Source organism: Microtus oregoni, unplaced genomic scaffold, assembly GCF_018167655.1.
Source record: "Microtus oregoni isolate MIOR12 unplaced genomic scaffold, Mior012 000012F_ref0000307, whole genome shotgun sequence".
In the NCBI taxonomy this organism is placed as follows: Eukaryota; Metazoa; Chordata; class Mammalia; order Rodentia; family Cricetidae; genus Microtus; species Microtus oregoni.
This window is the reverse complement of record NW_024543071.1, coordinates 16,685,900-16,757,248: the sequence shown is the minus strand read 5'-3', so window position 1 is coordinate 16,757,248 and position 71,349 is coordinate 16,685,900. Positions and strand designations below refer to the sequence as shown.

The 71,349-nt window shown below is 47.0% G+C and overlaps 1 protein-coding gene and 1 pseudogene across 1 annotated transcript; both read left to right on the top strand.

Moving 5' to 3' along the window:
* Positions 1 to 7,661: 7,661 nt before the first annotated feature.
* LOC121454384 (acyl-CoA desaturase 3) lies at positions 7,662 to 20,232 on the top strand. Its single transcript, XM_041661687.1, has 5 exons — positions 7,662 to 7,944; positions 11,738 to 11,868; positions 13,537 to 13,742; positions 15,649 to 15,881; positions 20,033 to 20,232. Exons 1-5 carry the CDS (start codon positions 7,662 to 7,664, stop codon positions 20,230 to 20,232), a joined length of 1,053 nt encoding a protein of 350 aa, XP_041517621.1.
* A 10,581-nt stretch (positions 20,233 to 30,813) lies between these two features.
* On the top strand, positions 30,814 to 69,021 carry LOC121454092 (annotated as a pseudogene).
* The last annotated feature ends 2,328 nt before the right edge of the window (positions 69,022 to 71,349 follow it).

Sequence of the window (71,349 nt, the reverse complement as noted above, 5' to 3'; positions counted from 1 at the left end):
CTCTGAGGGGTGATTACCTATCTAGGTAAGTTACAGGTCATTAAGATTGGGAAAGAACAGTTTGCCCTTGTTCCTTCTTAGACAGAAAGCCTTTGGCTAGATAAAAATCTGAAAATAAGATTTAGCTGGGAGCATGGTGATGTACTCCTTTAATCCCAGCCCTCAGAAGGCGGAGGCAGGCAGATCTCTGTAGATGAGAGAATAGCACGGTCTGTATAGTGAGTTCCAGCGCAGCCGGGCCAGGGCTATATAAAGGGACCCTGCCTCAGGGTGGAAAAATTAAGTATTTGTCAAGAATTTGTCTTGGTTTGGGGAGCACCCTTCCCCTCTCCCCAGATAACTATCAGTTTATAACCAAGGAAAGTCTTTATTCCAACCAACTGGAAGAACACTCAGGTATTCAGGCATTTGAGACTGAAGTACAGTGTGTCCAGAAACCATGTCCAGGCATCTTCCTCCTTCACAGAAGCACGCCGCTTAACAGAAGCTAAGACAGACAACTGGAGGGAGTTCCTTTAAAGCAGGAAGTCTAACAGAAACTAAGATAAGTTTCCTAGCTTTGGGCTCCTAGAAAAGAGTCGGGTAATTTTCCATGGGATTCATCATCAAGGAGATCAAATTGTAGCTAACCCTGAAACGCCGCAGCAACAACACAAGGACTTCTGTCCTGGCTTGCCCTGTGGCCGTCTGTAGCAGACAACCAGACAGTTCAGCATGTCACATCTCCACAGAGGACCATACATAGGACTCAGAACTAGATTTTTCATTTATTTGGTTGGTTTGGTGTTGGCCAGTAATCAGAATCATGCAACTTTAGTCTGTGATTTTACAAGCTATTTTGAAGAAGGGTCCAACCACAAAGACCTCCATGCCTGATAGCATTTAAGTAATTATCCAATACTAACCAGTCAGACTCATTTCTGATACCAGAATTTTAGAGAAAAGCCTCAACTCCAGGCTTTTATTTTTGTAAATACCCCAGCAAAAAGGATATACACTAAACATGCAACATTGTCCTTTGCTTTAGCTATGTACCCCCAAAGAATTAAAAAAAAAAAACTTCCCAGGAATCCCATGCAGAGGAAAGGGAAAAGTTGTCTCCTAGGAAGAGACTTCATACAGTGTTGACAACATGGGTCAGTGCTGTTGGGGGGAGTCACACCCAACTAAGACTGTTTTAAGCATGCATACCTCCTTCCTTCTATTTAAATATAAATATGAAGCATGATCCTAATTAGTCTTTGTAATAAAGATCTGGAGTCAGATATGGAGTAAAACTGAAAGATCAGAGTACAGGACCAATCAGCCACCTCTTACCTCTCTGACTGCTCAGACCCAGAAGGGCTGGGATCCTGATGACACTCAGCTTTGTCGCTTCCTGTTACAGACTGCCAGACCTCTTCTGTTAACTACTGGCTAGGCCACCCTCTGGTCTCCAGGAAAGCTTTATTTATCAGAACACAAACAAAATATCACATTTCCCTCTTTTTGTCTAAAATAAAAAGAGTTATAACTAACATAGAAAACCTGTAAACAATAAGTACATTAACTATATACAAGTATATGTAGGCAATAATTACATTAACAATGTCTAGTCTATTAACATTGGGTAAATTCAGAGAAAATACTCCATTAGCTATCCTATTTGGTGAGTTCAAAATGTTGCACCTAATCCACTTTCTATCCCAACTAGCATTACCAACCCCAAACTATCTTTTGATGTCTCTCAACCCTAAACAATTTAAACCTCTTTATGTTAGTTTCTTTCCTGAATTTTTTAACAAGGCAAAACTATAACTATAGCTACCTAGTCTTCAGTGGCATCAGAGACCTGAGAAGGAAATTATATTCCCTACATACAAAGAAGCAGGAAATACATGTAAACGACTTCCAAAAAATGTGATTAATAACAGAAACAACTGGTTGTCTAAACAGTCACCCAAGGTTGCTCTGCAACGTTGGAGTGTAGCACAAATAATAAAAACTCAGAGACAGAAATAGGGTTTAATGCTGAAGATCAGAGAAATAGAGCAGTAAGGTAACAGTAAGAGAGACCTTTTACCTCTATCAATGCTCAGATTGTACTGTGACTCCACCAAATCTCAGACTCCACATACCAGTGAGTTCCTGTCTCTTCCTCTTTATATTCCTCTTTCTGCCCAGTCATATCATTCCTGTCTCCACCCCCGTAGTGCTGGGATTAAAGGTGTGAGCCACCACCACCTGGATCTGTTTCTGGATCAATCTTGTGTTTCCCAGGGTAGCCTTGAACTCACAGAGATCCATCTGTCTCTGTCTCTGTCTCCTGAGACCTGGGATTAAAGGTGTGTGCCCCCACTCCCTGACCTCTAGTAGCTTAGTTTTGCACTCTGATCCTCAGGTAAGCTTTATTTATTAAAATACAAATAAAATACCACTATATTGGGGCACCCATCTTTGACCTACAGGCCTAGAATATCTGACAACATTTTTGTAAAGCAGGATATTTTAAAGGGCTGTCCTACCTTGACTTGGGAAAGTTAGGCAGCCACTTTTTTGGGTGTCCTGCTTGTCCAATTTGGATAGGATACTGTCAACATTTGAGGCAAGGGCAGTTTCTTGTCCAGTGACTAACCTTTAAAACAAAGAAAGTGAATTCCATGTGGAATTTCTTTGATGCCAATTATCTTCTCTTAAGTAGATTGGTGCTGCCAGGAGCAGACATACCTCATTTTCATTTAAAAAAAAAAAAGAACCTATGTTATTAAAACATCTTAAATACCATATTCTATAAATCTCTAAAGTGTTTGAAGATCACCTGTCTATCTAAAATATATGTTTGAAAGCAAACCTAACAAGAGAAGTTTGATTGTAATAGGTGACTATTAACCTGCAATTCTATATTATCCTAAATAGTTGTAATAATAACTCTCAATGACTGGAAATTTGTATTACATTGTTAAATTAGCTGTATAGTTACAATACTTTGCACAAGAGTAGAAATGTTTGCACATGCATGGTATGTTCTAACAAATATAACCTTAAATTTGTATCCATATACAAAATCCATATCTATATCAATTTAAAATATTTAAAACTAGCAGTTGCTTTTTTGGTTTAAAAGTAGATTCAATAAACTACCCCTTTATCCTATAATTTCTGTAACATGTATACAGTATAACAAAAATAATATTAATTTGTATCAATAAACAAAAATCCAAGCCAATGTAAAATATTTAAAACTAGTAGTTACTTTTTTGGTTTAAAAGTAGATTCAATAATTTACCCTGTTATCCTATCATATCTATATCCCCAATTTTTCTTTTTAGAATGAGATCCCTGAATCTAATCTCCTTTGTTCAGCTTTTTCCCTGACCATTACCAATAACAACCTGTTACCGACCCACCTAAATGACAGGAAATATTCATAACCCATTGGACAACCAAAAACCACCTGTTCCTACCTCTTGGGAAAAAGGGCATAATGTTCTTAAAATTGTTTCCTGTTGTCTTAGGCATCTTTAGGGGATCCTGAAAAAATTCTGCTTAATTGTCAAATCCTAGGAGAGTTAGCTATGTCATTGGTTGTCCAATGTAGGACTTATCTCAAATCCTGGCTAGTGTAGTCTGTGAGGCTGGACCATCTTAGCTAGCCACCTTGAAATTGGCCTAAGTAATTTGTAGTCCAAAACCAATTTTTAGATGGTGTTTTTAAGTTTAGTGGTGTTACCACAATCCTAATGGAATTGTCTATGTGGGGCCCCATCGCCCTTTTGGAGACTTCAAAGATCACTGTTAGGAATGGCATTGGTTTACTGCAGAAAACTTAAACATTTTAAATGTCATATGCAGAAGATCTCAAAAGATTAAAGGATCGATATTTGTTATGTACATCCATGTAAACAGAAGTTTCTGTCCTGCCCAGTCAATAGCCATTCAGTCCCAAATAAACACACAGAGGCTTATAATAATTACAAACTGACCTGCATGCAGACAGAACACTGTCTGTATACATAATTAATTAATTAAAAAAGAAAAAAGAGCCAGTTCCAGTACAGGCTCCAAAGCTATAGAGGAAACCCTATCTTGACAAACAAACAAACAAAAAGAAATAAAGAAAGAAAAGTAGTAAATCAAGACCCTTTCTAAATACATTGGTGGAAACATCAGAGAGGTGGGTAACAGCAAAGCAGAGAACTGCGATAGGTCCCAGATGCTGTCTGATGACATTCTTAGTCTTGGGGTTGGTGAAAGCTGCTGCTAAGTTAAAGGTTTCAGAAGGTTTTACCTGATAGTCAGAAGGGCGTTAGACCAGGCCCAGAAGTGGAAAAGGAATAGCCAGTAATGGGCTTGTAGGTAGTCCTTGTAGGATGTGGAGATGTAATCAAGCTGTACCCAGACTATCATTATTGTAGGTTCAAGCACCCAGGAGATGGGTTCCAATTAATTTGCAAATTATGTTTGCTCTCATTATAAGGAGGTCTTGTCACACACGTGTGTTGGGAGTCCATGTGGCTATTAAAGCCTTTCTAAATCTCAGGGGTACAACCCACCCTGGATACACTGAAGGGAACCCATTTGGGATTTCAGGTAATTAGAGAAATGCTCCCCAAAACAGGTACAGAAGGGTGTGACTGAGCCGTTGGAGGAAGCAGCGTCATTCCCATAGATGTCTGATTTACCAGTGTGGATACAATCGCCTGTATAACTGCTGGGTTATTTGGGACAGGTTGGTTTTTTTTAAAAAAAAAAAAAATGGCAGTATTTAAAGAAGCCAGGATTTTCCCCTTCGGCTATGTGCTCCTCTGTCTAGGCTCAGCCACTGTTGGCCACCTTCTCCCCTGGGCTGCCAAGCTCTGCTGTGGCCACTACCCTGGCAGCTGGGCAGGAATGCTGCTTGGGATGGGTCACCTGAGTCAGCCAGCCCGGCCCATTACTCTCCTTTCCCCCTGGTTTAACTGTGACTACCTTCTTCCCTGTGGGGTCCCCCCAACTCCCTGACTCCTATGGATACTCCAAATGAAGCACACATCTCTAAAGATTTTAATCTAATGCCAGAGAGAGGGAGAGAGAGAGAGAGAGAGAGAGAGAGAGAGAGAGAAAGAAAGAAAATGCAACATTTATCTTCTGTATCTAGATATCTGGGTCACCTCACTCAAAATTATTGTTTCCAGTTCCACCCATTTACCTGCAAATTTCATAATTCCCTTCTTCATAGCATCTAAATAATACTCCATTGTGTAAATATACTACATTTTCATTATCCACTCATCTGTTGACATCTAGACTCTTTGGATTTTCAGGCTATTTTGAATAGAGCGGCAGAGAACATGGATGAGTCTCTGTAGGAGGACATAGAGTCTTTGGGGCATATGGTCACGATGATATAGCTGGACTGTGTGTTGTATCTGTTTCTAGCTTCAGAACTTCCATACTGATTTCTGCACTGGCTGCACCAGTTTGCACTCCCATGAGCCCTCCTTTCCCCACTCCACGGCCATCATTTGCCATCATTTTTTTTTGTTTGGTTTTATCTTAGCCATTCTGGTTGAAATAATAAACACTGCTCAACAATAGTTTCTGATATTCATGGTTCCCAACTCTCCAAGAGACACAGAAATAGCACATGGGAGTAAAAAAACAGGTTCTATCTTTTTGCTTCTTCCAAGAACCACACCACACCATCAATGATAGTTACCACTTTAGTGTAAAAGGATGGAAAAAGATATTCCAAGCAAATGGAACTAAGAAACAAGGAGACAGGGCTATCAATAGCTGACGAAATAGATTTCTAGCCAGTAGAAATAGGAGGGAGTTTCATACTCATTAAAGAAATAATCCACCAACAGGATATTACAACCCTAAGCATATATACATACACCAATAACAGGAGCACCCAATGTTATGAAAGAAATACTATTAGATCTAAAGACCACTGGGTTACCACAACAGACAGAACCTAACTTTGTGACTCCTGTCTATTGAAGTTGTACAAAGCCACTACTTCTAACAAAAGCATATAAATAGTATCTTTTTAAAGATGCCAGAATATAACTCACACCACAGCATTCAACTCAAAAATGAACTCCAGCTAAGGCTAACCTAAGAGCATTCTAAATCATTTGTTGCTTGAATTTGACATTAGAGGGGGTTTTATTGACACTAATTCCTTAATATCTGTCACTCCCTGTGTTAGGTTTTCTATTGCTATGATTGAAAAAAAGAGAGAGAGACCAAAATTCTATCACTGAGGGAAGTCAAGGCAGGAACCTTAAGGTAGGAACTGAAGCAGAGACCATAGAGGAACACTGCGTCCTGGCTTGCTCCTCATGGCTTAATCAGCCTGCTTCTTATAAAACTTGGGACCCTTCCAGTAAGCTGAGCCTTCCCATATTAATCATTAATCAAGGAAATGCCTTACAGAGATTCCTACAAACAATCTGATGAAGGATTTTATCAATTGAGTTTCCTCTAGTTTGTATAAAGGTGACATCGTCGTCATCATCATCATCATAAACCTCAAACACTCTCCAGTGAGGTCAGATCAAACCAACAAGGACAGATCTGGAAACATGGGATGGCCAAAACCAAACCACTAGTTAGTCAGGATGTCTCCAAAGATAGTTGTTCAAAAACCATGGAGGAAGCTGTCGGAATCAAAATGAATTTATGCTGGTCATGGCGGCGCTTGCCTGCAGTCTAGGAAGTTGGGAGACTCCAGCTAGAGGCTGAGTCTGAGGCCAGCCTGCACTTCATTGCAGGACCCCATTTCAAAGTCAGCAACAAAAATAGGCTTGCATGCCACTCTACAGAAAGCGACTAAGACCAAGAGGCTGTGTGTACGGAGATGAATCTTGGGCATGGTTATCAGACACAAATTTAATGTGCCCTGACCTTGGCTCCCACTTCTATTCTGTTTATATCTGTTTCAGAAACTGGCATATTTCAGAAATTTTCACAGAAAGTCCAGCAAATCGCCCTAATCCAGCTGTCTAAAGAGGGAAAATTAAACTGCCCTGGCAAGAGAGGAGATAATCTAAAGAGTCAACCTGGGTCACCCTTTGGTCATCAGACTACATGTAAATGGTCCACATGGCTCTTTGTGTAAATAAAACCCAGGAATTTAAATCGTTAAATAATGTCTTATTCGAAGAGTCCACGCTCGGAAGGCAGAGCAAAAACTGCTTCCCTGGGTTTCTTCTAGACAGGGTTTTAATTGAGAATCAGAGCAAAGACGGTGAATACAAATTCAGTCTTAACCTTCTGTCCTGATGGATCTAGTCTCTGATATTCTCCCCCACCCCTCCATTATTGTCTTTTCAGGGTTGTACTGCCACCAGTTGGTAGAGATGTGAATGGCATTTTTGGATTTCCCAATTCTTGTCTCCCAAGCTTTAAAGGCTAATTGGGTCCTGCTGGTGCCTTTCTCAGTATCTTAGAGCTTTCTTTGGCTTGCCAGTGGCATAAGAGGGTCCTTCTCCTCTCCCACTGCCCCTTCACCTGGAGGTTTGACAACAACCAATCTGCACACTTTCTGCAAATCTTTTCTCCCACCAGCCCCTACTCAAGCCAGATACTGGGATGGGGGCTGGACCACTAATGCACCCTTCTGCCAGCGGCATGCCCGAGGGGAGTGCCTACTGGAGTCTGCCCTTCTAATTCTCCGTTCCCTGTCCTTGTAGATGAATTCTTCGTGTACAACCACCACGACCACCATGTCACCCCGCTCTGAAGCCATGCAGAAAGGAAGAGAGAAATTAAAGACGGTGCCCCTCTACCTGGAAGAAGACATTCGTCCTGAAATGAAGGAAGATATATACGACCCCAGCTACCAGGATGAGGAGGGGCCCCTGCCCAAGCTGGAGTATGTCTGGAGAAACATCATCCTCATGTCCCTGCTGCACTTGGGGGCTCTGTATGGGCTTGTGCTGGTTCCTTCCAGCAAGTTCTACACCTTGCTCTGGGGTAAGCACCTTTCTTTGTTCTGGGCCAGTGCCTCAAGTTTCTCCCCTACCTCTAATGAAGGGTGTCTTGCGATGGGCAGTGGCCCCGTTGGGTCCAGCTTTCCCTAGCTTTTCTCTGTGGTTCTTGATAGAACTAACTGAATGCAGCCTAGTGGGATTGGGGAGCGAAAGTCTCTGCTTTGTTTTCTTCTCTCTCTTTAACAAGACAGGTTCTCATTCATGCAGTCCAGGCTGGCTGGGAACTCGCTCCGTAGCAGACAATGACCTTGAGTCTCTGATTTTCTGGGTCCACTTCCCAAGTGCAGGCACTACAGTGTCCATTACCATAACTGTTTTGTTTGGTTGATTTTTAAGAATCTCACTCTGTTACCTAGGCTGTCCTTAAACTCTCTATGCAGTCCAGGGTGGCCTTGAACCCATAGTAATCCTCCTGTCTCAGCCTGCTGAAATTATATTCTGAGCTACTATATCTGGCAAAAGTAACATGGAGTAATTTGTTGTTCTTTATTAAACACAGGACATGGGGCATACTAGACAGGTACTCTACCACTGTGTCATATCCTTAGCCACTGGGAGTACTTTAACGTGAGTGTTGGGGACCAAGCCCCGAAACCATGTGCAGGACTCACTGAAGGGTACCACTGTGGCAATGAGGCAACCAGCCCCAGTAAGCTTTTCTGTGTGAATCAGTACTTGGCTACCTGTCCCGCCTTTCCTGCCACAGGAGAGCCAGGCCCTACCTAGGAGACATGAGGAAAAGGAACCTTACCAACTCAGGTGGTGAAGCTCAGTCAGGGAACGCGGGAGAGGCTGCACAGGAGGAGGAGCCATTGGGAAGAAAAGTAGACAAGAGGGATGGTTATCCACACACCCATTCAGACCTAACCCCTGGCAGGACCAGGCTGCTTGCCCTGGAGGAGGGTGAAGCAGGCTCCCCAAATGCCCAAGGGTACAGGCACATGGCTCTGCTACCCCAGACAGGTCTTCCAAGTACAGCACATGTCAGTCAACAAGATGTTGACAAGTATTTATGTTACAGAAATGGTTCGTGATCTAGTCTCTACCCAGCCTGCAGCTGTCCCTCTCTCCTGAAGCCATATCATCCGTGAGGCTAACACCTGCTAACACCAGCTGTCTTTACCCTCTACCCATCCTTCCTGGGCAGGGACAGGCATGCTAGAGAATAGAGACTTGAAGAAGGCTTCTGATCGGCACAAGCCCTGACTCCAGGAGTCCTGCAGACTCAGGGCCCCTTGCTTTCTCTGAGGGCTGATGAGCCAGCCCTTCTTTCCCGGACAGTACGGGGAAGTTTGGGGGAACAGAGTCAGGTTTTGGGACTCTGACAACTCTCTCTCTCTCCCTCCCTCCCCCCACCTCGGAATGTATTGTGTAGTAGAGCTGGTTTTACCCTGTCTGTCCCAGGCTTCTTCCATCTTGTAGGTGGTGAGATTCGAGCCCTTAAGCATTGTTTTGGGAAATTCATCCAATGTCCCGAGGAAATAGAGTTTAGGAAACCCCCTCTCTTGGGATCCCGGGTTTTCTAATTACCTACTGAGGCAATGATGCATTATTAGAACCAGGAGGCCTGGGGGTGAGGGGAGTCCTCAAAGCAGTTTGATTCCCTGCAAGCTTCCTCCCTCTCCAGCCTGAGTACTCTGCACAAGCCTTGTTCCGTTCAGGCCTGCATTTGACCAAACTGCCTGATCTTAGCTGGCATCAGTTGCTACTTCAGGGAAAGGATACCATCCAAAGCCAAGACTGTGGTTACTGTCTCGTGGGACCCTGCCCTCTGGAGTGTGCTATGATTTTGGAAAGGAAATTTGGCGCACCCACCTGCAAGGGAAATTATTTCACTCTTGTCCCCAGGCTCTGGTTGGTAGATTAGTGCACAGCATGGCAGCTGTGAGACACGGGTTAGCAAAACTCTTCAGGAACAAGAAGGATTGAAGTCTCAAGTGGGATCTTCTCCTTCCTTTAGGTTTTAGAGGCTTTTATTGTTTAATCCCAAAGGAAAATACATAATTAACAACTGACTGTATTTGTGCCATTTTCCTGGCTCGGGGACTTGGAAAAGTTTTTCTCTCATTTTAGAGCCATTCAGTAGAGCCCTCTGGAGTAAGGTATCTCTGATGACACTGGGAGCCAAAGTACAAAACCTTCCCAACCCTTCCCTAAGGGGAAAGCCATTCACTGGTGTGGACACTTAACAATCTCTCTCCTGGGGACAGAGAAAGGATCTCTGTGACCTCAGCCATTGGCAGAATAAGGACATGATTCGGGGTATGAGGAATCCCACCCATTTCCCTGTGAAGATGGCACTATCTGTGGAGCCAACAAACCTGGGCAATCTGAAGCACGAGGCAAATTTGGATACTTTCTTGGTCTTCCTGCTCTGTCCAAAGTCTTCCCTTTTCTCCTGAGATTTCTGGGCTTGTCCTCTCCTGCTTTCTCTGCTACACGTACAGCCGGATCCACTATATGGGAAGATCTCAATCACCACACAGCCAGAGGCTGGAGATAATCTGAGGCTTCATCCCAGTTCAGAAGAATATGGCCAGCACTTTCCTGAGGACAGATGCTGTCTCTGTTGTCCTGGGGGTCCTATAGAAGGAACAGAATGGGACACAGTAGGCAGAAGAGAGGAAGAAAGAGACCACTTAGAAAATGGTCACCTCTTGATGCAGAAGGACACATGGCAGTTCGTGCAATGTTTGGTGTCCCCAGTCTCGGCTAAGTTCTGTAGCCCCTGAGGTTCCCTGGTTTGCAGAGGTCCCTCGGGTATCTTATACTGCTTCTAACAAGAACTCAGTCCCAATGTCCTGGTGCTACAATCAGAGGAGCAGACAGGTACTCCCAGTGTCCTCTCCCCATTAGATGGTAGGTACCCCCTGATCTTGTAGGTTCTAAGTCAGGGTGCTGTGTTACGTTACTAGGAGATGTATAATATGCCTGGAACTGGAACAGAGCCTTGGTAGAAAACCTAGTCTCAAACTGTGGATCCACTTCTACCAGTGCTGTGGCCCTGGATAAACACTTATAGCTTTTAACTTTCTCTGCATACTCGCTCGAGAGACATCTCTGACCACAAGACATACCCAAGTACAGAACCCTTGCAGCTCTGTCCGCTCCTGAGGACACAGCTGCTTCAGCATGGTGTCTTCATGGCACCTCACACTTGGTATTGTAGACTCCAAACCATTAGGATGTGCACTGACGGTAATAATGGTAAGGATCGGTAAAGCTGAGCCTTCATGTCCACGGGGCTGTGCAGGCCTGACCTGCCCTGAGACCTGCTACAGTGCTGAGATGCTGCAGTTCAACAGGTGAACAGGTTCTGTGTCCTATGTGTCTCCCCTTCAACTAATGGTCCTTCCATTGAGCTCTGACTGCCATTTTCCAAAGATGCTTGATTGTGGGTATTTAGGTCAAGATGAGTAGTGAACCCCTTGAATCCCTTGAAAAAAAAAATCTTCAGCTCAAAGGGCACAGGACCTGGAAAAATGCTCCTATGGTCGGATGGTGAAAGCTAGATAGTGTTTCCAGCATCCTGCCTTTCTGCCCACTTTGTGCCCGGGTCTTCTCGACTCACATCCATTGCTAGGTGGAGAGGTTCCCCCCGAGGCCTAGGTGAAGAGGTTTGAGGTGATGATGATGGGATGCTATGGTGTCTCGGAGACCAACGCATGCGCTCCTTCAAACCCAGAGAAGCACACTCTGGTATCAGGCGAGTATCCTGATACGCTTCTCCTGGTTGCGCACTTCCCAGCAGGCTGACCCCTCTGTTGTCCCCACAGCATACATCTACTATGTGGTCAGTATTACTGGCATTGGAGCCGGAGCTCATCGCCTGTGGAGCCACCGAACTTACAAAGCACGCCTGCCCCTGAGGGTCTTCCTCATCATTGCCAACACCATGGCTTTCCAGGTGAGAAGCTGGTGCTGTTCACTCTTGTGCCTCTACTCGATGGCTGATCCAGGGCAGAGTGGAGATCACTGGCACCCACAGAGGACCACTACCTTCAGTGGTCCTCCCAAGTGCAGAGCTCTCCACAACATGGGACACCTCAGAGTCACTGGGAAGGGAAACAGGAAGGAAGTAGAATGGGTTCTCCAGGCATAACTTTTCTTTTAACCCCTTAGTTCCTTGGGTTGTCACATTGGATGACTGCTGTGGTCCTTCGGGGTAAAGGACCATAGAACACCATCATCAAGAAACTAACAATGGTTTCCTCAACAGTCAACAAAAGCTCATGCTTTTCTCTGTCTTGGGACGCTACTAGAACGGGATTGGGGTGAGATGTGTCTAAGACTCAAGAACAGTCTCGTTTCAGATAGCAAGAGCAAACATGTCTATAGTTCCATGCGCTGGACACTGTGCCAGCATTTGGCACAGGTTAAATCCTTTAGTCCACACAACCATGCCAGAAGGTAGGCCTTATTGTTCTACCCACTGAACAGATAAGGAAACTGAGTCACCACGCCATTAAATAAGCAAACCTGATTGTCCTGTCAAGGCCTAGCATGACGGATGTAGGTCAAGCACTGACGATGGCTCCTGCAAGAAGTTTCTAGTGGGTAGACGGTAGGAAGTTAGGGAAGCGGACTCACCTCGCCATAGGCTGTTGCTAATAGTGTGGGATTTGACTTGGGTGATTGAGGAAAAGGTTTCAGAAAAGAGATTAGTTATTTTGGCTCTCTGATATCTGAGGTTCTTATTACATGTGTGTGATCACCTCTGCTCTGAAAATGTATTTGGCGAAGGCTCCCAGTTTCTGTCTTTGGAGGACAAAGAGAAAGAAGAGAAACACTGACACATTCTTGAAGAGATGAAGTCCAGAAACGTCCCAAGGTCGTTCGGAAATGGGCTCAGGCTTGTCAGTTACATGTTGGCCCTCTTGGGTCGGGTGACATGCCACTCGTGAAGGAGCTGACGTGGAGTTTTTTGTTGTTGTTTTGGGGTTTGTTTTTTTTTTTTTTTTTTTTTTGGATTTTCGAGACAGGGTTTCTCTGTAGCTTTTTTTTTTTTTTTTTTTTTTTTTTTTGGTTCCTGTCCTGGAACTAGCTCTTCTAGACCAGGCTGGCCTCGAACTCACAGAGATCCGCCTGCCTCTGCCTCCTGAGTGCTGGGATTAAAGGCCTGCGCCACCACTGCCCTGCTGACATGGAGTTTTTGCACCTTCACTACAGAGCAGAACCTTGGAGCCTAAGGCCATCTGCGTCCTAACCTCTCTGCCCCTGGCTCAGACATTGCCAGAGGAACCCTGTCTCATGCTGCTTGTCTGAAGAGTCACCATGTTCTCTGCCAGCGAAACTGTCTGAGCACTAAGACTCACCTCCCGTTTCCCACCATGCACCCCTGAGAAGCAACAGTGCCATTCGTGTGCTCTGGGCCCCTGAGCTGCTTTTCCACATAAGCTCTGGGAGTAAACGGCTGGAGAGGGTGTTCCTCCCGTCCTCCTTAGGAATCAGAGGCTCGGGACTCTGATAATGAGTCGGACTGAGAGTTCCAGGCCCTGGCAGACACCTAGGCTCTTGCATTCTCCCAGGAGGGCTTCTCTTCTCAATATTGGTGTCCCCTTTTCTGTCCTTCCAGAATGACGTGTATGAATGGGCCCGAGATCACCGCGCCCACCACAAGTTCACAGAAACACACGCTGACCCTCACAATTCCCGGCGTGGCTTTTTCTTCTCTCACGTGGGCTGGCTGCTCGTGCGCAAACACCCGGCTGTCAAAGAGAAGGGCGGAAAACTGGACTTGTCTGACCTAAAAGCCGAGAAGCTGGTCATGTTCCAGAGGAGGTGAGTGAGAGGGATGGAGCTTGGGAAGTAGGGTTTCAAGACGGACACATTCTCTTAGCACTTAGAATAGCTGAATGAATTTCTGGGTTTATATGCTCACAGCTTTCATTTAAGTCAAGTGTGGTGGTGCATGCCTATAATCCCAGTGCCGGAAAGACACAGGCAGACAGATCTCTGTGAATTCCAGGTCAGCCAGAGTCACATAATGAGACTGTCTCAAAAAACAAAGATCCTCTGGGGACTGAAGAGGTGGCTTAGCAGTTAAGAGCACTTCCTGTTCTTCCAGAGGACCCTAGCTTAGATGCCAGCATTTATATCGGCCGGCTTACACCTGCAACCCCAGCTCCAGAGAACCTGACACTCAATTCCGGCCTTCACAGGCACACATGTTCACGTGGCATTTACTCCCATAGACATGCGCACATATACATAAATAAAAATAATCTTTAAAAAAAGAAAAAAGTCCATTGGCCTTTAGGAAGGGGTGGCAGGTAGGTCTTTAGTCCTAGTACTTGATAGGCAGAAGCAAGTGAATCTCTGTGAGTCTGAAGCCAGTGTGGTCTACATAGTGAGTTCCAGGACAGCCAGAACGACATAGTGAGACCCTGTTTCAAAAAAAAAAGAATAAAAACAAACGAATTATCATTTCAAACAGACTAATGTCATCCCGAGTGTCTTAGACACACATGGGATTAACACAGCTTGTCTTTCCAAAAGCACACGGTGCTGTCGTAGCTGTGCTTTAAAGGTTTGGTCAGGTGAGGCCAGGTGAGGTCAAGTGAGGACAGGTGAGTCAAGTGAAGAAGACACTGAGCCCAAGAGGTGAGGAGAGGACACAAGTTAGCCTACAGAAGACGCAGATTAGGGAAGAAATGGGAAAGCTGGATGTAGGCCTCTCCCGTGACCCAAAAATTGAAGACATGGCTGCTGGGCACCAATCAATTCTCTCAGGAAATCAGAGGTCGGTCTGTGCAAATGAGATTGGGACTAGGCTTCCAGAGGGACAGAACCCACGGGAGATCGAGGACACTCGTTATGCTTCCTGGAGCTTTTGCAGTGTGCAGGCTTTGAGGGAGGGGGATAGCAGGAAAAGGAAAAATGTCAAAGACCCTGAAAGAGAAAAAGGGGGCTTAGGGGCAGATGAAAATCAGCCCTGGCATCCTTGCAGACTGAGGCTGTGGTTTGGTCCTGATTTGTTGAATGACCTGCCTCATCCCTCTACGAAGAAGAAGAATAGGGACCTTGTTCTATGGGCAACTGGTGGGATTATCTTGGGACAGTCTCAGCTCAATGTAGACTTACCTTGAGAATGATAACGATATTCTGTTCTGAAAGGATTTTCCACCCCCTGATGTGGGAGTGTCATATATCAATCTGTTGATTTCATTGGTTAAGCAATAAAGAAACTGCTTGGCCCTGATAGGTTAAAACATAGGTGGGAGGAGTAAACAGAACAGAATGCTGGGAGGAAGAGGAAGTGAGCTCAGAGACGCCATGCTCCGCTCTCCCAGGCAGACGCAATTCAGCTCCAACCCAGGATGGACATAGGCTAGAATCTTCCCAGTAAGCCACCTCGTGGGCTACAAACATTATTAGAAATGGGCTAGTCCAGGTGTGAGAATTAGCCTAGAAGAGGCTAGATAGAAATGGGCCAAGCAGTGTTTAAATGAATACAGTTTGTATGTTGTTATTTCGGGCATAAGCTAGCCAGGCAGCCAGGGTGCTGGGGATGCAGCCCCACAGCTCCTATTACTACAAAATGGCGTCCAATGTGGGGCTTGAACCCATGACCCTGAGATTAAGAGTTTCATGCTCTACTGACTGAGTTAGCCCCTCCCACTGAGAAGAGCCCATCTAGGTAAGGTATCCTTGCTCTACCAACTCTGCATGTGCTCTCTCCCCGTAGGTACTACAAACCTAGTGTCCTGCTGCTGTGCTTCATCCTGCCCACGCTGGTGCCCTGGTATTGCTGGGGTGAAACTTTCCTACACAGTCTGTATGTTGCCACTTTTCTGAGATACGCTCTGACCCTCAACGCCACCTGGCTGGTGAACAGTGCCGCTCATCTCTACGGTTATCGCCCTTATGACAAGAACATTGACCCCCGGGAGAATCCCCTGGTTTCCGTGGGATCTCTGGGTGAGTAAGCCATCTATAGCATTATGGCATTCAGTGGTCTTAGGTTTTGAACCTGGGACTAATGGCTGAGGTCCCTATTTAACATATCAGAGCAGACCTGGCTGCCGGGTTCTCCCTGTATCTCTCAGTCCCTACTTGTTACAGGGCCTCCTGACTGGCACACCCTGTCCCCTATCCTGAACTCTCCAGCTCAGGGGACCAGGCTGTTCTTCCTATGGACTCTCCCAGGTGTCCCTGCCTCTGGCTAGACTCTCCCACATATCCACAGTGAACCTCCTTCTCCATCACACCGAGGAGCAGTCATGTCTTTTTCTTTTCCTTTTTTTTTTCTTCCCATTCTGTCTCCTTATTTGGTGAGCTGTGAGGAAGACACGAAGCATCTGTACTTGTGTTTCGTGTCTCCCACTGTAAAACTAGGGGTTGTGAAATTGGGGAGAACATGAGAGTCAGGCAAGACGTTTCATGTAAAAGAAGGAAGGATTAAAAATACTATCTTTGATTGGAAGGTCAAAAAACAAACAAGCCAGGTTATGGTGGTGCACACATTTAATCCCAGCACTTGGGAGGCCGAGGCAGGTGGATCTCAGTGAGTTTGAGGCCAGCTTGGTCTACAAAGCGAGTTCCAGGACAGCTCGGATTATTTACACAGAGAAACCCTGTCTCAAAAAACCCAAATGTAAACAAACAACAAACAACCTCTAAATGATCCTGGTTAAGTTTCCCTTTCTCCAGTCAAGTCTCATTCACTTCTCTAGGCTGGGCTAGAATTTCCTGCTTGGGTCAGGAGACTCATAGCTATAATAGCAGTATCAATGGAGAATACAATAAACCTGGCGTGTCATGCCTAGCCATGCTATATAAAGAAAAAGAAAGCCCTGATTTTTTCAGTGGACTTAAAAGTGTGTCATTCTTGGGGGCTGGAGAGATGGCTCAGCAGCTAAGAGCTGACTGCCCTTCCAGAGGTCCTGAGTTCAATTCCCTGCAGTCACATGGTCTCACAGCCATCTGTAATGAGATCCGGTGCCCTCTTCTGACATGCAGGCATGCATGCAGACAGAACACTGTATGCATGACAAACAAACAAGCAGAAGGGTGCCCTTCTCAGAGCCTTGGCTCACCTCCCAGGTGTCTTTAATGCACTCCCTCCGCCCCCATCCAGGCTACAGGCACACACACCCCCCACTGCTTGTGTGAGGTCTTCCGTTCACCAATGTTTAAGTCAATCTTATCTACTTAAGCTATAGCCTACAACTCTTAGACCGTCATAGAAGTGGGATCCCAAGGCCTGAGATGAATTCTGCAAATGTAGTATAGTGAAAGTTCCATCTCCAGCCGCTTTAGGACTTGGCTGCTAGAAGCAGCAGCCAGCACCCTGCTTTTCTCTCTGGACGTTTCCTCTCCATGCCTTCTCGTCCTCCCCCACCTCATCTTCTGCTCTCCTGCTTCCTGCCATCCTAGTCTCAATTCCTTCTTCCCTTCCTCTCTCTTTGCTTTCTCTCTCTTCCTCCCACTTCCCTGCTTCCTTTATCCCGATCCTCCCGAAGTACTAAGGCCTACACTTACAGCCTTGTGCAAATGCTCCCTCTCTGAGCTAAGTCCCCAAGTCCTCTTTCGAGTTTCTACACTGTGAGTCAAGAGTTCACTATGTAGTCTAGTCTGGCCTTGCACTTACTCTGTAGCTCAGGCTGATGCTGAACTTCTACCAATAAGCTATTTGCCTGGTTCTTTTTTTATTATTATTATTTTTACCTGGGAAATATGGTCTTTCTAATTTGTCCCAGCCAGACTTGAACTTCCTGTCTCCTGGTCAGCCTCTAGGTAACTTGGATCACAGCCAGGGCTAAGTAACAATGTATAAATCCAGACCCCACAGTCAAAGGCTTCATCTGTTTTGTTATATTTCATGATAAATCGTTCTGTTTTTGTCCTCTCTATAAAATTTAGCACCTTATATCTTGATGTTATTCCTACATATTTTTATCTGTATACATAGAAATTGTAGGGCTGGAGAGATGGCTCAGCGGTTAAGAGCATTGCCCGCTCTACCAAAGGTCCTGAGTTCCATTCCCAGCAACCACAAGGTGGCTCACAACCATCTGCAGTGGGGTCTGGTGCCCTCTTCTGGCTAGCAGGCATACACACAGAATATTGTATACATAATAAAAAAATAAATATTTGCCGGGCGATGGTGGCGCACGCCTTTAATCCCAGCACTCGGGAGGCAGAGGCAGGTGGATCTCTGTGAGTTCGAGACCAGCCTGGTCTACAGAGCTAGTTCCAGGACAGGCTCCAAAGCCACAGAGAAACCCTGTCTCGAAAAACCAAAAAAAAAAGAAAGAAAAGAAATTGTAAAAGGAAGTTAGATTTTAATTTTTTTTTTTTTGGTCTTTTGAGATGAAGCTTCTCTGTGTAGCCCTGGCTGTGTTGGAACTAACTCTGTAGACCAGGCTGACCTCGAACTCACAGAATAAGGGGGATTAAAAGCATGTGCCACCACCACCTGGTGATTTTCATACTTCTTGAAGTCATAGTTTATATTTCTTGTAATAAATTTGTGTAAATGTTCAGTTAAATCCTCAGTGTCATAAAAATAACACATTTTCATCCAAATCAGGAATTTCAGAAAAATGTTTTAAGTATCACGTTATACAGAAAACCTTTATTAGAGAGGTTGTGTGTGTGTCCGTCGGGTTCTCCAGAGTAACAGAACTTATAGAACGCATGTATGTTAGAAGGACTAACAGGCTGTGGTCCAGCTAGTTATCAAAGGCTGCCTGTGGACAGAAGGCCCAGAATCCACTAGCGGCTCAGCCTAGATGTCTCAGCTGGTTTTCCTTACAGCCAGAAGCCTGAAGAAGTAAGGCCAGTGAAGGGAAAGACTTGCTAGTGAGGGAAGGTGAGAACAAGCGCGCAAAGAGAGATTTCCTTCCTCTACTCCTAGGCTTCCAGCAGAAAGTAGGACCCAGGTAGGGGTGTGTCTTCCCACCAAGGATAGGGACTAGAAGTGGGTCCTCCTAGTTCAAATGATTTGGTTACACAAAAAATCCCACACCGGTGCACCCAATCGTTTGGGGGTTTTAGTTAATTCCGGATACAGTAAACTTCACAACCAAGAATAGCCATCACAAGCCAGGCGCGACCTTGCTCGCCTTCAACCCCAGCACTCTAGAGGCAGAGGCAGGAGGATCTCTGAGTTCAAGGTCAGCCTGGTCTACAAAGGAGCTCCAGGACAGTCAGAGATACACAGAGAAACCTTGTCTCAATTCCACCTCCCCCAACCCCTCTTCCCGCCCCAAAAGAATAGTCATTACAGTGAGTGTGGCTGTGTGGCTGATGGGGGAGGGTAGCCCTGCCACAGTGCCTGTGTGCTGATCAGAGTACAACTTTGTACTGTCCGTTCTGTCCTTCCATCTGCATACGGCTTCTTTGCATCAAACTTGGGTTGCCAGGCTGGCTTCAGCAGCTTGTATCTCTTGCAATATGTTTATGTAAATGCTTCATTAAATATTCAGTTTTATTTACTATAAAAGTAACTGTCATTCAAATATCAGAAATTTCAGGAAAAAATTAAATATCATATGATAGAAGAAACCTTCATTAAAGGGATCTGTTTACGAGCAGCATCCCCCTGCACCAGGGTCCGAGCTCTAAGAAGTAGCAGCCACAGCAGTCATTCTGGGAACTAGCAATGGCTGAGAAAAGTCCCACCTTGGCTGGGCCCCGGTTTCTCTTCCTTTCCTGTTGTAGCTGCCTACACTTTCTGGGGACACCAGCCCCACGGGGAAAGGGATGTTGCCTGCTCACCTTCGTAAGAAGCATAGACACTGATCTTCCATAGGGTTCTCCCCTCCTGAGAACACATACACAGTCCAGGAGCCAAGAGCATCTCAGAGCATACTGACATTCCGGCACTTTCCAATGTAAAGTATTTCCCCAGAATAGTCAGATTCTTACCCTATTGGCCTCGAGACACGTTTCCTTCCAACATACTTTCAAATATTAAGGACAACCAGGGCTTCTGAACTCATTGCTTCTGAGTAGAAGGCAGTGGGTTAACCATTCACTAAAGAACAGCACTGGGTAAGAGGTGTGTGAAGAGGAGGAGGCAGCAGTCACCGGGCCCCCTAATGCTCCCCGTGCTTCTCTTCCAGGCGAGGGCTTCCACAACTACCACCACGCCTTCCCCTACGACTACTCTGCCAGTGAGTACCGCTGGTACATCAACTTCTCGACCTTCTTCATCGACTGCATGGCTCTCCTGGGCCTGGCTTACGACCGGAAGAAAGTATCTCAGGCCGCTGTCTTGGCCAGGATTAAAAGAACTGGAGATGGGAGCCACAAGAGTGGCTGAGTTTGGGGGTCACCTTTTTTTTTCCATTCCCAAAACCAGCTGACCAGAGGTTTAATAGTGTGGCTCAAATAGTAAAAAAATACCATCAATGTTTTAAAGAGTCTTGTTTCAAGACACTGTCATTGTAAAATATTCAAATATTAAAAGGTAAAAACTCTTTCATGGTCTAAGCAGATACCCTTTTATTCTTATTTTATTCTTAGTCTTCTACTCCAGGGGCTTTTTTTTTTTTTTTTTTTTTTGGTTTTTCGAGACAGGGTTTCATCCAGGGGCCTTTTCGTGGCTAAGTCCTCCCCTCCCTCTTCGTACTTTATTGCCTTCAGGGAAGCTGTGGTTAGCAGTAGGTAGGAAGAGACCTTTGAAAACTCAGCAAATGTTTTAAATTAAAGGACACCACGGAGAGCGCTCTTGCCTTGATCTCTCTTGAGCATCAACGGAGGTGTCTCGAGCTAAGACTCCAAGCAGATCCTCCTTGACGTTGTCTGCTAACTACCGTCGGGAAAAGGCAAAAAAACTACCACAGACAGAAAAACAAAACCCAAACCCTTTCCCTGGCACAGGGCTTGCACTGTGATAAACTACCAGGGGAGTCAGCAGGCTGGATGTGATCCTTACATGGGGGCGGTGTCACGTAGAAGGAGTTACAATGTTCTTTCTGTGATTGGACCCAGCATCTGCCCAAGCAGACACCAGCCCCTCCACACAGCATCCTTCCATTCTGTCCTGTGCCCTAGAACTTGGCAAGGAAATTCTTCCCATTTCAAGACGGAGAGGGATGAAGAGGCTGAGACTGGCAGCTGCTCACAGTTAGCTTTCCCAGGGAAAGTTGTTTAGATCGAAGAGTTTCTGACAAATGACTCCACGCCCCTCTGCAACAGTTTCAAAGCCCGGTCCCTTTATTAGTCCAGGTTGCTCCTAGGATTGATAAAATCCAGGCATCCCTCCACAGCGTTTTCTCCTTACCTCGTTCCTTCCTGTTAGATTTTATGTTCGTGATGATCCTAGGTCAGCGAACATTTGTTGCACATGTTTGGTTTAAAGAGACAGCTAAGGGCTGGAGCGATGGCTCAGCGGTTAAGAGCATTGCCTGCTCTTCCAAAGAAAGGTCCTGAGTTCAATTCCCAGCAACCACATGGTGGCTCACAACTATCTGTAATGAGGTCTGGTGCCCTCTTCTGACCTACAGGCATATATGCAGACAGAATATTGTATACATAATAAATAAATATTTTTTTAAAAAAAAGAGACAGCTGGGGGGCTGGAGAGATGGTTCAGTGGTTAAAGGTCCTGAGTTCAATTCCCAGCAACCACATGGTGGCTCACAGCCATCTGTAATGAGATCTGGCGCCCTCTTCTGGCATGTGCCATCATACATGGAGGCAGGATGTTGTATACATAATAAATAAATGAAAAAATCTTTTTTAAAAAAAAAGTTATAGGAGACAGCTGGAAGATGCCATGCAGGCTGCTAGGGAGAACATTCTCCACCAGTCTTCCTGAGCTGTACTCAACAATCGGACTGGCCAGGCAATGTGCTCGCCACTACAACAGCAGCAAGTCTGTTGGGGGTAACCAACTGCTACCTGGGTAGACCTGAGACCCACTCGACAGAAGGGAGTTCAACATCGAGAAGCCTGGGGCTGGGGTCCAGGGAGATGGCTCAGCAGATAAAGGCCCTAGCTGTGCAAGCCTTATGACCTAGGGTCAATCCCAGGAGACCTATAAAAAGCTCAACAAAGCCGGACGGTGGTGGCGCACGCCTTTAATCCCAGCACTCGGGAGGCAGAGGCAGGCGGATCTCTGTGAGTTCGAGGCCAGCCTGGTCTACAAGAGCTAGTTCCAGGACAGGAACCAAAAGCTACGGAGAAACCCTGTCTCGGAAAAAAAAAAAAAAACCCTCAACAAAAGGGTACATTTCTGTAATTTTAGTACTCCTATGGAGAGATGGGAGACACAGAGAGACTTCCCTAGAAGCTTGCTGGCCTGCTAGCTGGGAGTAGCTTGGCAAGAGAGATCCCACCTCCAAAACAAGGTGGAAGAACTGACCTCAAAAGTTGTCCTGTCACCTGCATGTGTACCCCACACACACACAAATAATGACAGTAACTTTTTAATTAAATTTTTAAAGCCTGTAGCTGTGGAGTTCCTAAGCCTTAATAAGGCACTTACTATTGTTTTCCTAGCTGGACATAATGTGTCCATCAAATTACCTTCTGAACAACTCTGTTTTTGCCTGTTTGGGCAAAACCTCTCAGCTTTGGTCAGAGAAGGCTCTTTTCACAGTGGTCAGCAGTAGCTTCCGAGACTCGGTTTGTCTTAGTAGTGAGACTACGTGACTGAGTGCTCAGTCCTGAAAGCAGCATCCATGTTAATGTCTCCAGAGCTCAGGGAACATCATGGTAGAAGCGGCAGAAACAGCGTTTGCGCCTGAGAGCAGGGCTATGGTAGCACAGAACACTGTCTTCCAGGCATGGCATGGCCTGCGCACTCTTGAACTTAGGGCAGATGTGATTACCTGCAAAACATCTATTCAAGACTGGGCCTGTCACCATCATGTCATGCCTAGGAGTGGGGCTCACGAAATAGAGACGGACAGCTTTTCCATCTTCCCTCCCTCCCTTTCTCTCTCTTCTTGGTGGAGACACTGGTAAGGCATCTGCACTTCTGTAAACGAAGCTGCTCCCATGGTCATGTAAGTCATTCTCATGAAATCTATTGACTATATAAAAATAAAAGACATGAAAATAGAAGGGGGGCTGGAGAGATGGCTTAAACGAGAGTGGTTAAGGACCCCACTGCACTTCAGAGGACCTAGTTTCCCTTCTCAGCATCCATAGGGCCCCTCATACTGTCTGTAACTTCAGCTCCAGGGGATCTGGTGCCCTCTTCCGGCCCCTGTGGGTACTGCACGAATGTACACAGGCATACAAGCAAGCAAAACACTATACATAAATATTTGTTTAAAGACTTGAAGGTAGAAGGAGACTAGCTGGGGAAATAAAGTAACTGAGTAAGAAGAGTAGCAGAATGAGAGAGGGTAACAGAGGCCCCAGGAAGACCCAGAAAGTTCGGTCTTGGCAATGACTGTATAGACTTTCTAAGGGTGTTCCTCAAAGGACATAATTTACAACAAGGTTTGAAGACCAGTTGAGCGTCAACGGAGGTGTCTCGAGCTAAGACTCCAAGCAGATCCTCCTTGACGTTGTCTGCTAACATGGTTTAAAAATTAAAATTCCATGGGCTGGTTTATTTTCCTTATCTTGGAGAATCTTCTTTTGTAAGTGAAACTGTAGGGTGGTTTCATGAGGCACATTGTTTTGATTCAGGGATAAGATGGGAGGGCCAAGCCACAAGGTTACAAGCATTCTGACCTTAAAGAAGTATATTTGCTGTTTTCGACATGGGTGTTTGAGGTCTCTTCTGGAAAACATTGCATCACCACAGACAATTCTGGCTTCATTAGTTGTGTTGGAGATACTTGACTCACAGTCAATGAGAAAGGCAAACCAGATTCCAGAACCAAGAGCTTCTTTCCCTTTTCTGTCCCCATGATGAGATGGGCTCATGCCTTCCCTTCTGGGATGGACCTCAGACTCTGAAACCGCGAGCCCCAATCAATCCTTCCTCCATCAAGTTGTTTCTTAAAAAGCTGACTTCTTTATTTGGGCATATCAGTGCAGAAGTCACTATTACAGAACCATTTGTGTCTGCTTGCTTGCTTGCTTGCTTGCTTGCTTGTTTGAGACACGGGCTCACTAGGTATCCCAGGCTGGTCTTGAACTCACAGAGGACTCACTGAGAAGAGCCTCTGCCTCCCAGTGGTTGGAATCATTAGGACATCTTAACACTACACCCCAGCTGAGTTTTGACAGGTCTGTCATGTGCTTGACTTTTTCCGACCACAGTTCACCCTGTTCCATCCTCAGCTCCTCCAGGGAGCTTTCCCCTGCTGGAAAGTTGCCCTGTGACTAGGCAGTCATGCTCAGTGAGATGAAGACTCTCAGGGGTGTCTGGATCTATCTCCGCTACAGAACACGCTAGGTGTCACCCGAGTATGAAGTAAGTCCAGTTGTGTGACCCATAGTAGCCTTCTATGATGCAGGCAAAAACTTATTTTTCTCAATGGATTTGGCACAAGGGATTCAGATAATAATCACAAAGCACAAGAAATAGAGAGTGTGCCTTGGAGTGGCTGGGGGCAAAAAGAACTTCCTCCTGGGGACACTCAGCTCTGTCCCGCCCCGCGACCCTCCCCAGACTTCTCTATCCAAGCTGTAAAGGAGCAGGTGGGCTGTGTTGACTTCATGTAGGTCTGGACCCACATGAGGACCTGCTCAGAAATCCCTACAGAGTATCCATTCTAGGCCATTTCTCAAAGAAAGCAGTAATAGTTAGGGTCAGGGAAAGCAAAGTGAGTTGTTCCCTAATTCCAGCAGAGGGTGCAAGAATGCTCACAGCGCCTCTTCTTATTTCTTGGAGAATTCTAGATGACCTAAAAAACATTCCTGACACACACTTTTTTCTTGGTATAGCCGTTTAAAATGATGTGGATTTCCACAACATTACCCACCTTAATGAGGACAGTTACACAGGCTGAATCACAGCCCCACACTGCGGCAGTCCTGGTGTGCGAGGGTTTTCAGTCAATCCACTGGTCTGGATACAGTCAGTGCTTTGTTGATACTCAGAAACATGCCCTACTACGATCCTAGCATTTTTATCTCGGCAAGTTTCTTTTCTCCATCCTCCTTAAGACTCTGGTACAAGCTGCACTAACTGTAAATCATTTAATTTTCTTCTCAAGTAAAAGTGAGGAGGCAGGAGAGATGGCTCAGTGGGCAAGAGCACTGGCTGCTCTTCCAGAGGTCCTGAGTTCAATTCCCAGCACCCACACGGTAGCTCGCTGCCATCTATGGTGGGGTCTGATGCCCTATCTTGCATAGGGTTGTACATGCAGATACAGCACTCATATAGATTAAATAAATAAATCTTTTAAAAATAAAGTAAAAATGAGAAAATTAAAGTGAACAATTCTGAGGTATTTTGTACACTCACATGGTTATGAAGCCAACACAACTAGTTCCAAAATATTTTCCTCACTCCAGAGAGACACTGCACCCTAACTCTGACCCTTCTCCTCCTCTTTCACCTCGCGCGCCCATCCCCCACTCCTGGCAACAATTTCTCTTTTGCTCTTGGTTTACTGTAGTATTTCACAGAAATAGAGTCATAGGCCTGGCCTTCTTCCAGCACGTTCTGTACATCTGCTGACTTGACTCCTTTCACTTTTCCTATTAGCACCTCATTGTGCCTAGACATCCTCAGTGTGGCCAACGCCATCGGTCTCTCCCTCCCCCATCTCCCTTGAAGAGTTCTGTGATTCCAGATACGCACTGCCGCATCTGGCTTCACCTGGGTTTGGGGATTTGAAGTCAGGGCCTTGAGTCTGTCTGGCAAGGTCTTTATGCACTGAGCCCCCTTCTCAGCACCTCTTTTATCCTGGGGAGCAGTCTCTTTTCCCCAGTTAAATTTCACAGCTAAATGTGCGTTCAGTCTAGCTTCTGTCTCTTCGGTTTTCTACAGACTGTCAGGTGCACAGCCACAGAGGGAAGGAAGCGGGTCCCCACACTTTTGGTCAAACTGTACACAGGTCCGTTTTCCTTTCCCAACGTCTATTTCCTAATTCCTTAGAAATACAGGTTCTTTTCCGTGCCGTTAATAAAATACCAGGCAAAAGCAACTTAAGGGAGGAAGTTTTCCTTTTGGCTTACATAGGAAGGTGCATCAGGAAGGTGTTCCAGCTTCGCCAGCAGGAGCATGAGGTGACCTTGTGTCTGTCAGGAAAGGCTCGTGCCCAGCTCTCTGCGACCTCCTTTTGCCTTTTTTAATTCAGAACAGACCCCAGCGTGTGTCAAGGTGCTACCCACATTCAGGGCGACTCTCCCCTTCCTCAGTCAGTCCAATCGGACATACTCAAGAAGTCTATCTCTTTGGTGATTCTCAATCCAGTCAGTCTGACAGGTAAAATTAATCACAATGAAAACACTGAGGTGGCAAGTCTATGGCCCTGTGTGCCCGGTGACACAGCTAATGAACACTGCACAATTACTGGAGCATTTGCTTCTAACTGGCTTAGGTCTGAACAGGAGTGGAGCTTTGGGCTCTTGCGGTAATTCTCCAATCCTCCTTGGGTCACCAACCTGTTTTCCACAGCGGCCGAACCACTCTCCATCCTCACCCGCAGTATTTAGCGGCACCCCTGACTTTGACTCTGCATTATCAAAGCTGTCCCGGACCCCTTCCCCATGAAATACGGGCTAGGGGAAGTGATCCTAACCTTTTCCACTCTAAGCCTGTTGGAGGTGGCAGCCTGTCCTCCAAAGTCACTAAGGCACACTCGCCACATCCCCTCGGGGATCTCCACAGCCATCTTTCCTAGAACCCTCCACTCGGCCTCACACAGAACCCCACACTTAACCCCTACAAAGCTGGGGCCTGGGGCAGGAGGAAGCGGCTGTACTCAACGCTTCAGTCTTCCGGTCGCGGGTGCTTGCTCAGGCGCACCAAGCCCCGCCCCCGCTCCCACGCCCTGTCGCTGCCCAGGCAGGTCTGCCCGCCCCGAGCCCCACGCCGCAGGAGACAAAGGGAGAGGCGAGCCGCCCCTCCCGGGGTTACTCCCGGTCAACACCGCCCCCGAGGTTACTCGCGTTCACTCGGCCCACAGCGCCTGACCCCGCGCAGCCAATCAGCAGCCGCGCTGAGGCTCGGCCCGCGCCCGCTCCAATCAGAAGGCGCCGCCGCTGCAGTTTGCTCTGGGAAGTTGTCGGCCTAGGTGGAGGCTAGGGAGAGCTGCAGGGGCTGCTCCCTGTCGGTAAGAGGGAAACGCACCGCCAGCCGGCAAGAGGCATTGAGTAATAGGGTTAGGCTTCGGGAACTTGGGCATCAGCCTCACATTTCTGCCCTGAACGCCTCCTTCTACCATAAACTGGCTGCTGTGACTGTAACCCAGCTGTTTGATTATTCCACTTGACACTTTAAAACGGAAGTATGGAGTAGCCGCCACCTCAGAGGGTGAGGCTTCAGCAAATTGAATCTCAGAGGGATCATTCGATATCTGCTCTCTGTTCTTATTCCCTCGCCTGCCTACGCCTTCAGGCTGCTGCTGGGTATAAATGCCTGTCTGTACTTCCTGCCTCTTTTACACAAAACAACTCAAAATTCTACAGAGGGCATCAAGAATCTCTCAAAAGTTCCAGTATGAGCCGGGGCTGAGGGGTGGCGCACTCCTGTAATCCCAGCACTCAGGAGACAGAGGTAGGCAGATCTCTGAGATCCTGAGATCTCAGAGACCAGCCTGCCCTGCAGAGCGAGTTCTAGGACAGCCAGAGCTGCACAGAGAAACCCCCGTCTCGAAAAAGAAACAAAGGCCCAGTATGTTCTGAGGGCATAGGCATAGGTGGTGGGCTCAGGGGGAACCAATGCCCATTGATTCCTGGCAGAGTCCTTACCCTGCGGAGCCTGCCCATTAACTAAGTATGGAATGTGCATACACATAGGTCTGAGAGAACGCGTGCGTGCGTGTGTGCGTGTGTGTGTGTGTGTGTGTGTGTGTGTGTGGTGCTGGAGGGGTAGGATAGCATTCAGAGTTGGTGGGAAGGCCAGTGCCATTATTTTTCCTTGAGCTATGGGCTTTCCTCTACAGATGAGGGCCTCTGAGCCGTTGGTTATTGCCATTCCCTCCCTCTCACGTTCCTAGGAGACTGGGTAGGCAGGGTGGAGTTGTGAGCGGGCATTGCCACCATGACTTTCCTATTCTCTCCTGTGGAATGTCCCCATTGTCCAGCTAGTCACCATGTGCCAGGCTGTCCTGGGGCTTGTGTTGCTGAACTAGATACTGCTTTCCAGAATGAAATCTCAAGTGCTCCCATGCCCACAGGAGAATGGCAGAAGGCAAGGAGGAGGAAAAAAGAGGGAAGGAGAGAAGAGAGGGGGTGGCATGGAGGACCGAAGATGGAGCTGAGCCAGGGAAATGGTTACTGAGGTAACATCAGATAGTCTTTGGCCAATGAGGAGGCCGGAATTGACAAATGTATTATTAACTTTTTAAAGATTATTTTATTTTATGTGTATGGGCATTTTTGCCTACCTGTATGTCTGTGCACGCCTTGAGTGTCTACTGCCCTCAGAGGCCAGAAGAGGGTATAGAATCCTCTGGAACTGGAGTTACAAATGGTTGTGAGCCACCATGTGGACCTTCGGAACTGAACCCGGGACCTCTGGAAGAACAGCCAGTGCTCTCAATCACTGAGCATTCTCTTCAGCCCCACTCAGCATTTTCCCATGGGGAAAGACAGGGACAGGATTTGGGGTCATGTCATGTTAAGACCGCATGTGATGTAGGCAACATGATATTGCTCCCGTTTGGCCAGGGCCTCTTTTTTTATCCCCTCCACTCTTCCACCCTCATCTCTACCTGGGGCCACGTAGGCCAGCTGCCTCTGCACACCTTGACCCTTTTGGCAGGGAATAAAGGTATATGAGGAAATAAAAGACCCAGCCAGCCAGTGCCTTTAAATCCACAGCTCTGGACAACAGCCTACACAGTGAGGCTAAGACCGGACAGTCACTGTATATATAGAGCACAGCGCAGGTTCCGAGTTCAGCACCTGACCTGCTACACAGCCCTACGCTCTGAAGCAAAAATCCAGCTTCAGTCCTGGAAGCGCTGGATTCTACTCTGTGGTCTCAGCTCTGGTAAGTCCTGGCTATATGAGAGTCAGTATACTTGCAAAAAGAGAAGGGGCTTTTCCAAGCAGTGACTTCCTGTCCATGTACATGGGCTTTAAAAGCATGGGACCACTAGTACGAGTGGCTGAGTGAGTGCGTGCTCCCAGCTGCTTAGCTGAGTTCCCTGTGAGCCAAACCACCTCAATCAGATAGACCAACGGTCCTGGGAATAGTTGGGTTTGATAGGACAGATCAATATTTGACTCCAATATTAATTGCACCACAATATCTTGTGAAATGAAAGAGATAGGTGTGGCAAGGAGACAGAACCCAAGGTAAGAGTTTCGTTATAGTGAGGAGTTTCGTGCTGAAAATTTGAGACCATCTGTCCACAACGCAAACTTGCCACCTTTTTGCTTTGCTGTATAATGAATCTCTGCTTACGTAAGATGTTTTGGTGGATACTGTGTGTGGCCCACATATCAGGCAGGAGAGCACCATTCGGCTCTCACTTGGGGGCTTCAGGACCCCAGCCATTCTTATTCTTAGTGATTGGGTGAGACGACATTGAAATGGACACATCTGGAAATACTTGGGACCCACAGGAAGAAAACAAAGATGAGGGACTCAGGGCTGGAGAGATGGCTCAGCGGTTTACGAGCATTAGCTGTTCTTCCAGAGGACCTGGGTTCAATTCCCAGCACCCACATGGCAGCTCACAACTGTCTGTAATTCTAGTTCTAGGGGATCCAACACCCCAATATACACAGAGTATATACAGAGTATATACAGGCAAAACACCAGTGTACAATGAATAAATAAATCTTAAAAAAAAAAAGCCAGGCGGTGGTGGCGCACACCTTTAATCCCAGCACTCGGGAGGCAGAGGCAGGCGGATCTCTGTGAGTTCGAGACCAGCCTGGTCTACAGAGCTAGTTCCAGGACAGGCTCCAAAACCACAGAGAAACCCTGTCTCGAAAAACCAAAAATAAAAAATTTAAAAAAAAAAAGATGAGGGACTCAATCTCCTAACAAGAAGGCTTTGAAGTATATAGCAAATCTTTCTCTGCCCTGCCAGCTCCCAGGTAACAACACAGAGGCTTGTTATTAATTATGAAAGCTCCGCCATAGCTTAGGCTTTTCCCACTAGCTCTTACAACGTAAATTACCTCATTTATTTTAATCTACATTCTGTCACGTGGCTCGTTACCCCATCTCTCCATATTCCCCACACTGCTTTCTCTGCATCTAGCTGGTGACGCTGCGCTCTTCCTCTCTGAGTCCTCTCTGTCCCCAGAAGTCTCCCCCCAACCTCTTCCTGCCTAGCTATTGGCCATCCGGCTCTTTATTCCACCAATCACGGTGACACATCTTCACACCATATAAAGGAATATTCCGCAGCAGAAGCATAATTTTACTCTCTACCAAAAATGAGTTAATATCACACAACTTTAAGACTTTGTGTTGAAGAACAATAATTCACTTTATAAAATTTTTCTCACTTGCATTCACATAATTAACTCATTGTTAACAATTTTTCCAACTGTCCATGGAAAGGAAGGCTGCACATCTCCCAATTTGGGTTTTGTTGTTTTTTTTTTTTTTTTTTTTTGAGGAGGGGATAGCATTGTAACATCCCACTCCATAGTTCAGATTGGCCAGGAGCCACATATAGGCCATCCTATTGGCTGTGAGCTCATGGTCACTCTGTCTATGGCTCCAGAGTATAGAGATTACAGGTATAGCCAGCCACTCCAGGCTTGAGTTATTTCATGACATTCCTGGAAATTATCATAAATATTGGTGCAGACCCCAGTGGCACTCACCTGAAATCCCAATGCTCAGGAGGCTAGGATGGTGAGATTCCGAAATGCAGGTGAGATAATACAAGGCCTCATCTAAAAAAGAAAACAGTAATAATTCCTCGAGTCATAAAAAGCATGAAGTAAATACCACTACTTCCTCTGCTTTCTACTTCTGTGACTAAGTTGTATCGAGCAAATTATTTTCATTGTACAGTCTGTTCCTAGTTGGATTCATAGTTTCATGGGAATCCCTTCCAGCTAACCCCACCTAACCTGGCACGGAGGCCCAGACTGTGCTTGTACTCCATTCTTCCCTGACCTACATTGGAGCACACAGATTTCCCTTGCTGCCTAGTAGGGCTGAAGAATGAAGGGGAGAAATTAGAAAAGATTCTCCAACAACAGGGAGAAGACATCCGCCCTGAGATGAAGGAAAATATACATGACCCCAGCTACCAGGATGAGGAGGGGCCCCCACCCAAGCTGCAGTGTGTCTGGAGAAACATCATCCTCATGGCCCTGCTGCACTTGGGGGCCCTGTATGGGATCACACTGATTCCCTCCTGCAAGGTCTACACCTGGCTCTTCGGTGAGCAGCTCCCCTTGTCTCGGGCCAGTGTCTTGGTGTCTCCCTTCCCCTTAATGAGGTCCACTCTAAGCCAAGTCAGCAGCCATGTCCTGTATGGGAGCCTCCATCCTTTTTTCTTTGGCTCCTGAGGGATCGACTGGATCGGGATGCAAGACTGTCAGCTCTGGGAGTCCCTTAACGTGGATGCTGAGCCCATGCGCATGGTGGCTTGGAGGAGTAGACAGGCGACAAAGCAGCAACTGTCCCTGAGCAAGCTTTTCTGTGTGGGTTTCTTGCTTGTCTGCTTGTCCTCCCCAGGGAACTTGCAGACAACTCTTTGGACCTCGCCCCCATCCAGACGAGGTTGGTTTGCCTGGGAGGAAGAGGAAATAGGTTCCTGTACGACTCAAGTGCACAGGTGTCTGGCTCCCCTACTCCTCGTAGGTCTCGGGGATGCAGTGTGTGCTGGTCAAGATGTTCTTAGGATGAAGGAAGGTTGCAGAAGTGTCTCCTGTTCCATTCCCCATCCAGCCTGGTGCTGCTCATCTCACTGATGGATGCTACGGATGCTTCACCATCTAGCACGTCTTCCCTGTCTCCGACACACAGTTCTTTGGCAGACATTAGACCCCTTGAGGAGCCCAACCTACTATACCGACTGCTGTACTGAGAGAGACAGTGTGTCCCTGGCCTGTCATGGCCTGGGCTGATGACGGTGCTGTCCCTGGCATCTACAGGTGTGCTCTGCAGGTGTTGTCACTTGTGACCCCTGAAGCCTGAACAGGGAGAGCAAGCAGGACTTGTGTGGATGCAGAGGCACTTGCTCTGGCAGGTTCTCTTCAGGAGGATGCTGGGACGTTGTCTAGAGCAGCGTCAGGTGTGGGTTCTTTCTGGCTCCTCTCTCTTGAAGGGTAGTGGTAAAAAGAGGCTAGTTGGCCAGATGTTAGCTGCATCTGGCCCAGTCCTCTTAGGTCTTCTAAGTGGTGAGAGTTGGACTCTGGAGGTTCATCTTGGAACTTTTCCAGGTTCCTCAGGGAAATGCAACTGGGTGTTTCCTTCCTCGGGGTCTTGTCCCAGTGTGGCCTAAAGTGCATTTTCAGGGCAGGAATAGCTCGTTCTCATCACAAGGCATCCCATTCCCCATATAACAGGGTGCTTTATCCGTAGGTCATGGGACATGGTCCTGCTGAGGCAGCTGGGTGCTGTCTGTCCTCTTTTTCCTCTGAGAACCCCAAACTTGAGCTGCAGCATAATGGACCCGGACATGGGTAGCATTCCTCTGTAGGCTATGAACTCCCTCTCTCTTCCGCACTAGGAGGGAGGTCTTCAAATAGTTTCCGCCCCTTTTAATTCCCTTCCATCTTGGGCCCTCCTTAAAGGCCTCATTCGGTTCAGTTCTGAGCTTGACCAAACTGTGTTTGGCAGGTCGGTTGCTAGTGCTGGGAGTGGAATGACCCCAGAAGCAAGGCTATGTTTGCTCTCTTTTTGGTATCTTTCTATTTGCAATCTGTCATTTTTGGCTTTTAATGAATATAGGGCCATTTATACAATGTGCGGGATCTCCAGACGTAAAGTTCTGCAGCGTTTGAGGGTCCATTGTTTCCAGCAGGGCCCTAAAGTATTGTACATAGCTTTTGTTTTGTTTTTGTTTTTATTTATTTTTTAACCAAGGTCCCAGCTTTTATGTTAGTGCTACCAATCATAGGGACAGATGGCTACACTCAGTGTCCCCTGCCCATCGTGGATTATGCGAGGTCTCTTGAGCTGTGTAGTCTCTGAAGTCAGTGAAGCAGGGCAGTGTTGGGGTGCTCTGTTGTCTGGAAGTACATGCCAGAGTGGGAGCCAGAATACATTGTTGCCAGAAACCCTAGCTGTGAACCATGCTTCCCCTTCTGCCAGGCTTGTCGGGCTAGATAAACAAGAACCACTTTCCTCCTAAACTGTGATGTCATGTTAGTAGCGCCTAACCCATTCAAGGCATACAGTGAACGTAAGAATAGTAATACCCTTGCAAAGCTTGAGCCTCTGTGCACATGAGGCTGTAGACAGGGCTGGCTGTCCCTGATAGAGCCACCCTTCTACTACAGCGATGACACTCTATTGTACTGATCGTCCCAGCTCTGCACAGCACGTGTGTCCCTTGCCACTTGGGTCTCTTCAAATTTGGCAGGACCCAGATTGATCTGGCTCATAAACACCCACGTTTATGGTCCTTAGCACTGTGGGCATAGCTGATGGCCTTCAATACTTTAAAGAAAGTTAGCCGAGGGCTGGAGAGATGGCTCAATGGTTAAGAGCATTGCCTGCTCTTCCAAAGGTCCTGAGTTCAATTCCCGGCAACCACATGGTGGCTCACAACCATCTGTAATGAGGTCTGGTGCCCTCTTCTGGCCTGCAGACATACACACAGACAGAATATTGTATACATGCCGGGCGATGGTGGCGCACGCCTTTAATCCCAGCACTCAGGAGGCAGAGGCAGGTGGATCTCTGTGAGTTCGAGACCAGCCTGGTCTACAAGAGCTAGTTCCAGGACAGGCTCCAAAGCCACAGAGAAACCCTGTCTTGAAAAAAAAAAAAAAAAAAAGAATATTGTATACATAACAAATAAATAAATAAATATTAAAAAAAAAAAGAAAGAAAGCCGAAGGTCAAAGGACACGGGACCTGGCATAACGCTCCTGCACAAAGACAATGGCTGGGACCCTGTTCCCTGACCTGCGTCCTCAATACGTGGCCCTCCTTAGCTCGTTTCCATTTCTAGGTGGACAGTCTGTGAGGGGAGGGTATTCTCTTTAGCCTTGGGGAACAAAGCATCCTGAGACAGAAACACCCCAATAGGACAGAGGCAAATAATCTCCTGGGCCTCTAGCTGGTCACTGGCTGAGGGCATGGCACGTGCTTGTTTATACCCCTCCTTTGTGGTATGTAGGCAGCTCCCCGGCATAGGCTCCTACGGTTCTTCAGAAAGACAGTGGGTCCCTGTGCCCACCAGCTGCCACTCCAGCCAATCAGTGAAGGCTTGGCTCTCCTTTGTTCCGAGAGCCGCACAAGTCATGAATGTCCTGCCTACATGGCCCACATCTTGGAATATGTCTCATCTCTAGTGCTTTGGTGTCAAAGGGTCCTGCGTCTATTTACATCCCTAGGATTCACGAGAAAACAGATCCCCGTTCCAAGCCTTACAAAGACGCAATGGAGCTTCGGAAAGGTGTCCTAATGTTCTCAGCAGAGGCACTTTCCTGTTGGTGATCTCCGCTGTCTCTTCCTGTGTGTGTGTCACGTGTGTTTACTGGCCTGGGCATCCCAGCCAAGACTCTTCGCCTGTGGAGCCACCGAACCTATAAAGCATGGCTGTGCTGAGGTTCTTCCTCATCCTGGCCGACACCATGGCTGTCCAGTCTGCACCTGCTCCACTCTCTGCATCACCTCTACTGATGGCCCAGGGCAGACCAGAGGAAATCAGCACACTGAGAGCAGGCAGCGGGGGCAGCCATTGCCTCCCCCAGTCTTCTGTGGCCTTCTAAATAAAGTGTTTGCTTAGTTCTGAGACCCAGAGAGCATGAGGTACTTCCGAGTCACTGGCTAGGGAGACAGGAGGAAAGGGTCTCTAGTTACTGAGTCATCTTTGACCAAGTATCTTTGCTTTCACACAGTATGGCTGATTCAGTCCTTCAGTATAAAAGGCCATCCTGCGTCAGTTAGACGCTGGCCCTGGTCTTCTACGTTGAACTTACCCTTTGTGATGCCTGCCTTAGGATTCCACCACGATGGGAATGAGAATGAAGTGTTACAGCCCCAAGAACTCTTGTTTCAAATAGCAAATGGAAACATTTCTAATGGCAGGGCCTCCGTGGCAGGCACTGTGCTCGCATTTGGCAGATGTACTCATTAAGTCTTCAGGATGTCATCAGAGGTGGGGACTGTTATTATCCCTCATTTCAGTGGGGAAATTGTGTTAATAAGTAGTTTCATCAAGCAGTGTTCAGATAGCACCTGTGGCGGCCGTGCTGGCTAAGTCAGCTCCTGAGGTCTTCGAGGCACAAGTGTATGAGACAGAAGGAAGGGAATTAGAGAAAGGAGACTTCACTGGGCTTAGGTGACAGCAACTGGCACCAGATAGCTTGTCCTCTGGGGAGAGGGTATCAAAGTGGGGCTCATAGTGGGATAAGAAGAAAACAGAAAATAAAATTCATTTCTTTTGTTGCATGTAATATTGGAGATTCCCAACTTATGTGTACAATCATCTCTGCCCTGGTGGTTTACACCCTGAACGCTCCTGTTCTCTGTGGGCAAAAGGGAAGAGGCTGGTATTATTGGTGCATAATTGAAGGGTTAGAAAGAGTCCCGCGTAAGAGGTCCTTAAGAAATGTGCCCCAGCTCATAACTTACATGCTGCTCTTATTACTAGCTGAGTAACCTGTCATTGTGAAAGTATCAACACAGAGTTCCCCCCATCCGCAGCCACAGACCGACCAGCACTCCAGACCCCAAGGCCACCTGCTTCTTAGTTCCTGTCTTCAAGGATTAGACCATCCATTAGGATCCTGTCCAACATTCTTTGCTTGAAGAACTGCTGTTCTTTGCCAATGAAACTGAGGGCAGGGACCCATCTGCCTTCTTCCTACCACAGACTCTCAGGAAGCAAGAGTGCTATTTCCTGAGTCTGAGACTATAAGTTTTTCTCGGAGGCAAGTGTGCAGAAAAGCTCCACAAGGCCCTTGGGAGACAGTCCGGGGACTCTCTGAGTTCCAGGTCCTGGCAGACACCGAGGCCCTTGCATTCCCCCAGAAGGGTTTCTTTTCTCAGTACTGGAGTCCTCTTTTCTGTCCCTCAGAATGACGTGTATGAATGGGCCCGAGATCACCGCACCCACCACAAGTTCACAGAAACACATGCTGACCCTCACAATTCCCGGCATGGCTTTTTCTTCTCTCACGTGGGCTGGCTGCTCGTGCGCAAACACCCAGCTGTCAAAGAGAAGGGCGGAAAACTGGACATGTCTGACCTAAAAGCCGAGAAGCTGGTCATGTTCCAGAGGAGGTGAGTGAAGGGGGCATGGGGTGCAGAACACCTGGGGTTTAGAGGCCCCACCTTTCCTCTTATTTAATGTGTAAATAAAAGCTGAGAGGATTGTATGTTCAAGACCCATTTTAATGGCTCAGAGGCCATAACGATACTTTACTGTTTAGTTCAGTTCCACGCCCTTTGACGATTTTCCTGAATGCAATTAAATACAATTTGATCTACTATCACTAACTAGATAGGCATAGACATAAAAATTAATACAGCCAAGTCTTTTCCCTCAAGGAATTTATAGTCTATTGAGGTTGAGAGACAAGGCAAGTATTAAATAATCATGATACAAGAGAGAATATACAAAATATTAATCCCAGTATTTGAGAGGCAAAGACAAGTGGATCTCTGTGAGTTCAAGGCCAGCCTGGTCTACAGAGTGAGTTTCAGGATAACTAGGGCTACACAGAGAAACCCTATCTTGAAAAATGGGGGGGGGGGGGACTCAAAGGCAGATGGACAAGAACCCAGGCAGCAGATCTTGGAGGCTGAGGTTGTGATTTAGCCCTCATCTGTCTGATGAACACAGTTTTGTGCTTCTGAAGAAAAGAATAATGACTTTCTTGTCAGGAGACAGGCAGTCCTAGACTTGACACACTGGCCTCTAGTGGTGGGGTCCTAGGAGAGTCATTAAATGTGTTCACATTGCCTCATTTAAAAATTTTTATAAGAGCCGGGTGATGGTGGCGCACGCCTTTAATCCCAGCACTCGGGAGACAGAGGCAGGCAGATCTCTGTGAGTTCGAGACCAGCCTGGTCTACAGAGCTAGTTCCAGGACAGGCTCCAAAGCCACAGAGAAACCCTGTCTCGAAAAAACAAAAACAAAAAACAAAAAAAAAAAAAATTTATATAAGGCCGGGAGGTGGTGGCGCGCGCCTTTATTCGCAGCACTTGGGAGGCAGAGGCAGGTGGATCTCTGTGAGTTCGAGGACAGCCTCATCTACAAGAGCTAGTTCCAGGACAGCTAGAACTATTATACAGGGAAACCCGGTCTCGAAAAAAAATATGTGTGTGTGTGTGTGTGTGTGTGTGTGTGTGTGTGTGTGTGTGTAATATATATATAACCATGTGTTTAACAGTCTACCCCACTCTCTCCTGATGGTTTCAGCCCTCGTCCTTCCTCCATACTCTAGAGGTAGGAGGAAAAGCAGCGCAGGTATGCTGCAGGAGTGGATGCTTCCTGTGGCTGTGAGAGTCCTCTCTCCATACTCAGTGTGTGCTCTCTCCCCGTAGGAACTATGAGCCCGGCCTCCAGCTCATGTTCTTCATCCTGCCCACACTGGTGCTCTGGTATTGCTGGGGTGAAACTTTTCTACACAGCTTTTCTGTTGCCACTTTACTGAGCTATGCCTTGGTGCTCAGTGCCACCTGACTGGGGAACAGTGCTGCCCGCCTTTACGGGTATCGCCCTCATAACAAGGACACTGGAGCCTGAGAGAATGTGCCAACTTCAGTGGGAGCTCTGGGTAAATCAGCTGTTTACAGCGTGAGCATATCCATTGGTCTGCTAGTCAGGATTCTCTGCCCTCTGAAAGACTAGAGAAGATTTGTTTGTTTTTCAAGACAGAGTTTCTCTGTATAACAGCCCTAGCTGTCCTGGCACTCACTCTGCAGATCAGGCTGGTCTTGGACTCACAGAGATCCACCTGCCTCTGCCTCCCAAGTGCTAGGATTAAAGACATGTACCACCACCGCCTGCCCAGATTTGTTTGTTTTAAGTCAGGATCTTACTCTGTAACCCAGGCTGACCTGGAACCCACTTTGTAGCCCAGGGTGGCCTCAGAGTTGCGACAGTATCTCTGCCTCAGCCTCCAAAAGGCTGGAATTGCAGGTGTGAGCCAGCACATGTGGCTCCTAAAGTTTTCCAGGATAATTTGTGTCTCAGTTCTTCTGTCCAAAACTAGAGTTTATTAGCTGAGTACAAAGCCAATCTGGTCTACATAGCAAGTTACAGGCCAGTCAGGGCTACATAGTAAGACCCTGTCTCAAAAATAAAGAACATCAAAAAGCTAAACCAATTAGGGATTATATAAAAAACCCATATGAAAGTCAGGCAACATGCCTAGTATAAAAAAGAAATGGTGAAAAACATCAGGTTCCCAAATGATCTCCAAATGCCATGAGAATCAAGCCGCTTTTTAAACAGGGCCTCCTGGCTGCCTTGGAGTTTGCTATTTAGGCCAAACTGGCCTTGAACTCACAGATAGTCCTTGTGTCAGGCGCCCTAAGAGCAGGGTGTGAGCCACTGCACCTAGCCTACAATAAATCCCTTTAAGTTTGTCATTGCCCTGTGCCCTCTGGCTGGCTAGGCTCTCACTTGGGGGAGGAAGTAAATGAATAGAACAGCAGGGTCGACCGGGCAGGCAGTGAAGCTCAGTGTCTTGCATTTAATCATGCAATGTAAATGAAGAGGAACTCGGACGGGGTTCCCTCACTCAGTGCTCCTCTCTGAGTGGATCTTCATCTTCCTGCCCTAGCTGTCTCCATCGGGTGCCTTCCTCCTCTGAAGATGCTCCTACTTTGACCCTCCTGAAATAAATCACTTTCCCTCTACAATACTAGATTTTCATAGGCGAGCATGGCCTGAGCTGTGTTCTGTGCGGTAACTGGAAATGAGCTTCTTCAGTTCATGTCCTCAGGACTTGTTGTCCAGAGTGGCTGCCAGCCTCTTTCTTTACCTCTTATCTGGTCTTTTGTCTTTTTCTGCTTACCTCACTCTTGGTTCTTCTCCAGCTGTTTCCTGCCACGTTAGTCTTTTGTGTTTTGTTTGTTTCATTGCGTCTTGAATTACCTCCCCCACTGTCATATGCTCAAGTTATCTGAGAAAGCTGATCTCGGAAGAGATGCCCCAGTTGCTACACGCAAACCTTGCCTCATTCTTCTTTAAATCTAACACTCAAAGCCTCGAATATAAAAGTTACAATCCTCTGTCAGCAGCCTTAGCCAGGTGCCCTCTCCCCATACCCCCCGCGCCAAGTCTACACTGTGGACGAAGGGGCATGCAGATGCAGATAGAACCCTTAACACCAGGAGCCCTGTCAAACCCCTTTCCCTTCCTCTGGTTCATGTCACCCCTAACTATCTGGGGTTCCTCACTTCTCACTTGTCTTACTAGTTGTTCTCTATGCTAAAGCTGACGGCAGTGCTGTTGTTCTTGAGGGAATCATCAGAAAGGCAGGTTCTGCCTACAGCTGACGGTCTGTAAAGTTTTCATTTATTTGGCACAGTCATTACCCTGAACCTAAAAACGTGTATTGACTTTTCAAAGTGAATGCCCATATTAGGAGTTCCCAGAATACCCACAGTTAGAAGGAATCGCTAAGTGTTTTCAGAGTGGTTCTGAATTATTAGTCCCTCCCTCCCCTAAGATCAAAGATGACAGCAGCCCCCAGGGAACTGCCTGGAGCGGAGGGGACTCTGGGCCTAGGCCTCCCTTCCTTTGGCTTTTGGTTGCTGTTGCCTTTTCTGTTGGAATCTCTCACACTGAACAGGAAACACCAGTAGCATGCGGGAAGCTTGAGCTGGCTTACCTTTGTTAGAAGCATTCATATCCTCCCCTCCCCCACCAGACCACGTGAGCCTCCCCATACAGACACAGAACCCGTGGGGTCTCTGGTCAGGCTTTATGTTTGCTCTGGGTTTTTCCCCAGTAGAATCATCTTCCCTCATCCAGTTATCACAAGAGAAACATCCTTCCCCTAAATCCTCCACACATCATCAGTAAGTGAGATCACTCAATATTATGATGCCTCTGAGGTCACTTTATTTCCTCAGGATAGAAGGAAGACGCAGGGTAATCTATTCAGTTAACAGCAGCATAGTTCTCTGAGGTTCAAGGCACCTTCTAGGTAAGAGATGTGCAGGAGGCAGCAGTCACCAAGCCCCCGACTGCTCCTGTGCTTCTCTTCCAGGCGAGGGGTCGGTCATTCCTAAATCCTTTCTTCTCTAACGTCCTTTGGGTAGGCCAGTGATAAAGTCTTTGCCTCAGGAAACTCTCAGTGAAGCGCCCTGTACTTCTTGGTAGGCGGTTTAATCTAGAGATGCTACAGTCTTAGTTGTCATGAATCTGTGTCCGCTAGACGCAAGTGGAAAAGAACTTTATTGACAGAGCTTGCAAAGCAGGCAAATTATAATGGGGGACTCACCATGCCAAGGTGATTCTTAAGCAGGGATGGCATTACATGAAGTGAGTTATAAGGAAGGCTTTCTGTGATCAGACCTGGCTGCTTCTCAAAGAGACATGGGGCATGCACATGCGTGCACACACACATACTACATTTATACCACATGCGCACACACACTATACACACACACAGCCCACACACATACCGCACGTACACACACATACTATACACACACCACACTGAAATGGCATTTCAATTGCATTTTAATAAATAAAGCTTGCCTGGGGATTGGGAGAGTAAAAGAGCCCCACTGGTCAGCCTTACAGGCCAGGCAGTAGTGAAAGACCCTCTGGACACCCCCCCTCCCAGAACCCGCAGCTGGCCTGCTCCCATGAGAACATCCTGTTCGCTTAAGACCCTCAGGACCCTCTCAGGACCTGCAGCTAGCCGGCTCTCATGAGAACATCCCGTTTGCTTAGGGAAACAGGATGTCTATAGTCAGCACATGTGCCCAACTTAGAATATCAGTAATTCACAGAAGAGACAACTCCCCCTATGAAAGATCCCAGCTTGGCTGCTGTAACGTCATTTCACAAAGCTTTTGACGAACGACTGTAAGTGCAGAGTAAGGTCAGGGTCCCTGGCTGCAAAACAGGATATTTATATCCATAGATTCGGACAGGACATCAATTAACAGGATGTCTGTTCCCATACATCTGTGCTGGGAAAAGGAAAAACCCCCTGTGCCCCTTGCCCCATTCCAACTGACCACTAACAATGCATTTGCTTCTGTAATCTGCTTCTGCTGCCCTCTTTCCTATAAAAAGACCTTCCCCCAGTCTGCAGGCGCGCTTGTCTTCCGAAAGACTAAGTCGCCCCAGGTACCTGTGTACTTAAGTACTTAATAAAGCCTCTTGCTATTTGCATCCGAAGAGTGACTCGCTGCTCCTTGGGAGGGTCTCCTCAGCCTGAAAGACTGCCCACCACTGGGGTCTTTCATTTGGAGGTTCCACCGAGATCTGGAGACCCCTGCCCAGGGATCACCGACCCACCACCGGGAGGTAAGCTGGCCAGCGATTGTTTTCCGTGAATGTCTGTGCTTCGGTGTTTCTGTGTTTGCGCCTGCGACTGAATCTGTACTAGTTGGCTGACTAGATCTGTATCGGGCGGACCCGCGGAGGAGCCGACGGGCTCGCACTCCCGACCGCAGCCCTGGGAGACGTCTCAGAGGCATCTGGGGGCCGGATGTGGTGCCTGGCCCATCGGTAACTCTGTGAATCCTTACCGAATAGGATTGTTCGGGGCACCCCCACAGTCCGAAGGGTACGTGATTCTTCTGGGAGACGAGGAATCCGGATCCTCAGAGTCTCCGTCTGAAATTTTGCTTTCGGCATTATGCCGAAACCGCGCCAGCGCATCTGTATTGTCTGTGTATTTTCGTGCTTAATATGTTCTTTGTTTTGTATATCTGTTTGTACTCGAGTCTAAATCTGGTACCATGGGGCAGTAAATAACCATCTCTTTGACCCTAACTCTATGAAAATCCAAAAGAAATGCAGACAGTCTGCCCTTCCTTTACTTCTCTAGGCTCTGCTGCTGAACTGCCCTACTTGCTGTTGCGAGGGGGGAGGGAACAGGACTGTGATCTCCTGAGGCACAGCCTGGAGCCAGGCCTAGGCGGGGCAACTGGCTCCAGCTCTGAGCAAACCTCTCAGCAGGACGCAGGGCGGGGCATGGCAGCAACCCTGGCCCGAGTCAGAGAAGGGGGCAGCCGTGGCCCCCCTGAAATCCCTGTGCTGAAAATGACGTCCTCCCTTGCTGACCTGAAGTCCACCAGCACCGCACGGGAGGACTGGGGGAGGAGGGCTGCCTTAGACAGTCCAAGGTGTTCCCTCCCCCTACAGCCAATGCAAAGGCCTTCCCAGCTGCTACTGGCAGTGTGAGGGCTAAGAGGAACTGAGTGGACCAATCCTGACCTCACAAGTTCCCTGGAGGGAATGCCTCCTGGGGCCTCTGGAATCCCATTCAGAGAAAAGCTGCTAGATTGCTGTGAGTATAGAGATGGGATGTGGGAAGCTTGTGCTATACAACTAGGAGCTCACTGTGGACAGAGCTGAGGCTGAAGCCAGGTCCTGGGAGGATCCCCAGTGGGGTTCCCTGTGGAGAAGGCTTGTTTTCCTTAGAAAATAAGGTGCTAGAGACTGAATGGCAGCCCGCATCTGCAAATGCCATGTAAAACCTTGTACTAAAGATCTGTGGCCCTTGCCCAGGGGAAATAGCTGGTGCTAGCGCCAGGGTCACAGAACTAAGCCTGGGAACCTGCAGTAGGCTATTTCTCTGGGGTCGGATACCCTATTAAAAAGCAAAGGTCCCCTAAAGAACCTGGACCTTTCCATTTTGGCAGTAGGACAAGAGATTGCAAGTAAATTTCCCTGTGGCTGTTGATAAATGATAAGTGTGGATTCAGGAGTAGTAGCTAATGGAATAAGCTGACATTAAAAGGGCCTGCCAGCCCTAATAACATCTGTCTTCTGGGGATGCTCTATACCAGTCATCATGTGCTGCATCCAGGTAAAAGCCTCTGGTTTAAAAATTGGGAAAATTAAATTAAGTCACTTTAAAATAATATGCTTATAAAAAAAAACTACTATGCAGTGTGTCTAGAAGAAAAGTAAATTCCCAGTTCTGTTTAGATGGATGCAGGACTACACTGTCTTCAAGAACTATTGCTGTAGAAGGCCTGGCACAGGGCCGGGGCCATATGAACAGCCCAGCTGAGCTTCTAAGCCAGCCCATGTTTAGATCTGAATTTAACACTTGTCTGCTCACAATGCTTGTGATAAGGTGGGGGCCCTGAGTTGCCCCACAAGACAAAGATCTGCTAAAGCCTCTCACCCCACTACAATGGCAAAGGGGGTGTTACTAAATGATGAGGTTGAGTTAAAATGGTCCTTTTGACTCTTTATAATGTTTATGGCTATTAAAAAAAAAAACATGGCGAAGATTCTCATTTATTATTAATATAAAAAAGGTGCATTTTGAGTTGTTTTCAGATTCTGTCAATGATAATATAAAGGATGTCGCTAAGTTTTTAAGGTAATATGTTATCTAATTTTGAAAGTCCACCATGCTAATGTTCAAAGTAGCTGTAAGCATAAATTGTCAAATGATATTTTTAATCTTGGTCAGTTTTACAAGAATAAGATAAAATCTCAAAATTGTTTAATTTGCATTTCCCTGATGATTAAGGATGTTATATTTAAACAAATTTTAAATATCTTTCAGTCACTTCAAGTTCATTTGTTGAGAATTTACAGTTTTGGTCTGTGACGTAATTGTACTAATGAGGATTAAGTTCCTAAGTTCCTTATATGTCTCATGATACCTCCCCATTCTACAGGTTGATATTACGTTCTGTTGATTATATCCTTTGCTAAAATAAATTTTAAACTTTTTTCCTTCTATAAAAGGTTCAATATTGTTGGTTTTATGTTAAGGTCTTTAATTTGTTTGGATTTCAGTTTTGTGCATAGAGAAAAATATGGATCTATCTTCATTCTTCTAAAGGGAGAAACTGACAGTCAAAATGCTGGGCTCATGGCAAATCTCAGGCGGGGGCTGCAAGGCACCCCACTAATTCGGCCGAGATAAGAGAGGTTCTCCAGGGGCCAGTTAAAATCTGTGTTCCTTAAATGATTAATAAAAGTTTACAGGCATTTTACCCAACCTCTGAAGGTCAGCAGACAGCAGTAGCCACAAAAGAGAGAGAGAGAGAGAGAGAGAGAGAGAGAGAGAGAGAGGCGGGAAGCAAAAGAAAGATAGGACTCAGACAGATTAGGAGCCTGGGCAACAGAAGATCAAAGACAGATAAAGAGGGACACTGGAACTGAGTAAAGAATACAAACTGGACACCTTACGAACTATAAATTTGGGAAAAAGACAAATAAATGACTCGTTCCTCCCTGGTCACTTCTGAATGTATGACCAAAGCCTTTTGTTGACCAAACGAGGGACTTTTGCTTTCGCTGCTGTTTTCAGTTCTGCAGGAGACACAGGCTGCTTGTCTGCCTCTGTCTCTACCACGCCCTCCTCACCAGGACGACCACCTCTCCTGCCTTCACTGCTGAAGAAATCCTCACCTCCTAGCAACTGCCTTGGTGCTGTGCTTGCTCTAAAGCCTGCATGAGCCCTGACTGCTCACTCTACAGTCTTGCTCCCCTCACCCATGTCAGACTGCGATACAGCAGTCACCATGCTACCACAGGTGCCCTCCTGTGCCAGACTACTGCTCCTGTGCTGGGCTGACGTCGATGGACTATGGATCCTACCAGCATCTGCCTAAAGGACAGGCGAATGGCAAAATGGCAGGCTAAGCTGTGCCAGGCAGAGCCGAAAATGAGGGTGAAGCTTGCCAGGGGTACAAGGCTGGCGGTCCGAGCTAAGCAGGTACAGAAGACTGAAGGTAAGCGGAAGGCGGGGGCAACATTGGTGGACAGGAAGCAAATGATCTGGGCCAGTAGCCTCCCCTCAGGGATGGCGGCCCGACCAGAATGCTGAACTTGTGGCTTTGATACAAGCTCTACAGATGGCAGAAGGAACGTCTATACTAACAGCAGGTATGCTTTTGCCCTCACCTATATATATATATATATAAAGCAATATACAGACAAAAAGGACTGTTGACATCTGCGGAAATTTTGAGCCTCCAGGAGGCCACGCATTTGCCAAAGAAGATAGCCATCATACATTGACCAAGATTGAGACACCCAATGTAATGGCTAAGAAGATCAGAAAAAAAAAATCATCCTAAGGTTTGGGATGGCCAAGATAATCATGTCCCATAATAGGCCTGCCTTTGTTGCCCAGGCAAGTTAGGGTGTGGCCAAGACATTGGGGATCAATTGGAACTTAAGCTTACCAACCTCAAAGCTCAGGTCAGATAGATAGGATAAGTAAGATTCTAAAAAAACAAATTGATATAATTGGCCCTGGAGACCAGCAAAAATGACTGGACAGACCTCCCTCCCTCCTGTCCTGTTCTGGGTTCAAAACACCCCGGCATCGTTGCCACTAGCTCTGTTGCCTGGCTAGTTAGCTGCTGCTCATGTATCTGCTGACAATGGTTGACCTTGATGATGGAATCCTGAGCTCAAGGCTTGCACAGGGCAGGCACATCTGCTGTAAGATGGGCTTACATCACCTTCAAGGCTCTTCTTTCCTAAAGTCAGAAACCCACAGGGCTCTGCTCATTTTTAATGTCTTTTAAAGCATAATATCAGACAGCAGAAGCAAAAGACAATTCTGTTCTGTTCCTCCTTTGTGTGTCTGGGACCTATTGACAGGAATTATTTAGTACAGTTTGAGACTTTTCCAGATCAGACCGTTTTGTGCAGATAACTGCAGAGAGAAGCAAACACACCTAAAGCCTCCTTACCTCTTGACAGGTTTTGTTTTTCTACAGGAAAATCTTGTTTTAATCTATGGGGTTATAAAATGATATGGCTTTCAAAAGGTAAACAGATGTAATTTAATATATGATAAAATAGATATCAATGGGATGTTAAAACTTTTTAATGCTGTACTTACAAATGTGAAGCCTGGGTAAGGTCAGTCTCAAAAAGATATTTATGTCCCCATTGGCTGTCCTCTGGCTTTAGGGCTTTCTGTTTTGTTTTAAACATTTGTCATCCTGTATTGCATTTTCTCTCATTGTTTGTTAAAGTTCTCACAATGGACACAACCCTGTACATTTGGATAAAGCTGATGCTACGGGATGCAATGGAAACTCGTAAATGCCATGTGGTGCCAGCTGGACCGAAACTGACTTCTCCGGCACATTCTCTGGAGCTGAGGAACAACACTCCCGGTGTCTACAGCAAAAGAGATTTGTCTCCATAATACTAAACTTGCCTCTTAGGAGAAGGCATCCATGTGTTTCTTAGGGCTGAGTTAAGCTCTTTGTAGTCAATAGACTATTATTGCCACAATGTTGGGTGCTATTCTCAGGTCTACAGTGGTTCACAATGTCTACCATGTAGTTACTTTCAAGCCTCATTCAGATAATTTTGTTAAGAGCTATTCTGCACACCCTAGAGATGTTTTACTATCTTCTCCCAATACTGCTCTGTAAAGTATGAGTTATTTTGTCCCATCAGTTGTACTAGTTTTCATGTGGCTATTGTCTGAGCAAATATTTCAGAGATGGTGCTCCATGACAGGAGGGGCCTGGTTCGGTTGTTTTTAGATGCTGACCATAGTGGATTGGTTAGAAGATTCATGATCAAACTTAGAGAAAGATTAAAGCAGAGACAAAAGCTGTTTAAATCACAACAAGGATAATTTAAAGGATGATTTAATAAGTCGCCATGGTTAAAAACCTTAATTTCCACTATAGCTGGGCCCCCTACTTATTTTACTTCTCATCTTTACAATCGGCCCTTGCATTTTAAATCGCCCGGTACAATTTATAAGAGACAGGCTTTCAGTTATCCAAACCATGGTACTCTCCCAGCAATATCAGATATTAAAGCAGAATGACGTAGAGGTTTTTAAACACATGGATTTATGATTAAATCCATAAAAAAGAAAAAGGGGGAAATGAAAGACCCTCTGGACACCCCCCCTCCCAGAACCCGCAGCTGGCCTGCTCCCATGAGAACATCCTGTTCGCTTAAGACCCTCAGGACCCTCTCAGGACCTGCAGCTAGCCGGCTCTCATGAGAACATCCCGTTTGCTTAGGGAAACAGGATGTCTATAGTCAGCACATGTGCCCAACTTAGAATATCAGTAATTCACAGAAGAGACAACTCCCCCTATGAAAGATCCCAGCTTGGCTGCTGTAACGTCATTTCACAAAGCTTTTGACGAACGACTGTAAGTGCAGAGTAAGGTCAGGGTCCCTGGCTGCAAAACAGGATATTTATATCCATAGATTCGGACAGGACATCAATTAACAGGATGTCTGTTCCCATACATCTGTGCTGGGAAAAGGAAAAACCCCCTGTGCCCCTTGCCCCATTCCAACTGACCACTAACAATGCATTTGCTTCTGTAATCTGCTTCTGCTGCCCTCTTTCCTATAAAAAGACCTTCCCCCAGTCTGCAGGCGCGCTTGTCTTCCGAAAGACTAAGTCGCCCCAGGTACCTGTGTACTTAAGTACTTAATAAAGCCTCTTGCTATTTGCATCCGAAGAGTGACTCGCTGCTCCTTGGGAGGGTCTCCTCAGCCTGAAAGACTGCCCACCACTGGGGTCTTTCAGTAGTAACACACACCTTTAATCCCAGTAGCCACACTAGTTGTCATAGAAACCAGGCAGTGCACGCCTTTAATCCCAGAACTAGAGAGGATTATAAAATGGGAGGAGACTGCTCTCAGACACGGTCTCACTCTGAGATTCCTGGAGGCAGGATCACCATTTTGGACTGAGGTCGAGGTAAGAGCCTGGCTGCTTTGCTTTTTGGATCTTCAGGTTGAACCCCAATTTCTCTCCCTGAGTTGTTATTACTCGTGCTTCAACATAACACACACACACAGCATACTTCCTTTCTGTCCTGAGCCCCAGAGCTTGGCAATGTCAGAACACAGCTGTAAATCCAGTATGAAAATATTCTTGAGTAAAGGTCAGAAACACCCATTTATGTAGTAAGTAGTCTCAGCTGGGAAAGGAATTTGTTTTTCTGTTATAACAAGATCTCCTGTTTCATGGAACAAGAGGTATTCAGGTAGGGCGTGTTCAGAATGGGCGAGTAAGACATTCTTAAAGTTCTGAGCAGTCCATGAGATGCTGCTCACCCAACTTCCTCCATTTCTCCGCTTGGCCATCTCTGGGATTGCCTCTAATGTTGGTAAGATGCTGTGGGATTTGTGAACTCCCTAAGCAAGAAAGGAGTAGAAAGTAGAGTTGGGCTGACCAGAACGGGTGGTAACCTGATTCTCTGAATGTGACTGAAGTTTCTACCTTAGAAGGAAGGTCATAAGGAGACACAGTAGACAGCAGAGGAAATGTCTGGGCCACCTGTCCTTCCCATTCCAAGGCAGAGAGGCTGAGGGGCAGTGTTGGGAGAGTTTCTCAGAAGTAACTTCCTGGAAGAAGACTCTACAAGATACCCAGGGGAGTATAAGCTTCCTGAGCAGGGGCTTAGTGTTCAACATTGAACCATTTTCAATGCCAGGTCCCTTTATTAATCCAAATTGCTTCTTGGATTGATAAACTCTAGGCCTCTGCCCGCAATGTTATGCTTCTTCTCCCATATTCCTTGCTCTGAACCATCTGGCTCTGCATGGCTGCCTTGGGGGTAGGGTGGGACCCTCTGACTCACAGTCCTTCCTAGCTGGACTCTACCTTTTTCTCTCCTGCTGGTACATTCTGTCTCTCCCCACACAGGAAGCCAGGGTCTGCATCCCTGCAGCTCCCCTCCTGTGGACACCGCGCTGTGGAGGAGCTCTTCCTTGTCTTCCGCAGACAGAGCTGGTTGTCTTCTTCCCAGGCCTCCAGACCCTCTCTGCGCATCCACCTCTGGGACTTCTAGCATCTTGATGACCCCAGACAGACTATCATCTGAAAAACTGTTCTAGAGATATGACTGGCCCAGACAGCTTCTCTCTCCTAAGTCTTGACCAATCCAAATGCTGATGATGTAGCTCTGAGCCAGCCATGCTGCAGGCACCTGAAAGATAGCAAGGAAGCCTTAGCTTTGGTACAGCATTCTGTCCTCTGCACACTCCTCTCCCCACCTTGGATGCCCTTTCTGCTTGAAAGACTTGTAGGAGGACCACAGGGCATGGTGAGACCTTGTCTCAAAAAGAAGGCAGAAGGAAGGGCAGCCATAGAGAGAAAGAAAACATGTGCAGAGCATGTATCTCATAGGGGATGGATAAGGCCTCAGCATACAAAAGCAACTATTACTCTTTTGCAATAAAAAGACAAATAGTCCAGTTCTAAGCTGGCAAAGGTGTTGGACCTCACAGTTATGCAAAGCAGAAACAGAAATAGCCAATAATTACATGAAAAGGAGCTCTATGTCAGTAACCACCCAGGTCATACAAGTCAGAAACACACGGAGTTAGCACTCCACACCCACTAGAGCAGCTGTAATTATAATACTTAAAAAAATGTTGCTGAGGATATGGTAAAATTGGAACCCATTGATGGAGGGGCATCTAAGATGGCATAGCTGCTTTGGGAAATACACTGGCCATTCTTCAGAAAGTTAAAATGTAAGGTACCATGTGGCCCGATACTGTACTCTTTGGTAGACCCAAGAGAATAAAAACATAGACCCACAAAAACCCATGTACATAAATGTTCACTGCTGCACTGTGGAATGGCCCAGTACAAAAACCACACAAAAATCCATCCAGACTGAATAAACAATGAAATTTATTTATATGCTGGCATTTTCTTCAGCCATAGAAAAGAATGAAGTCTTGATACATGGTATAACATGGATGGACAAACACCATTCTGAGGCTGAGAAGAAAGGCACAGAAGTCAGTGTGTTGTAAAATTGCTTTTATATGAAATGTCCTGAATACACAAATCAAGAGTCAGTTAACAGACTGAAAGTAGCCATGGGCTATAGAACAAAAGAAAGGGAAGTGACTGATGGCCGGGCATGGTTTTACTGGGCCTGACCAAACTGCTCAAGTTAAATCACTGTTGTGGTAGCCCAAATTGTCACAAAGCCTGCATGAGGAAAAAGTATCTTGTACTTTCATTGTTGTTACCATAATTTGTAGTTGAAACTCAAACCCAAATAAAGTAATGAAGTGTGGGTTAAGTTCAAGTTTTTCATTATGAGAAGCATGCGATATTCTCATCACTGCGGAGAGTAAGTTCTTCGGTCCCACACTGTACAGGGATTCCCATGAGAAGACGTCTCGTTATACCTAATCATGATGGTGAAAGAAAGCCAGAATCCACCTTCGGCATCAGTGAAAAAGCACTGGGGTGAGGGCTTTGTCTGCACGTATGTCTGCATCCCAGAAGAGGGCATCAGACCCCATTATAGATTGTGAGCCACTATGCGGTTGCCTGGAATTGAACTCAGGACCTCTGGAAGAATAGTCAGTGCTTTTAACCACTGAGCCATCTCTGTAGCCATACAACCCACTTATGGAGGCATTTTCTTAATTGAGGTTCCCTCGTCTCAGATGTCTGTGTCAAATTTACATAAAACTATCCAGCACACCCAGTGATACCCAAAGGCAAAGCCTGGGGGCACAGCCCTCCTTGCAGGCTGGCAATGGCTGAACTTGTGACCAGGACCCCAGCACAAGATTCTCTAATACCTGTCTTAACGTTAACTGCACCTGATTTCAAGCACCCACCTCAAAGCACAGAAGCTAACCTGACATTGTTCTCTAGTTTTCCCACCATATGTTAGCCTCCTGTCCAGCTCTGGGTTCTTCACATGTGTCTTAATCTTAAATGTCTCTTTGTGCCCATGGTCAGTACTCGGTGAAGCAGAGATCTCAAGGACTTTTTTTTTTTTTTTTTTTTTTTTTGGTTTTTCGAGACAGGGTTTCTCTGTGGTTTTGGAGCCTGTCCTAGAACTAGCTCTTGTAGACCAGGCTGGTCTCGAACTCACAGAGATCCGCCTGCCTCTGCCTCCCAAGTGCTGGGATTAAAGGCGTGCACCACCACCGCCCAGCTCAAGGACTTTTTTTTAAAACTTATTTATACATCTGTCTGCACGTATGCCTGCACACCAGAAGAGAGCATCAGATCTCATCATAGGTTATGAGCTGCCATGTGGTTGCTGGGAATTGAACTCAGAACCTCTGAGTCATCTCAACAGCCTCATCTCATGACTTCTTTACATTATGTTTTCACGACAAACTATGGGAAACACCATAGGGTCTATTCTACAACTGCAGTTCAGTTCCTGGGGCATTAGCATAAGGCTGATTCTTGAACACTGCCCGTGGGCAAATGCCACAGGCTCCAGGATCTAAAGAACTGAGCCTCTATTTTGGGACTGCTAGAGGCAGAGGCGGTTGCCCCCACACCCTGCCCTCCCACTGGGGCTACTCAGAGCTTCTCCAAGCTATAGAGAACTCCTAAAGGAGCAGAGTGTGCAGAGCTGACTCATGTTGGCTGTGGGCCCAGGGGACCGCTGGTCAGAAAGGACAAAAAAGCCCTTTTCCTCTGGGCCATGTCTCATAGAGGAGCAGTGAGTAGCACAGGCCAGGCCGGGCTATACCAAACACTGTGAACCACTGAAGAAACCAGAGAAAGGAAGAAAGGGCATATAAAAGGTAGCCCTGTTTATTTCACATATTTCTACTCTGAACTCAAGTGGAATTTCACGTCATAAAAGCAGCCCAAAGCGAGCAATTCAGTACATTGGGTACGCTTTCAGAATCGTGTAGCCACCATATTTTTCTAAAACATTTTCATTACCCAAAACTCTTAAAACCACTCAGCAGTGACACCTAGTCTTATCACCACAAGCCAACCTTTCCCCACGCCTGTAACAGCCAATGTGAACGCATGTGCCTCATGTTCCACAGAAATGGAATTAGACAACTTCGAACCCGTGCCTGCCATCCACTCCCCACACTATGCTTTGAGCAATCACCCACTGTGTAGCCTAAACCTGTAGGGTGAGGTTCAAAAGAAAACTTGGGACAAATGGCTAAGTATAGTGCGTGCCTATTGACATACCAAAGAGTCTGCTGACCTCCAGGCTCAGTACAGTGGCTCCTCTGCCTAAACTTCTCCAGCTCCCGGCTTCCTTTCCCCCAGTTTCTCATTCCTATATAACCCTGCCCTCTTGGCTCTTGATCCCCTTGGCCCTGTCTCTTGCTCGCCCCACCTATGACCTGGTTCTCTTCTGGCTGGCCATGTTTGGTCTACTTTCTCCCTGCTCTGGACCCTTTCTCTGGCTGTATTCCCGTAATATTTACAGTAAACACCTTCTCAACAGTAGCTGGGAGTGAGTGGTCATGCCCCCATTGCATTCAGCTAACCAAAGCTGGGGCATAGCTCATCTACTGAGCTGGCTCCCCTTTTGGCAAGTGTGAAAAGCACTTACAAATATTTGCGCTCAAATATTTGGGCATCGACTTTCACTCGATTTGGGTACATATCCAGGAGTAATTTGCTTGTACGGGATTCCGCTTAGCTTTCTGTGAAGTCACCAAGCTGCTTTCCATGTCTCGACCATTTTAGTTTCCCACCAGCAATGTTTAAGCATTGCGCTTGGTTATTCTTCAAAAAATCCCTTTCCTCCTTCCAGAACACACACTGCTGACCCCTCACACCTGAGATACAGGGCGGGAGAATCTGCAACTCAAGTGGCAGGACTGTCAACAGCATGAGCTTCCCGCCTTGCCTTTTCCAGAACAGGAAGTGTGGGCAGGAGCAGGGAGGCCAGGCTGCAACCTGCTCGGAGTCCCTAAAGGGGACAGATCTCAGGTATTCCATTAATCCCGGTCCTAGGGCCCTTCAGCACTCGGCGCGGACTGAATACCAGGCTGAGGCCCTCAGAGCATCCTAAGGGAGGAAGGCGGAGGCTGCACCGCTGGCCTTGGCACTGCTCTACCGCACCCAGTGCTCACACCCCTACTTGGCCCTCCGCCAGTCCGCACCTAGCCCAACCCAGGGAGCCGCCCCAAGCTGCCACCCACCCCTCAGAGCCCCAGGGGTCACGGGCATCCACTCTGCCCACAACGCCTGACCCCGCGCAGCCAATCAGCAGCCGTGCCGCGGCTCGGCCCGCGCCAATCCAAAGGCACCGCCCCTAGCCCGGGAGATGCGCGCGCACCTGGCGGTCGCCCTCCCTCCCATTCGGATCAAAGGGAGGGCGTTTGCGGGATGCTGTAACTCTCCCACCGGCCTTGCTCTCGGCCAAGGAGGTCTCGGGTGTGGGCTCTGGACCACCGCCACCACGGAGGTCTCGGGCCAAGACTGAACAGGGCAGGGCAAAGCGGTCACGTAGGAGGCAGGGTGCCACCTCAGCAAAGCACAGCAAAGGTTGAGTCGTGAAAGCGTGTGAGAAAACACGCCAGCCAAGTGTTCAGGAGCATTCCAGGCTGATGTCACCAGGGATGAAAGTAGTCGAGAATGCTCGCACGTCAGCTAACCTGGCCTGTGTGTGGGGAGCCGGTGTGTGTAGAGGCCACAGGTTGACAGGGTGTCTTTGATTGTTCTTGTTTTATTTAGTTGAAGCAGGGTCTCATTGACCCCATGCGAGGCTAAGTCCAGCTAGCTTGCCCAGGAATCCCGAGTCAGCCTCTTGAGCGGGCTTCCATTTAAACAGTGTTTTCATGTGGGTGTTGGGATCTGCACTCTGGTTCTCAGAATTGAATGGCAAGCACTTTTTCCATTGAGCCTTCCGCCCCCCACCCCGCCCCTTACCTGGGTTCATAAAGCAAGCTAATAACACTCTTAAATACAAGACGAAGGTGTGGCTTTTCCTTTTGCCTTATGCCACAACCTTGAAGATTGGGTCTTAATTTAAAATTCCCACACTGGTCAAAGTTCTACAGCTATAAGTAGTGGGTAGAGCTGATTGCCCCGTCCCCCAAGCTTTAGCTCTTTCCAGAAAGAAGTGTCCTGGAAATTATTTTAAAATTCCCCTAAATGAACTAAATTAAAATTATTATTAAATTATTAATTATTAAAAATCCTCTAAGTTGAACTAAATGTTCTATTTCTTTCCCGTATTGGAGTTGGACACCTCATACCAGGCCGGCTCTCCACGTGGATGTTTATCGTTACCACCCTCCAGCTCCAGCACCCAGCGCCAGGCAATGCTCTGCAGAGACCCCTCACCTATATACACTGTAGGACCTCAAGAGGACTCCCACACGGTGGGGGTCCCGTCCAGATCCCGGATGACGCACAAAGCACACCAACACCTCTTTTCACAGAGAGCAGGGAAGAAAAGTTAAAGTGGCTGCTTTGTGACTCAGACCTTGTAGGTGTCACACTTAGGAGGAAAGGGGAGGTCTGTGTTAGAATCGGCGAGGGTGTCCTGGTAAAGGAGACAGGAACAAAGGAAGGGGGCAGGGATATTTATCCCAGAGGGACAAAGGATAGAGAGGAGACAGAGGCAAATGGCCACAAAGGGTAAACCCCACGTTAGGATGAGGTGTTTAATTTTAATTGGGCTTGATAATTAGGTGAACCAAAAAGGCCTTCTGATTGCTGGATTTTGGTAGTCAGCCTCTGGTGGAGGAAGTGACCAAATAAGGGGATAGACCTTGGTGGCTAGCTTTAGAAATACAATTTAATCTTTTTAGCAAAGGCAGAGGGAATGGGAGAGAAGAGCAGGCCCGCCAGAGCCACAGGGCCAGTGGACTAGAGTCCCTTCAGGATCCAATTCTTGGCACCTCTGTCCGCCAACACGAAGACACATGCCTTGCATACTCAACGTCGGTTTGGACTGATCACCATAATGGAAAGGTGGGGAAGAAAGAATGGAAGGACAGAAAGGAAGGAAAAGGAGAGAGACCCGATTGGCTTATACTTCTGTGTCGCATTGAGGGAAGTTAGTGCAGGAATTCCAACAGGGCTGGACCTGGAGGCAGAGCTGATACTGACACAGAGGCCCTGGAGGAGTATCGCTTACAGGCTTGCACCCCATGGCTTGCTCACCCGCTTTCATATAGAACCCAGGACCATCAGCCCCGGAGTGACCCCTCCGCAATGGGCTGGGGCATCAATCACTAATTTAGGAAATACACAGGCTTGTTTGACCACAGCTTGATCCTGTGGAGGCATTTTCTCCTCTCCAGTGACTCTGGCTTGTGTCAAGGTGACATAAAACTAGGTGCACACAGGGCAGGAGAAGGGACAGGGTGATACTGATTTACTTGTGATTTTTCCCCCCTGTACTGAGGTGTAGAATTTAGGTTCTCACACAGGCTAATCAGGCACTGGGCCACTGAGCCATATCCCCAGGCTTCTTCTTATTCACTATTTTCTTAATTATAAGGCAGGAGCTGACTAAGTTGCCCGGCTGGCCTTGAATCTGCAATCTTCCGGCCTCACTCAGAGGCTGCCTGCCTATTTCCTAGCCCCTTTACAAAAGCATCGGTACAACTAGGAGTGAGTTCTTTTTCTTTTCCTTTTTAAAATCACATTTCCCTGGGGCTGGAGAGGTGACTCAGTGGTTAAGAGTGCTGGTTTTTCCTCAAGGGGGGCAGGATTTGATTCCCAGCACACACACGGTGGCTCACAACTGCAGTCCCAAAGGATCTGATGCTGTCTTCTGTCCTTGTGGCCATAAGGTGTACAGTGGACATCCGTGCAGGTGTAACAGCCATATACCTGTGTCTTAGGGTTTCTATTGCTGTGATAATTTACCAAAGCGACTTGGGGAAGGAAAGGGTTTGTTTCACTTACACATCCACATAACAGTCCATTATCAAAGCAAGTTAGGGCAGGAACTCAAGGCAGAAACTGAAGCACAGCCATGGAGGAAAGCTGCTTATTGCTCCTCATGACTTGCTCAGCCAGCTTTCTTATGCACCTCAGGATCACCACCTAGAGGGAATGGGCCCCCCACATCAATCCTTGACTAAGAAAATGCCCCACAATCTTGCCAGTCTTATGGGAGCAATTTTCTCAGTTTTTGGTTCTGTCTTCTCAGATAACTCTAGCTTGTATTGGGTTAATAGAACAACAGAAAATAAAATTTAAAAAAATTGTGGTGGGGGCTGGAGAGATGACTCAATGATTAAGAGCATTGACTGCTCTTCCAGAGGACCTGGGTTCAATTCCCAGCACCCACATAGCAACTCACAACTGTCTGTCACTCCAGTTCCAGGGGATCTGACACCCTCACACCAATGCATATAAAATGAATCTAAATAAATTATATTTTTAAAAAATGTGGTGGGTTTGAGGAATACCTGCTCAGAGGACAAGTTGCCGGAGCCGAATCTCTCCTTCCACCGTGCATGCATGGTCCGGGATGAAACTCAGGTCACCAAGCTTTGCACCGAGCACCTTTTCTTCCTGAGCCATCTTGCCCACCCCATGGGTGAGTTCTTGAATCTCTCCATATTGTTATTCTCCATGTAGTACCCACCTCTTAGGGTCAGAGTGAAAGACCAATCAAATTCCAGTGGATAAACAGGAGATTGCCTGCAGTCCTTCCGGTGTTCTGGAAGTATGAGCCAGAGAATGGGAACCAATGGGGACTAACACCTATTGGTTCGTTTAAAAGTCCGTGCCCGCAAAGCATGCCCAGTACATGCGTGGGTGTGGTGATTCCATGTTAGCATGCAGAACAGAATGTGTGTCTACCTTTGGCCAAGCTCCTCAAGGTCTGGCACCCTGGGTTTTAGGGAGTTAGGCAATGCCATTACCTTTCCTGTTCCTTGCCCAGAGTGTCTGTTAGAAAGACAGATTACATCTATGTCCTTGGCCCAAAATCACAGCCAAGCTTCTCTTCCTATGTACCTGGGAGAATGGTAGGATTATGAGCGGTGGGCACTGCCGTGGTTTCTCTATTTGCTGTGTGACTGCTCCAACCATTCTCATTGGCCTGGAGCAAGCCCTAGGGGTCGGTCTGTCCCCCAGCTCCACAGCATCGGGGGTACACGTATGTGACAGCACAGTTATTCCTTGGGTTCTAAGGATCAAAATCTGGGCATCGTGCTTTCAGAACAACCATTTTGTTTCTTAAGACTGTTAAAAATCAAAATGATAGCAAATTCAGTTATAGTTGACCTTAATTTGCAATTTATGTTTGGAGCAGCCCCCATTCTTTAAAACACAGCAAGAGCGCCTATTGGTCAATAGCAGAATCTTATGCTTGCTTTGGAGAATTGGATTTGTTTGCTCAACATGAAACAAAAAAATATGAGATGACTTCAGGCTGCATGATTGTCAGGGTTTAAGTAAAATCCTTATTAATATGAGGCAGTGGGAGCAGGGTGGTGGTGGCGCACGCCTTTAATTCCTAGCACTCAGGAGGCAGAGGCAGGCAGATCTCTGAGTTTTACAGAGCCTGGTCTACAGAGTGAGTTCCGGGACAGCCAGGGCTACATAGCGAGACCCCGTTTTGAAAAACAAAAACAACAGCCACAAAAGCAAAACATTTATCTGTTTTTCATTTACTTAACTGCTCATTGTCTTTCTTTCTTTCTTTCTTTCTTTCTTTATTGTGTGTGTGTGTTTGTGTGTGTGTATGTACGCAAAAATCTGAAGTCAGTAGAGGGTATTAGATCCCCTGGAATTAGAGTTTCAGACAGTTGCGATCCCAGTCATGTGACTGCTGGAAATTGAATTCAAGTCTTCTGCAAGAGCAGTAAATGCTCTTAATCACTGAGCCATCTCTCCAGCCCTTCACCTAATTGCTCAGCGCTGAGAAGCGATTTGTCCAGCAGATACATAGTGAAAGAAGAGGGAAAAGATTAGAAGAGGTAAAGGATCAAGGAGTCTTCTGTGCTGGGAGGGTTACATCTCCTAGGAATGTCAAAGCTACCCCCGGAAAGCCTCACCAACAGCTGAAAAAGAGCTGAATAGCGGCAACAACCGTGCTAACATGGACAGAGGGAAAGCCCAGAGGCCTCAACCCTACGCAAAAAACTAGAGGCAGTAAAGAAATGCTGAGAGCAGGGGAAATCGTCCCCAGGGACCAAACGGTCAGCCCTAAAAATATGCATAGAAGTAACATTGTGTAGACTGAGCAGGTTGTTTTTATATAATTAGGAATATATATACATATACATATATTTATGTAAGAATGGTTAATGAAAAAAGAGGCCATGAAAGTTATTAAGGAGGGGTATATGGGAGGATTTGGAGGAAGGAGAGTGAAGGGCAAAATGATGTATTTATATTATAATCTCAAAAAATAAAAGAAACACTTTAAAAAGGAAATGATTTACGTTCTCCCTGGAAACAAGGCTTGCCATCATTTGCACTTATTTTTGGTATATCATTGGCATCGGTGTTTTAGAAGCAAAGAGAGACAGAAGTTAAAGTTGGTTTTCCTGCCTCTTTTCTATCTCCTGAAGTGAAACACTCTAAGAAATTAGTTCTTGTTGTGTGTCTGCTCAGAGGAGTTGAGCTGGCCTTAAACACCTCAGAGGTAACAAAGTCACTTACCTAGTAAATCCAGGCCAGTCTTTTTTTTTTTTTAAATATTTATTTACTTATTATGTATACAATATTCTGTCTGTGTGTATGTCTACAGGCCAGAAGAGGGCACCAGACCTCATTACAGATGGTTGTGAGCCACCATGTGGTTGCCGGGAATTGAACTCAGGACCTTTGAAAGAGCAGGCAATGCTCTTAACCACTGAGCCATCTCTCCAGCCCCCCAGGCCAGTCTTTAAAATTCTCCTTCTGTTCTAACCAATGCTGAGCATGCCGAAGACATTTTTCTGCTCATGGCTGTGAGCTGACTGCGTCAGAAAGGTAGAAAGACATGCCTGTGTCTTTCCACAGTGTCAGAATTTATTGAACAGTGATAAATACGCGAGTCATTTCGACTCTGTTGACTCTAACTGGCCAGAGAATCCCGATTTTACTTGATAATTGAGACTTATGGGATCCTGATGCAAGACTCTCAGGATTTTGCTTTTTGTTTGTTTGTTTGTTTTAGGGGGAGGTCTTTTAACGTGAGTGTTGGGGAGCCTTGTGCGGGTCCACCTATCACAGAGCTGCAGCTGTCCCTGAATGACCTTTGCTGTAGAAGTCCCTTGCCTGCTTTTCCTGTGAGGGTAGATAGACTTTCACCCATGAGTTTTATAGCCGTGAATAGCGTCTCTGTTTCTCTTCTTTGTTTCCAGCTGGTGTCTTTAAACAGGAGCTGGACTTCCCTTAACCTCTTACCTTCTCTTGTTTAGATCGAAGCATGCCTGCAGTCTTTCGGCTGGAAAGGTGAGCGAGCATCCCAGTAATAACTGTACTTAAACCTTTGTCTATACCTGCTCCTACGGGATCATCTGGTAAATCAGAATCCCAGCTCATTACGTAGTCTGTGGTGCCCAGTTCTAATGGTTTAGCTGCTTCAAAATCGAAATAAAATCCTATATAGATGTCTACCACTGTTGCTGTGTGTTTCCGTGAGCACTGGTGTTATACTGGCCCTGTACGAGAAGGCTTAAAGTATCTGACTTGTACCTGTCTGCTGGGTTTTGAATGTTCAAATTGTCAGTGCAGCTTGACATTCTCCACACCCTTGGATTGCCCTTTGTAGTGTGTCTGGATGCATGGCAACTTACTATTTCCTGTGCTGTAATGTTTAGCAAGTGTACACCCCCATCACATGTGCGCGCGCGCGCGCGCGCGCGCGCGCGCGCGTGTGTGTGTGTGTGTGTGTGTGTGCATGCGCTGGAGACTGACCCCAGGGTCTCAAGGATGTTAGGTAAGTCCTTTACCACTGAGTCCAGCAAGTAGATTTCCTGTCCATCATCTTACCTTAATCTTTTTTTTCCTGTGAAATTCTAAAGCACCAAGTTCCCTCAACATAGAGGTGTGAAGTTTAGAGAATCATTGTCTTCCAGACCAGGTTTGAATAAAATTTGATTTCTTCAAGTAACATGTCTTTAGATAACCCCCCCAAAAAATGGTTGGTAGTATTTTTTTCTTTTCTTTTATTATTTTATTTTATTGCTACTTTCCTGGTGATCTGGTTTCAAAAGCTATTTTGTAATATGATGTTGCAACAGGAACAATGGGGAAGCTCAGTTGGGAGTTGACAGGCTGGGTAAGGTAGGTGACAGAGCCCTGCAGCAATAAAGCCTATTGCACCGCAAGGACAGAAAGAACATGTACATGCATTGGGGTTTCCTTTGTCAGTAGCAGTGCTCATATTTCATCTCACTCCTCTGCCTCTTCACAATGAGGTTCACCTCAACATTGCCTGCACAGTTCTCAGACACTGGCCGCCAGGAGATAAACCCCACCTTCACTGTTACTTGAACACAGGGTCAAGGTGTTTGCTTCTGCTTCCGCCTTCCTCCAGCGTGTGACAGATCAATGTTCCCTCTGGCTCCTTGCATCTGCTCTCTTCTGCTCCCCCATTCTGCTCCTTGCAGCTCTCAGTTCTTACAGGACTCCCCCTTTCCTTTACAGTGTCTCCCTCTAAGGGCCCGAAGGGTAGAAGAAAGGGGTTATGTTACCAGAGAATCAGCTTGTGATGTCTGTCACCACAAACACCAGTGAGCAAGGATGGGGACTGAGTCGTTAAGCTGTGTTTTACAGAGAGGCAGTGTGTTGATACACAGAAGTTTGTCTTACGTTTTATCTCTGGACAGCAGACTGTGAAGGAGCAGGACAAAGTCATTCCTAAGGTCTTGTCCCTCTGATGAGGTGGTCTAGCCTCATCCCTGAGCTTGCCACCTTTCCCCTTATCATCTCCCGCACCTCTCTCTCATTAATGTATCTGCACAGCTGGGCTCAGGACTCAGGACACTGAGTCTGTTAGTGACCTGTAGCATCGCTTCTGTACTCCTCCAGGTGCCCCCTGGACTAGGAGATGAGCTCAGAACAATAAGCCATTAACAGTGAGCATACTGAGCCATTAATAACACGCGCATGCATGCAGATTGTTCTAATGGCCTCTTGTTGTGGAATATACAACTCTCCCAACACCTGTCCCTCAAAGAAGATGCTGTGTGACTCCGAAGAAGACACACACGCCGAAATCAAAGATATGTGTGGGCTGTTAACAAGACTACCGGGCCGAAGAGAGAGAGGGCCCCACCCAAGGCGAAGTATGAATCACCACCCTCGTGGCTCTGCTGCCTGTAGGAGCTCCGCCTGGGACCACACTGGTTGTGCCTGCAAGTTTTACACTTGGCTCTAGGCTAACCAGATCCTTGTCCAGAGGCAGTACCTCAGTTTTCTCACTGCCCTTCGATGGGATAGTCTCATGAGGCCTTGGCCCTTTGTTCAGCTTTCCTACCTTCTTCTCTTTGGTCTATAATGCTAATTGGGCTAGAAGTAGAGATTAATGGAATTGGCATGCAAGATTGTGAGGATTTTTTTTTTGTTCATTTGGGGGGTTGGTCTTTTAACATGGGTGTTGGGGAGCAAGCCCTGAGCCTGAGTATCAGGTCCTTTGTGTGGGTGTACCTGTGGCAGAGCAGCAGTTGTTCCCTGAGTGACCTTGGCGGTGTGAGTCCCTTGCCTGGCTGCCTACCCTAGCTCTGCCTCTTACAATGAATAGAGTCCCCAGCTAAGAGGCATGGGAACCAACTACCATTTTGAGCTTAGCCAGAAGACAGAACAGGAGGAAACCACTGAAGAGGAATGACTATTGAAAGGAAGGAACAGTAGGCAGTCATCCACAAAGCTATCTGGACCTCACCCACTGGGCAGTCCCAGCTGGTATGCCCTGGAGGAAGCAGGTTCTTGTTGATCTCAAGTGGAGAGATACGTAGCTTTCCTACGCGGGTTAGGCCTCCAGGGTGCAACACATGCCAGACAACGAAATAGTCTTCTCTTTCTTTTCCCCCTAGTTTTTCAAGACAGAGTTTTTCTGTGTAGCTTTGGCTGTCCTGGAACTCACTCTAAACCAGGCTAACCTAGAACTCATAGAGATCCACCTGCCTTTGCTCCTGAGTGCTGGGATTAAAGGTGTGCTCCACCACTGCACTGCCTGGCTTAACAAAATATTCTTCGAATAAAATAAGTCAGCAGAAATGTCTCATGTTCTACTCTCTATCTAGTCTCCTCTTGCCGTTGTCTACTGAAGCCAGGAGGTAGCAAGGACTGAGTCCTTTCAAATGTCAGTGTTCACTGGCTGCTTCCAGCCATCCTTGGCAGGGACAGGTCAGAAAAGAGAGCCTTTAACAGCCCTCGTCTTCAAGATGCTGGACTAAGAGAGACAACTGTCACTCTGCCACCCACTTGTCCTAAATTAGCTCCTTGGAGGCTCATGGTGTGGGAAGCTGGCACAGCTGTCTGTAGGCCCACAGATGTTTTCACCTCTGACCCACAAAGACTGAATCAGAAAGGGGGATCAGGACATTCTACAGACCCAGGACCACTTGCTGCTGTCTGGCCGGCAGAGAGTCAGGCTGGACACCTCCGGAAGACAAGAAGTTTCCTACCCCGGTAGCTTTGTCTTGGAGAGTGGTGGAGTAGGAAACATGATCGGCCACTTGGTAAGATATCTCAGGACTGTTGTGCCCAGATTACGACCCCCAGGGAGAGACCACCAGAGACGCCCAGACTGTAATAAGCAAGGTTTAGTCAGCATAATGCAAACAGGTTTGGAATCCCTGTCTCCAAATGACCTTGTTACAGCGAGGTAGAGAGAGTTGTATCTCCTCTGTGGGGTAAGCTTTTAAAGGTGTAGCTACAAAGAGGCTTTTTGAAGCTGCTTTGGCACCGGTACAAGGACTTTTGCTCCCTCCCATCCCGTTAAGTCAGCTTTCTCTTGTTTTCTTCTTATCACCAGGTGGCTGGCTGACTGGACTAAGTGACCTTGTGCTCAGAATCTCCCGGGTAGGAGAGGGGAAGGCCACTATCTTCCTGGGAAAACATTCTGCTAGGAAATTTCTTCTGGCCCCCTTGAGAATAAGGGGTGAGGGTCCCACATGGACCTCTTAGGACTTGGAGGTAGGATGGCTTGGTCCTTTTAAACTTTGCCTCCAGAAATCCCTCGGGCACTCCAGCAAATGAAACTGAGAAGATCTCCTTTCTCAGGGAAGCAGTTTTCCCAGATGCTTATTACAATCAACAAGGCGTTGTTTTAGAATAGAAAAATCACTTTGGTTTAGTTAAATTGTCATTGCCACAGAGGACCATGGTGGGAACAGGACAGATGCAGGTCGACCGTTCCTCCGTTCCATTTGTGATGTATGGGGAGGTGCAGTTCTGTTCCTTAGCTCCTCTGAGAAACCAGAGGCTGAGCAGAGGGCCCATTCACCCAGAGCAACAGCCCAAAGGCTGAGCATAGGCCCCACGCACCCAGAGCAACAGCCTAGAGGCTGAGCATCGACCCCACGCACCCAGAGCAACAGCCCAGAGGCTGAGCATCGACCCCACGCACCCAGAGCCAGAGCAACAGTCTACAGACAATCTCTCCACTCCTTCCCAGGAGGGGAGTCTTCACATGTGGTTTTATCTCCCTATAACCCCTTCCTGTAGGTCTCAGGCCAGATTTTATCAGACCGCCTGTACTTGGTCAACCTCAGCAACTAGAACATTGTCCCAAAGCCAGAACTGCACTCGCTACCTTTTGGTATTCTGTTGATGGCATGCACTGTGTCTTTGGGGAGAATGTTGGCACACAGAGCCTGCACGGTGACCTACTTACATGCCTGCGTTATTTGATGAGCAGCTAGCTTGAGAGAGTGGCAATCAAGAGATGTGTGTTCCAGATCTCTGCAGCGGAACCAAGGGCAGGTGGCTCAGCTTGACTGTCTTCACCCCTCCCCCACCTTTAGGCTAGGGCCTCTTTTTGTGACATCCCAAAGAAAAAGTGACTTTGGTCTAGCCTTTGCCTTCCATTTTGCAGCTGCTCTGAAAAGCCCAGAGGGAAGAACTGAAGTGGTTCTGCCCTGCCGCCCGGATACCCTCTGAGCACAATGCTACGAAATATTGTTTAACTCTTGGTGTTGCCACAGGCAGCCCCTCCTTTGCGGAAAAGGAACAAAAAGCTAAATGACCTGAGAGACATCGCCTGAGAGCTGCAGTTAGAACAGCCACCAGAACGCCTGGATTCTGCTCCCAGGTGCCATCAGGACAACAGGCTGCATCAGAGTACTGTACAGCAGGAAACTACCGTCAGTGGTTTGGGGAGTTCAATATTAGGTTTCCACTTAGCTCCAAGACTTCTCTTTCCCCTGTGACTGCTGGGCTCAAGCTTCACTAAGGTGTTTCCATGCAGGCTGTGGTCAGATCCTGTCTGTGGGATGCTCTCTATCGAAACCTGGTCAGAAGTAGCAAATCCGTCCCAGCTCAGAGGGAATGGAGCCAGAGTTTTCCTTGTTTAAATACTGACTCTGTGACTCCCAAGGGGATCCACTAGAAAGAACAGGTAACATTCAGGTGGCAAGAACTTTATCTGCCCTGTGCTCGGGGCTTAGTAAGTGCACTAGGATACAGTTCCACTTTCTTGCTTAAAGAACTGTCTGAGAGCTGTGACTCTCTTCCCACCATGCAGTCTCCTGAAGTAGCAAAGCTGTTCCCTTGCTCTGGAACTTTAGGTTGTTTTTCTACACAACCCTCAGGGACAAATGAGCAGATGGGCAGCCCCACCACAAAAAGCCTCTTTTGGAGCCAGAGTCTCAGGAACTGTCTGTAGTGGAGCTGGGAGGCCTAGGCCTTGTAAACGTCTTGGATTCTCCCAGGAAAGCATTTCCGCTCTTCTTGGTTTCTCCAGAAAAGTGTTTAAGAGTGGACCTGAGAACACTGTGTCCACCACAGAAACACAGTTCCTCTAATATATTTTTCTTTTCAATCATGGCTTTAGATTTCCTTATTTTTATGTGTGTGAGTGTTTTGCCTAAGTGTGTGTGTGTGTGTGTGTGTGTATGTGTGTGTATGCCAGGTGTGTGCCTGGTGCCGTGTGGTGAACACGGGGGTCAGAAGGCAACGGATCCTCCAGGAGTGGAGTTATAGACGGCGAGGTTACACCCTGAGTGCTGCCAACTAAACCTGGATCTTCTAGAAGAGCAGCCAGTGTTCTTAACTGTTAAATTATTGTCCTGGCCCCTCTGCTTTAAATTTGTTTTTGCTTTTTTTGAGACAGGGTTTCTCTGTGTGACAGCCCTTGTTGTCCTGGAACTCACTCTGTAAACTAGGCTGGCCTTGAATGCACAGAGATCCACCTGCCTCTGCCTCTTGAGTGCTGGGATTAAAGGCCTGTGCCACCACCGCCTGGCCCTTTAATTTTAAAAATTCCATCTATTTATTTATATGTGGGGAGCACTGTGTCACAGAGTGCGCGTGGAGGTCAGAGGACACTTCACGGGGGATAGCGCTCTCCTACTGGGTAGATCCTGTAGGGCCCGGATCTACCCTTGTTCTTGGGGTTCATTTTGAGGACAGTTTCTGGTCAGCCAGCTAAAACATTCTGTTTATTCCTGTGCTCCCTCTGCCCGCCTGGTGATTAGCTGTAGGGCATTGTTGACTCCATCTTTGGTGTGGTAATTTCCCACCTGCCTGGGCGGAAATCCTTGTGCAGCAGAGAGGTATATAAGGATTTCCCCAAAGTTGAATAAAGGGCATTCGGCTGATCTCCTTTCAAATGACCCGGGTCTCTTTGTGTGTTCTTTCAATCTCCAGGCCCTTACCGGACTCGCATATGGTACAGTGGCACGCGAACTGTACCGAGGGGGTAACACAGAATCGGGTGTTACAGATCCTAGGGATCAAATCAAGCTCATTTAAGCTTGATGACAAGAGCGTTTACCCGCTGAGCCATCGTACTGCGGCGGGAGGGGGGGGGGGTTGGGGGGGATCCTACTGGTGGGAGAAAGACTGTGTGTGCTCTGCTCCTACCCCCTCGCTGCCCTCACACGAATTGGCTGCTGGAACACGGTTGACCAGAAAGCTGAAAAACTGGCACTGTTCCACGGAGAAGAGCGAAGGCAGAGGGAGCCAGAGGTGAGGCCCCAGGCAGCCGAGGTTTGCAGTCTTAGCTTTTCCTCCCAGAAATTACAAAACCATAGCTGAGTGATTTATTTGGCTCACTGGTCCAAAAATCATCCTTTCAAACTTTCTTTTAGAGAGAGAGAGAGAGAGAACAGATTCATGGCTTGTGGATTATTGCTCTGTTCTTTTCTAAGCTATTTTTAATGAATTAAATGCAATAAATGTGCACTGACCTGGTGTCCCCATTTAGGGCTCTTAATCAAGTTTGTGTTCTCTGCCAGCTAAAGAATTAAAAGGCAGGAGAATCCTCAAGTGAGACTGAAGCAGCAGGGAAATTCTCCAACACAAACAGAGTCAGCGGTGAACAAGTGAGGAAAGGGTCTTATTAGGGGTGAGAGGGCACCACAAGCATGGGGAGAGAGACCCTTTGCCAAGCAGATAGGGGTCTCGGAGTCTGGAAATCCAGTCTCCTCTGGCAGCTAGGGCTAAGTCTTTGAAGGGTCTTCCTCCCCTAATTAGGGTTGGTGAGTTTAAACATAGACACACTGGCTGATTAACCCATAACTGTTGCGAAAACACATCCTGGAGCCTGTCAGTGGTGGGGTGGTAGTGCACGCCTTTATTCCCAGTACTCAGGAGGCAGGGGCAGGCAGATCTCTGTGAGTTCTAGGCCAGCCTGGTCTACCGGAGCTAGTTCGAGGACAGGCACCAAAAGCTACACATCGAAACCCTGTCTCAAAAAAAAAAAAAAAAAAAAAAACACCATAAATAAATAAATAATTTTGTTACATAGAAAACCTTTGTCTCAAGTCAGGTAAGAAAAAAGCTTGGAGATAAAGAAGCTAGGCTAGATAGCTTGGAAGTCTTCTGCCTTCATTACCTTATCCTGGTCCTCTACCCCATTAGTTGCTTATCAAGGAATCTAACTCCTCGTCCCTCACTAGGAAGGACACAGACACTGTGGTGAAGGTCACTGTCTCCTTCCCTTCAGGAGTGTACAGTGTGTGAGAAGGTGGGCAAAGAAACCAGCCACAGTGCAGTGGACAAGGCTGTCTGCCTGAGAGGTCACTGAGTAGAGAGACTGCCCAGTGCAGGAAAAGAAAAGGGTTTCTGAATGAAGCACTCACCCAGGGTTAGACTTTCCTAAGTATGGGGAAGCAGGGACAGTGGTCAAAAGGGATAGAGTGAGCTAGGGGAAGCCAGAACCAGTGCTTCTGCAGGACAAGTCCAGGGCTCCACAGATCATCAGATGCTACTTACATTAGCCTCTGAAATGCCACTCTCTTGTCACCTGGGCTGCTGCCTTGTTTGGGGAAGGAGGTGGACAAATAGGACAGCAGGATCAGCTAGAGAGTACCCCATTCTGGTGTTTCCTACTGATCTAAGCTTTAAAATGTATCAAGAAAATAATTAAGACCTACTTCAAGACTCTAAGCATGCCACTCTGGAAGAATTTTCATCTTGTCATTGTTTTATGACTCTCCTCTCTAGCTTCTGACACCTTCCCCCATTTTGCATGTTCTTACGTCACACAGCTCTCACAAGGAAAACCAGAAGTATAGACCTTGAGAAGCCCTGGCTAGAGTTTTTTCTAGAAACTAGAAAGAGATTTCTTTCTCTTCCTTATTGACTTCTGTATTCGCTCCTCTAGCTGGGGGTATCTTTGTTTTACTATCTGTCTCATTATCTGTTGGTTACCCTAAGCTGATAAGCCTTGAGCATTGTTGGTGTTGGAATAGGTTCAAGGAGAGCAATGCTGCCAATCATTGGCAAGCCTGTGGGGAGTTTCCACATTTGTCCCCGCTGGTGCCAACTGTCTTGAGGCAAGAACAACTTTATTTACCTTTCGGTGGAGAGAAGAGTTCACTTTGAGAGTTCTCAGAATTTCCCAGTTAGAGGAAATTTCTAAGACTTCTGAGAGTGGTTCTGGGTTTTTGTTTGTTCCGTTTAGATGACAGGGTCTTATCTACTTCAGCAACACCTCCAAGTCTGCCACGTAACTGAAGACCTCCTTGAACTTCTAGTCTTCACTTCCACCTCATGAGTGCTTGGATTAGAGGTGTGCGCAAGGTCCTATTCATACAACCTAGGGATGAATCCAGGGCTTCGTGGGTGTGTACTGGCCATGAAGGCCAGTACTCTACCCCGTGCACCCAGAGTGCTTTTGGTTAACGTCACTTCCCCCATCAAAGGGTCAAGGCTGAGAGACTCAGTAACTAGAGCAGCCCACGATGAACCTGCAGCAGCTGAAGGGGCTCCTTGGCCACTGGACAGCTGCCTTTTTTTCTGGCTCTCTGCTGGTGCTGCCCATGCCTTCTCTTGGAGATCTTACAGGGAACACCAGTGCTGTGGGAAAATAAGTTGCTTTCGCTGGGCGGTGGTGGCACACACCTTTAATCCCAGCACTCGGGAGGCAGAGGCAGGTGGATCTCTGAGTTTTACCCATAATTCCTCTTCTGATCTGCCTCCTCCCTGATTCTTCCAGCGCCTTAGCTTTTCTAGCGGAACCAGTCTCTCTTTTACACCTTTATATTTTGATAGAAACTTTCGTCTCACGAGGATCCATGACAGGTCATGGGTAACCAGGGTCTCTGAAATCCTTGTTTATGGATGGTAACTCACTATTCTAGAGTAGAAAGTACCGGGTCTACTCAGCAAGATCATGATTTTCCAAAGTTTGAGGTATACAACAGGTCAGAGGAATGCGAAGATCAGGAGGCAGCAGTCACTGAGCCCCCTAATGCTCCCCGTGCTTCTCTTCCAGGCGAGGGCTTCCACAACTACCACCACGCCTTCCCCTACGACTATTCTGCCAGTGAGTACGGCTGGCACGTCAGCTTAACTACATTCTTCATTGACTGCATGGCTGCCCTGGGCCTGGCTTACGACTGGAAGAGAGTGTCCAAGGCTTCTGTCTTAGCCAGGATTAAAAAAAGAACCAGAGCTGGAAACTATAAGAAGGGCTGAGTTTGGCGTCATCTGGGTCCCATTCCAGAAACTATCTGGTCAGGGATTTAATGGTCCAGGATGCTAAAGGCAATTACCGTAACCTATTGCCTTCCAGTGCAGCAGTAAAATGGTCACCACTGGAAGGTCACACTGACCTTGATGCTAAGCAGATCTTGCCTTCTCCCATTTCCATTAGTCTTTCATCTCTATGGGTTTTTTTTTGTTGTTGTTGTTTTGTTGTTGTTGTTGTTGTTATTGTTGTTCGTTTTGTGTTGTTTCTCAAGACAGGATTTCTCTGTAGTTTTGGAGCCTGTCCTGGAATTTGCTCTGTAGACCAGGCTGTACTTGAACTCACAGAGAACGGCCTGCCTCTGCCTCCCGAGTGCTGGGATTAAAGACATGTGCTACCACCGCCCAGCTTTCAAGTTGCCTTCCTGTCTTTTCCCTCACTGCCTCCCCAAGCAGCTGCTTACCGCCTTTCAAGTCCTGGAGATCAAAAATAAAGTTCTCTCCAGATAACCTAGTCCCTTGAGGTCTCTTGAGCCTCAGGCTAGAAAGGGAGCACAGCTCTGGGGAAGGCCTGTTGGTTTGCCAAAGTCCATATCTTGCCCAGCAGGAAGAGAAAAGATCTTTATTTGGCAGAGGGCTTGGGAAATAATAAGGAGCGAGAGTTAGCCTGCAGGGTAGAATTCATAAATAATGTTGTCTTTGAGCTGGAAATAAGCCGCTAGAAATATCTTCATGGCCTTGCCACAGGCTCTTTCTCTCTCCTGAGCGTGTGACAGCCGGGGATGTTGGCGCGCTCAAGCTTTAACTTAGAGGGCATGAAGGAGAAACATTTCCTTAGTAGGAATCACAGCCTCTGGGAGGGTGAGGGGAGGCTCTTATTTTCCTTTAACAGCAAGCAAATTCCTTATTTTGTGGTGCAGGAAGTCTGCAGGTTGGGTGTGTCCGGATCTGCTGAGAACAGCTGATCACAAGTTTGAGGAGTCATCTATCGTCCGTCATTTTCCTAAGCTGACACATTTGTGATAACGGTTGCTGCTCTCACAGTGATAATCTATAAAATTATACAAAATCTATAAAATTATGTGTAAATTATATAATATATAAACATGTAATCTATAAAATTATAAAATCTATAAAATTTCCAGACATCCAAAAAGAATAAGCATGCTAGGTGTGGTAGCCCTTGTCTTTAACCCCAACACTCAGGAGGCAGAGGCAGGTGGATCTCTACAAGTTTAAAGCCAACTGGTTCTTCAAAGCAAGTTGTAGGCCAGACAGGGTTACATAGTAAGACACTGTCTTTAAAAAAAAAAAAAGGAAAAAAAGGCACATTAGAAGGTAGTGTTGAAACAACCCAAAATTTAAGGTGAACGGCGTAGTTGACTGGATCCTGAAAATGTCCCCGCGCCTCTAGCTCTTCCTGCTGAGGAAACTGAATTAGAGCAGAATGAACAGCTCACTCGTTCTGTACACTGCTGGGGAGTAAATGAAGCAGGCAGCTCCTCAGTTTCTGAATGAAGACATCCAGGAGTTGAGATTTGCCGAGTGACTAGGTGTCCTATTGAAAAGAGTTTGAATCTGGGTCCTCTCCTGAGTCCCGGTTTCTCTGTGATGTATTATTAGTACTGTTTACATCACAAGACGTTGTAGCTGGGCATGGTGGGACATACCTGAAATCTGGCACTCCAGAGACGGAGGACGATTGAGAAGGGCTTCACAACCAGCCAGAGCGACTCAGTTTCATGATGCAATTGACTGTTTAGAGTGGCGTATAAAACTAAGAAAGTCATAAAAAGTGGTTATGGCACTGAAAGAAGTTTTTCTCCTGAGTTTTCTAATAGCCCAGTTTTAGTCTCTGAACTAAAACTCAAAGAGGTCGGTGCGGCTTACGAGCAAGTTCGCCATCGTTTTCTTTGCTGTCCGTTCTAAACCTAATTTTACTGTGAGTTTGTGGGGGTTTTCTTTCGTTCTTTTGGTTTTTCAAGGCAGTTTTCCCCTGTTTAGCCCTGGCTCTCCTGGATCTCACTATGTAGACCAGGCTGGCCTCGAACTTAGAGATCCACCTGCCTCTGCCGGCCAAGAGCTGGGATTAAAGGCTAGGGCCACCAGCCTGTCTGCACTGTTTGGGAAGCTTTGAGGCTTCAATGCAGTCTTCAGGGACTGCCTCTGTGGCCCATCACTCTATCCACATCCTTCACCTTTAACTATGAAAAGGAAGTAGAACCTGCAAAGACTGAGTCATACCCCAGGAACCTACCCATCCTAAAAGCAATGTGAGGTTAAACTCTGGCAGCAGAAAACAGTCTGCTGGCATTAATTCAAACTTCAAGCTGACAC

Bases quoted from the DNA above. Each gene is read 5' to 3' on its own strand.
- LOC121454384 (XM_041661687.1), top strand. From the start codon at position 7,662: ATGAATTCTTCGTGTACAACCACCACGACCACCATGTCACCCCGCTCT. The intron at 7,945-11,737 runs GTAAGCACCTTT...TTGTCCCCACAG, and splicing joins GTTCTACACCTTGCTCTGGG to CATACATCTACTATGTGGTC. The intron at 15,882-20,032 runs GTGAGTAAGCCA...CTTCTCTTCCAG, and splicing joins GGTTTCCGTGGGATCTCTGG to GCGAGGGCTTCCACAACTAC.